Source organism: Phoenix dactylifera, chromosome 3 (genome assembly GCF_051530095.1).
Source record: "Phoenix dactylifera cultivar Ajwa chromosome 3, Ajwa_hap1_PhDact_Kaust_v1.1, whole genome shotgun sequence".
Classification (NCBI taxonomy): Eukaryota; Viridiplantae; Streptophyta; class Magnoliopsida; order Arecales; family Arecaceae; genus Phoenix; species Phoenix dactylifera.
This window is the reverse complement of record NC_143192.1, coordinates 33,470,046-33,539,948: the sequence shown is the minus strand read 5'-3', so window position 1 is coordinate 33,539,948 and position 69,903 is coordinate 33,470,046. Positions and strand designations below refer to the sequence as shown.

Genomic DNA, 69,903 nt, shown 5'->3' with positions numbered 1-69,903 from the left:
TCAGACCAATTTCAAACTGTTTGGGTGGTTCGGGTATTCTCAGACCAATTCCAACCGGTCTCATGGGGTTGTCTGTCCTTATCATGCAACTGGTTTTCGTCTTTAATTCATGTTCTTTCCGGTTGTTGATGACGTGCCGTTCACAGTAGACCTTTACTATGTTTAGCCTAGTCCCTTGTTGCCTTCAGGCCAAGCAGTCGAACCGATCTCCTTTACTATTCTTGTTGAGCAATCCTATTGTTCCACCGTAAGGTACTATGTCTATTTTTCTCATACCGAATTGATTCAAGGATTAATTGATAGTGGACCTATGGACCTTGACTTTGAGTATCACAAAATGCGAGTATATCAAACTTCTCTTTTTCCATCCCGAAAAAATGTCAAATAAAATCTGAGTGTATTAAACTTCACCCCCACCTTGCCACCAACATTGGCACCAAGTAATCAGCGGCTCCATCCATGAATCTCACTGTCGATTCCCAATTTATGCAACTCTTCTTAAGTTTTTTCCCATGTCTGCCCACTACCTCTACCCTTATTCCTTCAATGGTGGTGTCGCCACCTACTCCACGCAGTCAAAAGCCCTTGCCTTTTCACCACTGGTCTTGACAGCCCCACTCTTATAGCCTCCAATTTCTAGCTTCATCTTGTTGCCGGTGATTGTGAAGATTTCATCATCATTGATGAAAGAAATATTGGACATGCCAACTTCGGGCCTGACAACTTAAAATCTGGCAACTGAGGTCGCTATAGCGTACAGGTTGGGTGACCTCAATAACATTCTGATCTCGTGGGCTTAGAACTACGTTGTGTTTATTTTCTAGATCGGACGACTGTGCCAATTATACTCGATTTGGAAAACCCCGGGGACGCCCGGGCCCTAATAAAAGAGACACCTCGGGGACGCCCAGGCCCCAATAAAGGAGATACCTTGGGGATGCTTGGGGCTTCCTAAACCAAGCTCTCTCAGGATCCCTTCGAGACCCCAATCCGGAGAGGAAAGGAGGCGTCGACCTTCTGAAGACCGAGTCTACTTGGATTTCCCCTAGTAGCCCACCCCAAAGATGCTTCAGGGAGCATACTATCCAGATGAGAAGACTGATTCCAATCGAATTTTCTCTAGTAGCCAATCCCAAAGATGTTTCAGAGAGCATATTCTCCAGATGAGAAGACCGATCCCCCTTAAATTTTCTCTAGTAGCCAACCCCAAAGATATTTCAAGGAGCATATCTTCAGATGAGAAGACCGATTGCACTCAGATTTTTTCTGGTAGCTAACTCTAGAGATGCCTCGATGAGCATACTCTCAAGATGAGAAGATCGAGCCCACTCGAATTTCTTCTGGTAGCCAACCCCAGAGATGCCTCGGAGAACATATTCCAAAGATGAACGGAGGTATCAACCTTTCAAAGATCGAACTCACTTGAATTTTCTTTAGTAGCTAAGATCATAGATGCCTCTGGGAGCATACTCCGAAAATGAATGGAGGCGCCGACCTTCCGAAGACTAAGCCCACTCGAATTTTCTCTAATAGCCAATCCTAGAGATGCCTCGAGAAGCATATTCCCAAGATAGGAAGACCGGCTGCTGCGTCGAAGGCTCGGCAAGTTAAGCGACCTCTTCAGGTTCATAATGACTCGAGCAAGAGAATCGGCTGCCACACCGAATGCTCGGCGAGTCAAGTAACCTCTTAAGGTCCATAATGATCCGAGTAGGAGAACCGGCCATATCGCCAAAGGCATGGCGAGTCAAACTATCTCTTCATGTCCATAATGATTCAAGCAGGAGAACCGATCGCCGCGTGAAGGCTCGACGAGTCGTGACCTCTTTAGGTCCATAATAACCCAAGTAGGAGAATCAGCTGCCGCGCGAAGGCTCGACGAGTCAAGCGACCTCTTTAGGTCCATAATAACCCGAGTAGGAGAAGGCTCGGTGAGTCTACCGGCCTCTTCAGATCGGCAATGGCCCGAGCAAAGGAACCAACTGCTGTGTCGAAGGCTCGACAATAAGCAAAAACTGAAGCCAGGTACTTCAAAAGATTTCTCTGCTTTTATTATCTTCTGGTATGTACAGTAACCTCAGCAGAAACCAAGCAAAAAGAGTTACAATAAAAGGTCAAAGCTTGGGACAACGACTCTGACTCAAATAGAGAGCAAATAATAATATGATGCGAATCAGGACCAAACCTTGGTACTTGGGAAACTCCTCACTTTCATTAAAGTTGTATCCATATACAGTGACCCAGCAGAGGCCAAACAAAAAGAAGGCACATTAAGCTCAACACACTCGAGCAAAAAGAAAAGCAAGCAAAAATAATGAGGCCGACATCCCATTGGCACCCATTGGCACTATTGTGGTTGAAATTCGGCCTGAGGGCGACCACGGCGGAGGGAGTAAAGGAGCTGCCGGCCGGGACGGAGAAGAGAGCCGCCTCCGGTGCTTTGGAGTGCCTCCGGGAAGACGTCGGCCGGGGCGGAGAAAGGGTGCCACCTCCTGCAGTTCGGGGTACCTACACAAAGCTTTTGCTGGGGGTTCCGATGAATGCCCTCCGATGCCTAAGTTAGCAGAGTATTGGAGGGTCCTATTTTGGGAGCGTGAGTCCCTTGTTTTCCCTGGGGGGAGGAGGAGTGTCGAGCATCCCCGGAGTACCTGTTCATGGCTTCTTTTATATTTATTACTAGGGTGCCCTGGTAGGTAGGTTATGGCTCGTGGCAGGTATAGTAGGGTATGGCCTCTGGCAGGTGTAGCAGGATATGGCCCCTAGCAGACACGTCATAGCATGGCCAACAAGCAAAGTATGGCGTGGTGAGGTTGCGGCAGGCTATGGCTGCAGCATATATTTGGCGAGATCGGCTCGATCTTTGGCGGGACCGAAGGTCGGCTCTGGCCTCTGGCTGAGATCGGCTCGGCCTTCGGGGGGTCCGAGGTCAGCTTGGCTCTTCACGGGGCCGAGGTCAGCCTGGCTCTTGGTGGGGCCGAGGTCTGCCTGTGGTCGAGGGAGTTTTTTCGGCCTGTTCGGCTATGAGGTCACCTTGGTCTCTGGCCGAGGTTGAGGTCAGTCTTCGGCAGAGGTCGCCTTGGTCTTTGGCCAAGGTCGGCTCATTTGGCGGGGTTTGGGTGGTCCTATACTGGAGCAAGACGATCCATTTTACCTCCCATTAGGCACCTTCATTATGGCTGACATCCTTGCCTTCATCGCCATCAAGGTCGCCATCTTCACTAGTGTCGCCATCATCGACATCGAGGATGGAGAAGTCCATCCCAGGGAAAAATTGTTGAGCTTGAGCTTGGTATATTTCGAAGCCCTTCCCAAAGGCATCAGCCGCAGTCTCCATAACTTCCTCTCGAAACTCCTCCGAGGTGCGGTACTCTTTGACCACTCCCACAACCTTTGCCTCGGCTCGAAGGGCATGCTCCTTGGCCTCGACAACCCATCATTCAGCCTCATTGGCCCGCCGCTCAGCCTCCTCAGCTTGCCACCCGGCCTCGTCAACTCGTTGCTTGGCTTCAGCGGACCGCTATTCAGCCTCTTGGGCCCTCCATTCGGAATGGGCTAGCTCCGTAGAAAGGTCTGCCACTCTCTGATCAGCAGCATTGAGGGCCTTTCTGGTTGAGGTTCCCTTCCTGGGTTCGCGTGGTCGATGCGCGGGCTTCTGCCGACCTAGACTCATCCTTGGCCGACTTGGCCTTCGTCTCACGCAGCTCGGCTCACTCAAAGACCGCTTTTTATTTTTCTCGAACATCGAAATATGCTCCGTGGACCTCTCGACCAACCGCTCTGTCTCACTGACCACATGGACATGCTGAAAAGGGGAATAAGAGTCAGTAACCAAAGTGAAAACCATACGAAGGTCTCGCCCTCGATCGAGGTAACTACTCAACTTCCATCACCCTAACCAAAGTACTATTTAGCCTCGGAAGTAGGAGGGCAAGTGATGGAGGAAATACTAGACATTTCGACCCTGGGCTTGACCGACCTTCCTATCCTCGGATGTAAATTGAGGCAAATGACTTTGGCTTGGTAACGACTTCAACTCTGATGAGGAGTCACCAGCCACGAAGAACAATCGACACGCATCGATGAGGGCTGATAACCCCAATGACTGACAGCCCTAGCAGTTTGCAGTCGCAGTGGCATTGCATCTTGTGCCCCACTAACGCACTCTACTGCCCACATGGACTGACCCCATGTTGTCGCCGTACCACCGACCACTGCTTGGCCATCATTGCATGCCATGTCGGTCCAAGTAATAACAAACTGGCTTTCCTATATAAAGAGAGTAACTTGAAAAACCTCGGAGAGACAAGATACACACAATATGCTACCCTTCTCACAAAGCCCTCACTCCACTAAAATCTCTTCTTTCCATACTATTGTCTCGTTGTTCTGACTTAGGCATCAGAGGATCCTCGCCGGAAATTTTTTATCAAGTGAACTTCTTGTAGGCCACTCAGTGGAGGAGTCTGGCGCCCAATGCCTTAACCAACCTGCTTAGCCCATCTATGGCCGACCTCAGGGCCGTCTGAGCTGCCCTCTTACCTCGGTCCAGATACGGCGACAACAACCATCAAAGCTTTTGATCCTATCACATTGTCCCTTAGATGACATCGACTCTTTTGTTGAATGATTGGTGCTCAACCTTTGTTGGTATACTCCTACACTTGGTTCCTTGCTTCCCTACTTGACCTCCAGACTACCATCTCCGACCTTTTGCCAGAAGTATGATGCCACCGTAGAGTACCTCTTGCATGTACATCCGAGGGATGGTTTATTCTCACTACAGAGAGGATAGGGATGGAGCACCATCATGTATGGAGATGTCTTTGGATTGGAGTTCAAAAGAAAAGAAACGAGAAAGAAGAGGAACAAATCAGATATAAGAATACAAGGATTTTGTGTGAAGGGGAGGGGCAAGGAGGGGAGAGAGATCGAGCAATATATACACAAAAGGCATTCCAGCCAAAAAAAAGTAAATATTCAAAATTACAAATTACAAATTACAAATATATATATATATATATATATATATATAATGTGAAAGTAAAAGTATATAAACATTTTAGACTTTTTCAATTTGACCGTTTGGTCTCTTCTTAATAATTATTTAATAGAATGGAGAGAAAAACTCTACCCTTTTCAAAATTTAGAAAAAAATCTAAACAAGGAGACACCCCGGGGACCGACTTGGGACCTCCTCAAGACCGAGCCCACTCGAATTTCTCTGGATCCATAGATCAGATATGCCTCCAGGACATAGTCCAGAGATAAAAGGAGACACCCCAGGGGCCGACCTGGGACCTCCTCAAGATCGAGCCCCCTTGGATTTCTCTAAGTCCATAGACTAGAGATGCCTATAGGACTGTAGTCTAGAGATGAAATGAGACACTGCAGGGACCGACCTAGGATCTCCTCAACTCAGGCCCTCTTGGATACCTCCAGGACCATAATCTAGAGATGAATAAAGTCGAGCTCGCTCATAATCCTCCTAACGCAGGACTCCAAAGAAGATCAACAACTAAGGAGATACCTTGGGCTGACTCGGGATCTCCTTCAGCTGAACTCGCTGGAAGTTCCTCAGGAGCCAAACTCCGGAAAGATCAATCGAGGTGCCCAAGACAGGCTGAAGCTCCACAAAAGGAAGAGTTTGGTGCGACAACCCGAACTCAAATCATGAAATAATCAAACACAAGCAAAGGCCGAAGTCAAGTACTTTTAAAAAAAATTTACTTCTCATAATCTTTTAGTATATACATTGAGCTCGCTAGAGCCTGAACGAAAAGAGCTATAGCAAGAGAAGGTCAAAACTTGGGGCGACGATCTGAACTCAAACAGAACAAACAAGGGTAAAAGCCAAAGTCACATACTATGGTAAATTCTTTGCTTTCATTAGTTTTGAATCTTTACACTAATCTCAGTAAAGGCCGAACAAAAAGAAAAGTGCATTAAGCTCAGTTTACTTGAGATAAAAGCAAAAAAGCAAAAATATTGAGGTTAAGGATTTCATTCCTCGCCTTCACCGCCTCTGCCGCCGCCGAGGTACCCAGTTTCCTTTGGCTAAAAAGAGGAGTTCCTAATCCGATTTTGCAAGATCAGATCTTTGCGAAGACCCGCACTGACAGAACCATCACCCCGAGGTTGGGTCCTCGGACGCAATCTACAACATCAAGACCTAGATCTAGGACAAGGAGGGCGTCCCTCTGGAAAGAATCCTTTGCCTCCTTCGGTGCCTTTGCCGTTGCTGCTACCACCAATCTCGCTGCCTTCGCCATCGCCATCGATGTCGCCGCCTTCGCCATCGCCATCGATGTCGCCGCCTTCGCCATCGCCACCGATGCCGCCGCCTTCGCCATCGCCACCGATGTCGCCGCCTTCGCCATCCCCGTCTTTGTTGTTGTCGTCATCGTCGAGGCTGGAGAAATCCTACTCCAAGAAGAGCCATTGGGCTCGAGCTCAGCATTCTTCAAAGTCCTTTCCAAAGGCATCTGTAGCATTCTGCAAGGTCTCCTCTCGAAACTTCTCTGACGTGTGGTATTCCTCGATCATCTTGTACCTTTCTTCTCGGCTTGGGCAACGAGCTTTCAGGCCTCGATGATTTTTTTCTCAACTCAACTAGTGAATTGTTGGGCCTCATTGACCTTCTACTCTGCCCAAACTAGCTTCGTAGAACGTTTCGCGACCTTCTCCTTAACGACTTTCAAGGCCTCCCTGGACGCGGAGAGGTTGCTCTCTTTGATTGTCGCCCAGGCCTGCATGGTCGAGGTGTGGGTTTTCGCCGACTTGACCTTCTCTTCAGCGGTCTTCGCCCTCTCCTCGGCCCGCTCCTTGGCCTGCTCTACCCGCTCCTCGGTCCGCTCGGCCTGCTTCCTTAGTCTCCCTAACCTGCTCCTCGGCACCCTCCACCCTCGACCCTCACCCTGAGCTCCGAGCTGAGCCTCGAATGTATCATGATCCTCCCATGCATGCAGCCGACCTTAAGGGCATGCTGAAAAGAAGGAGGGTTAGTTGTCAAAGTAAACGACTTGATGAAGACTTATGAGTCAGAAGCTTACTCGGAACACTCTGGAAAAAGCCCCACTGAAGAACTAGGCGTAGCTGAGGGAGCACACAACCTCCCTATCAGTCTAAAGCTGTATGACTTGAGCCAACTCTCTCGCAACCTTGGGGCTCTCTAGAGCTGAATCGGACTCTTCGACCGACCACTCTAGGAAGTAGGTCCTGATGGCATGGGCTGGAGCTGAGGGGCCCACCTTGGTCGAGGCAACGAGCTCAAACCTGATCGAGCTAGGGCATGGACCTCAGGGACGATCGATGTGGAGGCATTGCGGCAACAAAGGGTTGGGCAAGGGCAACCCCTTCTGGAGGAGCTGACCTGATCGGCGATATAGCCTTGACCTTGGGGTCAAGGTCCATGGTCTTCCCCCGAGATACGGGCACCTTAGGGGAGACCTTGGGCACCTCGGGGGAGACCTTGGACACCTAAGGGACAGAGGCCTTGATAGCGGCCACGGCGGCAACTTTGGCAACCTCGATATTAGCATCGACAGTAGGGGCCGAGGAGGACTCCTACCTCTACTTCTTCCTCTGGAGGGCCTTGGCCTCAACAGCTACGAACGACTTCTTCAATTTTCTCCTGTGGCGGATTAACGCAAGGTTGGTCTTCATGGTGGAGAGTGCTGCAATACTGAGCACAAGGTCAGAAAGGACGTGACGAAGTCAAAAGATAGGAGAAATTTTGGAAGATGATTACCCCAAGGGTCGGAATGACTCAGACCAGTATTGATTAGAGTCTCATCAGACAACAGCTCCTGCAAGGCAGAAATCTCGGACCGAGATTTCTGAAGCTTGTCCAAGGCCTTTGATCATTCTCGGACAACCTCGGGGCCGATTCAGGTCTCTTCGAGGCACCTTTCACTCGGTCTCAAACCCCCATGGCTTCTCGGAATGAATGAAGAAGAACCTCCCTTTTCCATCCGTGAATAGAAGAGAGAGTACCTTAGAGCAGCTGACGGTCTTTCCGAGGAGAAAAATACCCCCAGCTACTATCCTGAGGGTGCCTTTTCAGGGCGAAGCATCCTCAAAAAAAAGACACCGTGGCTCGAATAATCCAAAGAAAACAAAGAGAAAGGAAACTAACTAAAACCCACCAGGAGTTTGACACCAGCTGGGTCGGAAGTAGGTTGTAAGACTTCATCAATTGCACAAAGAAGGGGTAGAGAGGAAGTCTCAGCCTAGCCCTCAGAGTCTCCTCATACAAGCCAAGCCAAGAAGGACGAGGGTTGGTCACTCGATCACCAAAATCAGCGAGCTCAAAGGTAAACTCGAGCGGCACAAAATGCTGAGCTTGAATGAAGCCCATTTCCTCTTGAGTAAGGACGGACGCCTTATGATCCAGGCCTGACCAAACCTCGGACTCAGTCTCACACAAAGGTGATGACTGCCGAGCTCGAGAGGAGCTATCAGACGACCGACTCCCCTCTGGAGCATTGGCCTCAACGCCGTTCATAGTGGCAAGGAAAAGATGAAGGAAAATACCGACAAAAAATCGAAAAGGGATAGAAGAAGACTGAACTAGAGAAGAAGACGAACAAGAGTGGCTGAGCAGCTAAGGAGCAGAAACCCACCGAAAATCAAAGAATGTGGAAAGCGCTGGAGCCAGAGACAAAGGATGTCATTGGAGCACCACATGGGAGCTTGGACGCTTGGGCACTTGGGCGAAGGAGCAAGTGAAGCAAGAAGTATAAGCTGAAAGAAGGATCCACCTTTATATAGGGGTGCAGACAACCCCGATCAAAGCATCGGTTTGACTACCCGGGCAGATTGAGCGATGTGTCAGCTAGGGGTACGATGCGGGCAATTCGCCAAGATCGCTACAGTAATGACGCCTTGAGATAGCCCTGCATTAATGACATCTTGGAGTCATCCCGCCATGATGACATCTCGGGACACTCCAAATACGGAGATGCTTTGAGATGATTGATTGACACATTTATTGCCTCCTAACAATGGCCTTGTCCTCGGCTAAGGTGACAGCTCGACTTCCATCGCCTGAACTAGAATGTAGTTTGGCCTCGGAAGTAGCGGGCAAGTGATGAAAAAAATATTGGACACATTAATCTCGAACAAGACCAACCTCAACCTCAGACGATTCTGGCCCCGGCCGAGGAGCCAATTGGCCGAGGTGAACGACTTCGGCCCCAACCGAGGATTCGACCACTTGAGGTGAGCGAGTTCGGCCCTGACCGAGGAGCCCATTAGCACGTGTCGAAGGAGACCGATATCCGACGCCATTACCAGCCTGCTCAGCTTGTCTCTAACCGACCTCAAGGTCGTCCGAGCTGAACTCCAACCTCGGTCCAGATTTGATCGCAATAATTTACTTTCATGAACCTAACCTATACCCTCCTCAGTCCAAATAAACCTCCACTCTTGTTGACTCGGGTCTAGCCTAAACTCATAACACCATTTGGCATACATAAAATTTGAATAAAAGAAATTTAATCGATACCTATCCTAAATCCAAAATCTCTATTTAAATTTTAATAAGATGGGGTTGGGTTTGAGTCTCAGATGAGAACTACTGTTGCCACAGCCACTCATATCATCGGAAACAAAACAGCATAAAATTGGCATCAACATGGTATGTACCCACTTAAATAGTGAATCTAATCACGGATTGAAAGTGAATCGGAACTTCTCGGAGACACGTCGCTTGGGCTCGCCTCACGACGACCAAGTCAGCTGCGAATCTTTCACCAATCAATCAATCAATCAATCAATCAATCAATCAATCAATCCTCAGACACACGCCACCTCCTCCCCTCCGCCGTCCACGTTCTTCTGCGGCCAGCCCGATGGATGTTGTGATCTCATCAACTACGTCTCCGACTCTCCTTTCCGTATAAGAAGCAGCCTGTGGTTGTGGATCCGAGACGCCACAACATATCACTAATTAGTAAAATAACGGAATTGAGGAAAAGGAAAAAAAAAATCGCATCGTGGGTGTACCGCGGCTCGCTCTTACTCCTCTCTCTTTCATCTTTTCTCCGGACTCCACCGGAGATTCCTACGGCCATGAACTGCCTTCAGAACCTTCCCAGGTGAATGAAATTCGAATCCCCCACTTTATTCTTCTTTCTATTTCTTTTATTTCTTTTAGTATCTCCTTTATTTCTCTACTTTTTACCGATGTTTGATTCCAGATCCCCTGCAGCCCCTTTACATGCCATGAAAAACAACTCAAGAAGACCTCCAATCTTGAATCTGGTACGGGTTTCCGATTCTTTTCGCCTTCTTGCATGGGTTTGTGGTTTTTGGCAATGGATTTCGGATTCTGTTCTTGCTTTATTTGGGAATCTGCTTTTGGATTCTTGAGCAGGGGATGATTCGGGGCGATCTTGGTGGAAATATCGGCATGAATGTAAGTCGTTCTTTCTCTCTTTAATCCTTTCAATCTACTGTTGTTCCTTTTTGATATGTTTGATTCTTGAATTATAAAACTTTAACTGGTTTTAGTCCCTTTAAGCCCAAGTGTTTTCTGATCTAGATTCTATATTTGGCCCTCAGTTATTGGGGAATAATTAGAATGGCTCACCGATGGAGCTTTAATTTGGCGGAATTTATGATATAGTGATACTAGGTCTGTAAGACTTGGATGGGTTTGAGATGAATTCAAGTTGTGAAATTGTGTCGCAGAAGGATATTGTTGTGGTTCAAATTTAGCCCGAGGGTGACCACGCCGGAGGAGTCGGGGGAGCTACCGGTCGAGACGGAAAAATGACGCCACCTCCCGTGCGCCGGCGTACCAGCACAAAACCTCACCGGTGGTTCTGGTGAGGGCCCTCCGATGCTCAAGTTAGATTGAATCTTAGTTGGTCCAAAAGTTTCTTAAGCATTATCTGATGGGGCTATTTATAGTCTCCGTAGAAGTGCCCAGGTGGCGGAGGTATGACCCGTCATTATCATGGGAGGAGATGGCGTTGGGCAGATGGCATGCAGTCAGGGCTTGCTTGAGGCACACGGTGTAGGCTGTTCTTATGAACGGCATGGCGTTGGCAAATGTGGCAGGGTATGGCCCTTAGCAGCAGGGCATGGTCCTTGATTGATATGTCGTGGCGTAGCCAGCAAGCAAAGCATGGTGCGGTGAGGTTGCTGCAGGGCATGGCCGTAGCATGTGGACGACGAGATCGACCTTCTGAGGTCGGCTCGGCCTTCTGAGGTTGGCTCAGCCTTCTGAGGTCGGCTTGGCCAGAATTGGGTGACTTCATGCCGAAAACAGGATGATCCATTTTGCCTCCCATCATTTTCCCCCGACTTCTGAGTTCGAGTCGTTTGTTGGCTCGAGCAAAGGAAGTAGCCGAGCCATTGATCATCCTGTAATTCAGTCAAGTATTAGTGAAGATATATATGCTGAGTAGGGTGTACCTCTCGTGTCGTTGAAGCTAACGGCTTTAGGTCGAGCTTTCCGAGCTGAGCTAAGCGATTCTGCTTTGAGGTTGACTTCAGCAGCCTTCTTTGGCTCGTGGTCGACTCTGCAGGGCGCCTCCACTCAGATTGGGGCGCATCGTCGTAGAAGGCATCGAATTGGCGTTGAATGTCTCGAAATGGCATCGAATTGGTGTTGAAATGGCGTCGAATGTTGTCGAATTGGGGTCGAATTGGTGTCGAATGTCGTCGAAATGACATTGAATGGCGTCGGAATGTCGTCGAAATGGCATCGAATATCGTCGAATTGGCGTCAAAATGGCGTCAAATGGTCCTACGATCGAGGGAGCCCCTTCAGCTCACGGTCGGCAACGCTCCGAGCTCGGGTTGGGGCGCGTCGTCGTTTGTACAGCAAGTCTGCTCTGCTGCTATTCCATGCGGGCTGATGAGTATAAGGCCCGTGCCCCTGCCCCTTCGAGGTCGAGGAGCCATCATCATGCAGGATCCATGGCTATCCAAGAGCATTTTTTTGGCCAGGCCAGACCTAATCTGCATAGTCTGCTCGGGTCGGTCATCCCTCAAGGGGGTGCAGAGAGGTCACTCACCAGGCTCACTTCGTTGTTGCCTTGGTTTGTCCTGTACATCCAGCCCTTTAATGAACATTGCTTGAGTCGGGACCTCGGCTAGATGCTTGCTTGATCTCCTTGGAGTTCGCCGACCTCTCGACTTGTGGGGGACTGCATGAGCAAGTGGTAGGTAGAGGCTACAGCTCGGAGGGCATTCAGCCCTGGTTGGCCAAGAATGACGTAGGCCGAGCCGACCTGGGCCATGAGAAGGTTTAACTTCATAGTACTTTCTTGGGGCGGAATCTTCTGTGAATCTGACCAGAGGAGCGCTCATCCTTTGGAAGGTTTTACAAAATAGGGCGTCAGCTAAGCTTCCATTATGTACTAAGACTCTTTTTACATCAAACCTTGCAATGATAAGGAAAATAGCTACAACGTCATCATAAGGAGGCTCAACACCATTATGGTCTTCATCGGAAAAGGAGATGACTTCCGCAGTACACAGATGTTTTGAGGAAGCTCCTTCTCCCGAGCTCGATGCTTCAGGTGCCTCTGCTCGCCCGCCCTCTGATGGTGTTGATGATGCCCGCGAGAGGTCGGTTGTCTTTCCGCTCCTCACGCGGCACTGGATTTTGTTCCTCGGACTCTCTCCTGTAAGCTTGATCATAGATAAAATAACTCAACCGACCTCGGCGGATAAGTGCATCGATCTCATCACAGAGCTCGTAGCAATCCTCCGTATCATGGCCGTGATCTCGGTGGAAGCGGCAGTGCTTCTTCGAGCGCTTCCGTGACTCCGTCGGTCGCATCCTCGGTGGGGGTCGAAGGTAGCCCTGACCCTCAATCTCCATGAGGATCTCCGCTCGGGTGGATATGAGGGGAGTGTATGTCCGAAACTTCTGGAAGGGAGACCTCGAGCGAGCCTGGCTCTTGGGCCAAGGAGGATCTTTCTCGCATCGGAGGGAACTGTTCCTTGGTTGGGAGCGCTCCTTCTGCATCTTGGAAGGTTGCTCGGCCGCCTCCCACCGGAAGGCCATGGCTTCTTCAGCCTTGGCATACTTTCGAATCCGGGCCAGCATCTCTGCAAAGTAGGCAGAAAAGTTTTTTTCGATGGAGAAGAGGAACTTGTAGGACCGAGCTATAGTCTTCAACGTCGACATGGCGATGGACTGGTCAAGATCGCGAACCTCCCATGTGGCCAAGGTGAAGCGATCGATGTAGTCTTTTAGATACTCTCCTTCCTCCTACTTGATGTCAAGGAGGGAGTCTGAGGTCCGATGCTGACGTTGGCTGGCAGTGAAGTAGGTTGCAAGCTGTCTACCCAGCTGCTCAAAGGACAGAACTGAGTTGGGTCTCAGCTCGGAGAACCAAAGACGAGCTGCCTTATGGAGAGTCGTCGGAAAGGCCCTGCAGAGCAGGGCATCCGTAGCCTCTTGGAGTGTCATAAGGGTTTTGTAGCTCTCCAAATAATCTAGGGGGTCGGATGAGCCATCATACAGCTCGATTTGTGGCATCTTAAACCTCATGGGGATCGGCTCATCTACGATCCGCCGAGAAAATGAAGACTCGGTTGTGAAATCGAGATTGGCGTCGCGCTTTGAAGCTTGGTCTCGGAGCGTCTGGATCTATCGCTCCAACTCTTCGACTTTTCTACCGAGCTCGGGTGGGGGTGTCATCGTTTGTGTTCGACAGAGCCTTTTCGGCTCTTAGTCGATACTGCAGGGCACCCGGCTTGGGGTAGACCCTGCCTCTGAGGGTTGTTCCCGTGCTCGGGGCATCAAACTTCGGCACAAGCTCTTAGGATAGTGGCTGTGCGACGGGCCCTCCTGGCTTGGGGACCGAGCTCGATGGGAGCTTCGGTGGTGGCGACGCTCTACAGGAGAATGACGTCGCCAGCGGCGTCTTGAGGACTCATGCTTGTGAGGAGGGAGTACAGGCTGGTCTCTTGCTTGCTGCAGGCCTTGAATGGCCACAGTGAGCGTTTGGACTTGTTGGACAAGCAGGTTGAACTGCTCCGGCTGGACCTGAGAAATTCGGTCTGCTGGTTCTGCAGGGGGTGGACTTTGGAGCGAGTTGGCAGGAGCTGGTGCCCGACTCTTCGATGCATTTGAAGCTCCGTGACTTCTTAACCTCATGATCACGACTCAGGCCCTCCTTCTAGCGCCAGATGTTGTGGTTCAAATTTGGCCCGAGGGTGACCACGCCGGAGGAGTCGAGGGAGCTGCCGATCGAGACAGAGAAAGGACGTCACCTTCCGTGCGCCGGCGTACCTGCACAAACCCTCATCGGTGGTTCCGGTGAGGGCCCTCCGACGCTCAAGTTAGAGTGGATCTTAATTGGTCCAAAAGTTTCTTAGGTGTTTTCTAATGGGGCTATTTATAGTCCCCGTAAAGATACCCAGGTGGCGGAGGTATGGCTCGTCCTCATCATGGAAGGAGATGGCGTTAGGCAGATGGCGTGCATCCAGGGCTTGCTTGAGGCACACGGTGTAGGCCGTTCTTATGAACGGCATGGCGTTGGCAGATGTGATAGGGTATGACCCTTAGCAGCAGGGCATGGTCCCTGATTGATATGTCATGGCGTGGACAGTAAGCAAAACATGGTGTGGTGAGGCTGCTGCAGGGCATGGCCGTAGCATGTGGACGACGAGATCGGCCTTCTGGGGTCGGCCTTCTGAGGTTGGCTCGGCCTTCTGAGGTCGGCCTTCTGAGCTCGACCTTCTGAGGTCGGCCTTCTAAGCTCGACCTTCTGAGGTCGGCTCGGCCAGAATTGGATGACTTCATTTCGAAAACAGGACGATCCATTCTGCATCCCATCAGATATCTTTCTGGTTGAAACGTATTTGTTCCCTTAAGACTAGTAATAAAGGAAGGTAGTATTTTTTTCACATTATAGCCTTGTTTTCTTCTTTGTTGGTCAGAGTTTTCCGGTTCTGGTCTTGTTTGAAAATGTTGGCATGATACATTTGATTTGATCCGAGGAATATAAACCTGAGCAATGGGCAGTAATATCAAATCACCAAATTGATACAATGTTAGCTATTTTTTGAAAAAAGAAATTTCGAAACACGTGCATTATATACTTGCATTTGAACATGCCAATTTTTGTTACTTAAGAAAACATTAATTAGCCAATCATGGCATGTGAAATAGTCATAAAAACATGTTAAATTAAAAATTGAAAAGTATTGCTTTCATTTCTTTTTATGCATTTACTTTTTTTTTCTTAATTTCATGTATGCCATCTCATAAGGATAAAATTTACAATATTCTCTATTTTTGCTCTTCATGACTACTATTTTGACTTTGGCCCTAGTTAGACAAAAACTAGGAAAAATTTTTTTGCCCTCATGTTTTTCTTCTGTTAATCTAAAACTTATCATTGCATATTGCATTTTCTTTTAAATGAGTTTAGAACCCACACAAAAGAGTATGCTTTTAGAATTTAAAGTTTTGCCAGCCTAAGGTTACTGTTGGTGAGGTGCTGAGATGGCATGGTGCCTGCTAACCTTTGAGTATCTGTGAATTTTTTTTTGGGGTGTCTTTATAGGAGTGCATAGGGAGCTGACCTTTTCAATGGAGTGTAATAGCAACAAATATGAAAAAGGTGGTATTAATTGAATGATGCTTGAAAATGAAAGATTTCTTATTTTGGATTTGCCAAGTGTACTACAAGGTGGAAAATTGATTACCATGATATTTGTAGTTGAGAGAGTGTCAAACTGAAGATGATTTGAAGAGTAGTATAGCTTAGAGTGTTTGATTGTGGTAGTAGCCTCCTCTGGCTTTTGGGCATGCTAAGTATGCTTTTAGGTTAAACAAATTTGATTTGCTCAGGCTATTTTAAATTAATTTTGTTTGAACCTGACCCCAAAGTTACCCTAAATTTGGTGCCTTGGCTGCTTCAGCATAGTTTATTAAATTTGGTGCCTTGGCTGCTTCAGCTTGGTATATGGGTTTCCAACTAAAGTCAGTTTATCTCGCTCTCAATTTGTCTATCATGCCCATAACCTTATACAAACCCCCAAACCCGTACACCCCCAACTCGCACTCAAAAAAAGAAAAGAAAAAAAAAAAGAAAGATAAAGCGAAACCTAGATAACTTTTTTTTAATAAAAAAATTAATTTTTAATTGTTTGATGTCAAGATACGGCAAACCACTCAGCTCCTGCCTGATTTGACTTACCGTTCCAAAAGGCCAACTTTTGGCAAGTTTTTCAAAACAGTGACTAGTCAAATTCTATTACATTGAAATTCTCCCCCAAATATAGCTCTCTTTTTTTTTGTTGAATCGGCTGCTCACACTACCCTGGCATGAGCACAGCCAGCTACATCAGCATCAAGCAAACAACACAAAGCAAAAAGAACGAAAGACTGCTGAGTCCAAAAAAAGACTCCGGAGTGGTGTGCAATGAAGGAGGCGACCCAGTCGGCAGCCTAGTTCGCCTCCCGCAAGACATGCTTCTGAAGAACCCGGCACTTCCGTAGCATCCGACGAATGTCGTCTAGAAGCGGGTGCTCCACCTCCTCTCGCCCCTCCTCCCTCAAGCGCGCCATCAGGAAAGCTGAGTCTCCCTCCAAAATGATGCAACCGGCCTGCAGAACATATCTCGCATAAGCAAGCCCCTCCCAGGCTGCCCTAAACTCCGCTCCAAAAGCCGAGGCCTCGAAAGAATGGCGCCCACCTGCTGCAATCAGCCTAGCGCCATGATCTCTGATGACAAAAGCCACTCCCGCCCGATCGGCACCGCCGGGCAGACTTCCATCGAAGTTCACCTTTAGATAGCTAGGGGGTAGGAGCTCTCAAGAGACAAAGACAAATCCAGGTGTTGTGGTAGCGAAGAGGGGGCCCTAGATGTCCCTGGCCATCGCAGATGAATCCAACTCAGCGGTCTTCATGATCTCCACTGCCTGACAGAGGGCCCGTTTTATAACAAATCTCAAGGGAGCCCTCCTCCCTCCAATCATCCTGGCATTCCTATCCAGCTAAATGTGATACGCCAGGTAGACGGCAGCAGTACCCCACCCTGCAGTGCTCGACGATCGTAGAGCAATTCTCACCTGCCGTAGAACGTCCTCCACATCAAAAGTACGACCCAATAAGGAAAAAGATGCCCTCCTCTAAATCTGAGCTGCCTGCGGGCACTCAAATAGCACACTCCATCGACTCTGGATAGTCCACACACATCGGAGAGACCCTTATCCCCCTGGTTGGCAGGCAGTCCCAGACCACCTTCCAAATGAACAATGCCATCCGAGGGTGAGCCCGCATCCTCCAAATCCACTTGCCCTCACAACGCCTGGCCGGCTCACCCCCCACCAATGCCTGAATATTCGCTGCCCTCACCTTAGCTGACCCAGTCGCCGCCCACCCCTACCTATCCATCCCAACCTGAGGAATCGGAGTGGCAAGTATCCGCTCCGCTAGCTGTGTCCCAAAAGCCTCTTTGATCTCGGCTTCATCCCTCCGACACTCGCCATGGATCATCAGATCACTGACTCTGCGACCGACCAGTCTCGCAGAGTCAACCGACGTCGGCATCCTACAAAGTGGTAGCTCTGCCAACCATCGGTCCTCCAAAATGTCAATGGATCGCCTATCCCCAACTATCCACCTGATCGTCGGAAGCACTGAGGGCATGGAAGAGCAAATCTCCCGCCAAATGAAGGAACAATGGAGCCCACCCGGAGATCCTCCTACGTCGAGTGGCCACCATACTTCACCCTCAACAAGGCGCACCATAGACTGTCCGGCTCTAGAAAAAATCTGGCTGCATGCCGTGCTGCTAGAATTTTCTGCCGCGCCAACAGTGACTGAACCCCCAAGCCCCCATGCCTGAGAGGATGGCAGACCACCTCCCATGCCACTAGATGGATGCCTCTCCTGCCCTCTCGCTTGCCCCACAAGAAGTCCCTGAACAGCTGCTCCAGAGTCCTCAACAAAAAGATCGGCACCCGAGTATGCGCCAGCAGGTACACCGAAATTGAACTCAGAACCGACCGCACCAGGATGATCCGACCCATCATGGAGAGAACATCCACCTGCCATCCCTCTAGCCTCCGTCTGATGCTCATCTCAACCTCGGAACAGCCACTACGCCGAAGACGTCGGCCCGTGATGGGAACCCTAAGATATCTCATCATACCCTCCTGCTCACCCACACCCAGGATGTCTCTAATGGAAGCCTTGGTCCATGGCTGGACCCTAGGGCTGAAACTAATAGCAAACTTGGCTCTATTCACCACCTGACCAGAAGCAGTACAGTAATCATCCATGATGTTCCGAATCACCCTCCCGCCCGCTGAGTGGCCCGAGCCAAAAGTAGACAGTCATCAGCGAACAAAAGATGCGAGATCTGACACGACCCAGTCGCTGGATTGTACACCTCTAGGACCTGCCGCTCCGCCGCCTGCCTAAGAGCCCTGGATAAAGTATCAGTACACAGAATAAAAAGTAACAGGGACAAGAGGCAGCCCTGCCGGAGACCCATCGTCAACTCAAAAAACTGCAAGGGTGAACCATTCACCAAAATGGCAAAGGAGGGAGAACAGACACACCCCATGATCCAATCAATCCACTGCCTGTGGAACCCAAAGCTGACCAGAGAGCTGCGCAAGAAGTCCCACCTCATCCTATCATAGGCCCTCTCCATATCTAGCTTGATGCCCATTAAGATCCTCCGGCACGGGGCTCACTGAAGATCGAACATAAACTCCTAGATAATGAGAATGTTATCCGTGATACTGCACCCCCCCATGAAAGCACCCTACTCCAGACTAATAAGTCTGGGTAAGACAACCCGCAACCTGGCGACCAGAACCTTCGCCATGGCTTTGTACAGGGTGGTGCACAAACTGATAGGCCAGTAGTGGGCCGGCTTCGAAGCGTCTGACCCCTTCGGAATCAATGTGACAAATGCCCTCTTCGAATCTGCCTGTAGGACTGTCGAGCTGAAGAACTGCTGTATTGCCTCAACTACATCATGCCCGATGATTGACCAGTACTCTTAAAAAAAATCGGAGGAAAACCATCCAGACCTGGGGCTCTATCCTCCCCCAATGACCACAAAGCCTCCTTAATCTCCTCCACCAATACGGTCCTGATCAAAGCAGCATTCTCCTCCTCTGTGACTCTGGCTGGCGGCGGTGGTGGCATAGAAGAACCCATCCGGTTTGACCGGTCCGTCCACCTGGACCTGAAGAACAGCTCCAACACCCTCCCAAGGCTACCGGGTTCTCTGTCGTCCGGCCATCTGAATCTCTCATGGACCCCATATCGGCAATATTATGATAATCATTGGTAATTATGTTTCTAGTAAAAGCTACTTGTAATAATGACTTCATTAGCTTGAAAGAAGTTTCAATAAATCTCTCGAGGTAACCTTCTCTTGCAGGGTACTTGTTGTCAAGAGTAAAAGTAAGCTGCTTCCACATTAACTAACCTTGCTTGCCTGGCTGATTCCCACATGCTGATGCATCAATGGGGCTTTAATTGAAACTTCATCTTACTTCTAAATATCTAACAAGTCTTTTCCTGATCTTCCCAATCTTACTTTGCATATCCATTAGCACTAACTGAAACTTCAATCATCTTGGTTCATAAAGATGACAAATGTGTATAGTCAACTTCTGTGTATCAACATGGAACTTAAATGCTTTTGGCTGTTGAAATTTCATACAGTTTCCCACTTTCTTCCAGCTCTATCCTTCATTTATTTTGAAAGATGATTCAATAAAAAAAGCACCACCATCAACTATAAGGCTAGTAAAATAATCTGAAGTGAAAAATAATATCTCTAGTCAAGTTCTTTTATCTTTTGTTTTGTTTAAAAGAGACACATATTTTGTATGCAAAGTCTAACCTGCTTGTTACCCCGCTTCATTAGAATGATATGCATGTGCAAGAATTGTTGCTGTAGCCAGCTATTTCTGTACATATGGTGTGTTGCAAGTCATAGTTCAGAACCCTTATGTCTAGTTAGAAAAGGCATTGGTGCAATCTGGAGAACATTGACATTTGTTCAGGAGAAAGGCTTCACCAGGGTTCAACTTGTGATAGAAAATTCGTGTAAGTGGAATATGAAAGAGCTTCCGGTAGATGGATCCTAAAATATCTTTGCAAACTCTACCACCTCTTGAATATTTCAAGTTGGAATTTTACATTTTTGACTGCCAAAGAGGGCTTTTTTAGTTTCCATGAATGTTGTTCTTGTTATGATGGCTGTTGATGGATTTTTTTCAGGCATTTTCTGTTTCTGCTTCCAGTACTGAGAAGAGTGATGCTGAAGTGCAGGATGAGAAATCTGACATATATAGCAATAATATGACACAGGCAATGGGTGCAGGTAAAGCTGCAACATTTTATACTCATACAGCATCATTGTGTTCTAAAGAAATTTCCAAGATTTTCCTAGTTGGGACTTGGGACTATGTTTATCATAAATGGAATTTTCTAATTTTTATGTTTTGATAAATGTGATCCAGTGCTAACATATAGGCATGAACTTGGAATGAACTATAATTTTATTCGTCCAGACTTGATTGTTGGCTCCTGCTTACAGGTGCTCTTGTCATCTGCTATTTAATCACTGTAAGGTTTATCTATTGTGCTTCCTTTTTTCTTCCAATCTTAGTTTGATATATCCTATTACAGATCCCATCAGACGTTGACAAGCTTCGCAAGATAGGAGTGAAAACCATTTTCTGCTTGCAACAAGACTCAGACCTTGAGTATCCTGACTGTTTCTTCATCAGTAGTCTTTCTTGATTTTTTTGTAACCTGTTCTTTTGATTTATGTAATCTGAAATTTAGTAACATGTCTTTTAAAAGGAATTGGTTTAAGCTTTGGATTGTCATAGATTTAACAAAATATATGGTCGACACCAAGAAGAAATTGTTCCACCAAACCAAAATTTAATTAATGCCAGAAGATAAAGGATGGAAAAAGGAACTGAATTTCCACATAAAAGAAGTGGGAACAAACTTAACTGAAAATTTTCGTTAACGTTCTTCTTATTGTTCTTTCTATACCTCCCACTATTTGGTATTAAGAAATGTAGTACGGGGCACCATCGAGCCTGTATCAACCCGAACATGAATTTCATACTGGTTCCAGCCTTGTACGGCATGTCTTGTACTAGGTGGTTTAGGATGGTATGGCAGTCCATGGTTGTAACTTGTAAGTAATCTTTCAGAACTTATGTCCTCTTAAGCTTTTTTACACGTCCTTGCCTTTTTTGTGACGTTGTCATACTTAAGCATTTCTTCTAGGTTCACTATTAGCAAATCTTGAATCTTCAAGGGACTAAAAAATTCTTAATCATCTGTGAGAATAATATGGAGACTTCCTAGAGCCATCAACCCTATAGCACCTACCTCAAAAATGTTGTGGAATAGTCCTCAAGAATCTGGCTACTAATGAGGGGCTCCAAACTCCAACAAGGAGTTACACTTCTACAATTTCTCATTCATATGTTCTTCTCGAGATGGCTATTAGGCCCCCACTTATGATATGAAAATTCCTAAAAGCAATACCAAAAGGTTTCAGGTACACAGTACCTAGCTAAGATACCAGTCCAAGAAACCTCATCTTAGAAGGATGATCCTCCAACTTAATTGGATCAGCTGCTATTTATTTTAATTTTTTTTTATTGTTATGGCTTTCAAGTTGTTATCACATTATACCATACTTCTCTCCTTTATCTGCGCTTTGTTATTTTTTGACTTATTTCTTCCCATGATCTATTTGTTGTAAATATATTGACCTAAGTGTAATTCCTGGTTCTTTGGTTTGTTTTGCTGGATATTGACCAGTCTCTGCATGCATAGTTCTGAGTCTACTCTTTGCTCTCTCATAAGTTCCTTCAAAGGTATCAATATGTATATTAAGAGCTCCAGTTTCCTTCACTAATATCTTTAGATATTTTGGGGTTGACATTGGTGCCATTCAAGAATATGCCATGAAATTCGATGATATTGAGCACTGTCGTGCTGAAATCAGGTCAGTTGATGAAGATATAGTATAATATGATATCACCATGTCATTAACAAGCTGATGCCATCTGTTTCTTGTTTCAGTAAGCCATTATAAACTGTTTCAATGCTTTGCTAACCTAGCAGTTATTGCTTTTTCAATACTCATTACACCTTATCCTTATAAGTGTCTCATGGCTTAATCTTATACTGTATTTTTCACTGGTTATTTGTTTTGTAGTTTGGATAGTTTTGAACAAATGTTGGTCAGATTTTAAAAATTGCAATTCTCTGGGAATGGATATTCTTGCTACTAAAAACACAATACCTTTTAATCTTATCCATATTCCATCAATATTTAATGAAAAGTTAGTCTGTAATTAGTGATGGTGAAGTTTATTGTATTCATCTTGCTGTATCCATATACACCATGCAAATTACTCTTGACATGTTAGTGTAGTTCGTTTATTATTTTTTCATCAGCATTATTATCCTCATATAATACTTTGACATTTTTCATTGCTCATATAATTACTGTTTGAATGCGAGTATTTTAAACTGTTTCTCAGAGTCTTTTTTTTGATGAAAACTGTTTCTCACAGTCACCAACTAGCTGTTCTATATTGTTCACCTCTCTTTTCTTGATTATAGAAAAACTGAGTCCCTCTAGTTATTGGAATATTATGTGTTCCATTGCACATGCCCATGTGATAATTGGGAAAGAGGATCCTAATGAGGTCTTAAATACCTGTACCGAACCCCACATTATTTTCTCATCGGATCTATGCAGCATCAATACAGTAGCGATACTGAAACTGACAGCATCAAAAAGAATGCAAACCATCAATACCGATCGGTATGGTTGGTAGGATACCATCGGTCTGCACCAATATGGTCTGCACCAATATGGACCGGTATGTATTGAAATGAATGCTGGCACTCGTACTGGAACTGGTTTTGTGTTGGAATGGTATGGTACTGGCAGTACGAATCATAAGCCAGTTTTTAAATTCTTATTCGTTGAGCATTTTTCTTCAACAAGTGGCTATTTCAGTCCACATTTTAAGCGATGGAGGACTCAAGGAGTGGTTGGTATTTGGTAGATTTGATTAAAAGGATTCTTAGGGGTTGCAGGACATATAGGAATACATCAATAGGTATTTTCTTTGGAAAAGTTAGCCACGTCATGATGTATTTGAGTTCCATGCACTCTTTAGTTCCTGGACAATAGGTATGTATATTTTTTTTCTTTTTTCTTGGAGAGAGATCTCTAGGAGAAGTTAGGTTGTTTATGTTGCTCTGTTGTCCAGAAAAGAATGAAGATAAAGATATTCCCTTTCGTGTTCAACTCTTTCTAATTTTACAGGCCAAAGAGCTGCCTATGCATACATACATACATACATACATAGATACAGTACATATGTATATATATCAAGGAACTGATTGTATTTAGAAATTGCCTCATGTGATCCAATATAAAAGGAAACAGATCATGATTTGTTTAGAGCTGCAAGATGCCATTATCAGTCATAAGACTCATAACATCATTCTTTCAATAGCATACTTCATCGTAATGACAAATGCCAATTTCAATGAGAAGCTGCAGCTAGAAGATGAAAGGTTGGGCCAATTCAATGTTACCATCATCGAGATGCAAGTATATCTTCAATCTATCAGAGAAAGAATTGTTTATAATTTTCATGAAGGGGAGGAAATCTGTATTAACTGTTCAATATGACAAAGCTAAGTCAGAAATATCCATCTTTTTCTTCAGCTAAGAAGATCAAAGAACATATAAGTTGTTTGATAAGTTAAATAACTTAATTGATCTACAGAAGGCCTGGAATGATAACATAATGAAATTTGGACCATGGAAAATAATCTCTATTTTATTCAGAATTTCAGATTATGGAAAGTCATTTCATGCTTGTCATATTGCAGAGCAGTGTATGGGTGACTTGAATGTGGGCACAGCAAAGAAGAGATTTCAATGCCAATGGACTGGAAGTTATATGCTTTCACAGCATATTACATATTTCAGTGATTTGTTAAGAAAGTTCCATTTTCTTTTTTAATTCTTTTTAGCTTGTAATTTTAAATTTATGATCCAAGAGACCTTCCTTTGGGTTCCTGTGGTCCTCAGAATTCACATGATTCTTCTCAAATTGAAACTAGTGAAGATTGAGTTTCCCAAAATATTTATGAATCGGCCCATTTGTTCTTGACAATTTCTTTTTTCAATGATAGGTGAGTTTTATGTTGATAGAGCTAAAGGAGCTTGTGCATGTGGTGAAGTTGCATCCACAAAGAAAACCAACTTGTAGACTCAATATGATGAGCATATGGGATGCAGCAAAGTCTCCGAAAGAAAGATTTCTTCCCATAGATTTAAAACATTTCTATCATGTTCCTTGCCTTCATCAACGAGAGGGAATGATGTTTGAGTAGTCAATGAAGATTTTTAAGCTATTGGCATGAACATTTGTATATCAGGCAGAAGATGTTTTCATGGTGAAAGATAGAGCAGGTGTAGTGACTTCCATTGGAGACATCATAACTGGTTTCTTGACAACAATAGTAGAAGTCGAAGATATGATCTACCATGTCTACATATGTTCCATAATCTTTGTTTTGTTTATTAGATCAGATATGCAATGTTCCTAGGCTTCAAAGGATGAACTCAAGACAATAGACCTGTTTACTATCATTTTAGAAAGTAAGGCTTGGTCAATACTCATGCCGTTACATTGCTTAGTGACAATCATAGGCATTAAAGAAAAATAAATTGGAGTTAGCAAATAGAAGCAAAAAGAGATGAAACTTGCCATCTTGGGTGGAGAAGCAGTTGAGCTGATGTCTAGGTTGAGCTCAAGTTGAGCTAGAGAATAACCAGCTTATGCTTAGCTCATTACTGAACCTGCTTGATCTTGGCTCACTTAGGCTTGTAACACTAAGACAATTGGGGTGGATCCTGACTCAAAGCTCATGTTCCCACTGTTACAGAGTAAAAGACTCAAATCCTCCATGTTCTGCCTACATTCTTAGTGATCCTGAACTGGATTTTCCCTTTATAACTTGTCTGGGCAGAGGATCACTTGAAGCAACCAACTATTGGAGTAAATACTGATTTAACAGTGGAAGTAGGTCTTTAGTTGATGTGCTTTAAGTTTCTTATTTCTTGTCTGTGCATGCACTAAAATACTGATATTCCAAGAGTTTGATATGATAATTGCATACAACGTCAATATATAATGTTCTTGGGTGATAGTAGGGAAAATGTGGTCCTGATAGCAAAGTTGTAAGTGGAAGCTCTTTTTTTTTTGGTACCTAAGTGGAAGCTCTTTGAGGATAAAGTTTTTCAGATCGAGATGGAGAACATGACGTGCAAGTGCAAATTCCAATGTGCTTGTGGGAGGAGTTAAGGGACAAGCGATTCCCAAAATGAACCATTTTCACTATCGTAATACTATTCTATGGAAGACTGAAGTGCTTGTCAAGGTGTCTGCAATAGAACTAAAGCAAAGTATATGATGTAGAGATGCTTATTTCATGTCGTGCTCTATAAATACCATGGAGACATGCAAGACCAGGTTCCTTTAGCTGATTTTTTGGTGGTAGTTTGATTGGAGTCTGTCAACAATGGATATGCTGAAAATAGAAGAGAGAGAATTCAATGACATCAGGTATGTTATGAGTGGGATCATTAGAGGACAAGTAAAACCATTTAAAGTGGTTCTGACATGTGGATAATAGGCCACACAACATGACAAGTAGATGTTGTTAGAGGTTGCATAAATGGGAACTAGAGAAAGCTGGGATGAAGACATTGTATTCTGAAGGATTCTTTGGTAGGAATGAGTAGCAAAGTAGAATACACAACCCAACCCATGATGATCTGACAGGATCTGCCATTTATGAAGTTTTGTTTTATCTGTGGATATTAGTCATTGTTCAGTAATTTCTGTAGGACTCATTGGTAGAGGCCATCTTGATTCTTATTGATGTTATCCCAAAAGCATGTGACTAAACATTATCTATGCTTAAACATGAGAAGGTTTCACATCTTATGAAATGCTACAAATGTGAGAAGCAATATATTTCAGTAAGATATAGGTATTCCATTGAATATGTGGAGATAATACTATGATTTTGGTGGTAATACATGTAAGATGTAACTATCTTCTCCCAGATTGGAGAGGAGTATAAGTGAGCTGGGTGCTCATCTTTTCCATTATCAGTCAGATTGCTCTCTCTGCCCCCCTCCCCTGTCTCTTTCTCTTCCTAAGGACTGTTGCATGTGTGTCCGTGTCTTTACATGCTTGGGTTCATAAGCATGCACCTTTATTTGCATAGTCATTCTTCATGCCCAACAGCATGCAGGTTAGTGAACATTCTAAAAATTATTGAGAGGACTCTTTCTTGGGAGAGCTTGATCTACTGATTCATTGATACATATATTGCATAGACTTTTTGCATGTAAACCTCTTATCTTCTGTTCTTAGTATTATATGTGGCCTCTGATGGACTAAAAGCAACGTTTGGAGGTAAGAACTTTTCCAGCATGTCATTTTAATCAGTGGCTTCTTTTTAAGGTTCTGTTTTCAAAGTTCCATATACTAACTTATACCTGATTATAGTACTCTTAATTACTCCAAATCTATCAGATCTGTTAATATTTTGCTTGCAACAGGACTACTTTGAAAATTCAATATACATGGCAAATTTACTGCATTATATAGTGCCTTCTATATGCCCTGATGTGAAATGCTGCAGGGATTTTGATGCATTTGATTTGAGGATGAGGCTTCCAGCTGTGGTTAGCAAATTACACAAGACCATAAACCGTAATGGTGGTGTGACTTATGTACATTGCACTGCTGGTCTTGGAAGAGCTCCTGCCATTGCGGTACACACTGGTTTATCAACAGCATAATAATCTGTATTTGCTCTTATTATATTTTCTTAGACTTATTTTACATTTATCTAAGATTATTTACAGGATCTTTTAAACATTTCTATTGCTTCTTTGACATTTTTCATGTAGCACTGCTCGATCAGTTTGTTGTCCATTGAAATTGATTAATCATTGTTTATATTCTTATTTTATCTTATATATTCTGTCTAAGGCAGATAGTTATAATGATCTAATGGAGAGATTTTTCTGCTCTTCCAACTTTTACATGATATGCTGAACCGGCACCTTGTGGGGATCAAACCTATATTTGACTGGTTTGACAATTGCATCCCAGGTTTAAACCCCCCCCCCCCCTCCCCCAAACAAAAAAAAAGAAAAAAAGAAAAAAGAAAAGACAATTGAAGCCCAGTTCTACTCATGGTAGTTTAGAAAATTGGCATAGAAGAAAGAGAGACTTTATCCGGGAGGGACAAGAAAAAAAAGAAAACAAAATGGACTCATTGCTTGGATTATTTTATAGGTTTGCCACGCCTTATGGAGTCATGCAGACAATTTGATTTCTAATAACATATAGATTCTCAATAATCAAGTTTAAGATTCACCATCTCAGTATCGGACCACATACCGGTACGATACTGGCACTATGTTGATACGATACGGCATGAAGTCATTCCGCATACCGAGTGTCGGTATGCCACCCATACTGGATACCAGTACCAAATTAATTTTCTTTGCTTTGGTTGGCATATTGAGCTACGGCAATTTGTATCGATTGCTCTCATGTTATTGCTTGCAAAGAGCATAGATGTACATATATAAATTCATGGCTTGCATGCATTTTCTAAGGTCAAAAGATCTGAAGCGCCATTATCAGTTTCTAAAAGTTACTTCCTACCAATAGTCATATAATGCAGTATTGAATTATTGTTGCACTCAGTGATTAAAGAGTGTCAGATTTCCTGACCATAACAAACTTATTTGATCTGTCTTAATTGAAGCTTGTATTTTGTTACATTGATCAATCTTTATTAACAAATCATGACTGCTTAGTTTTAGTGGATGTCTAGTTGCTATCAGTTTTGGTTTGACAGATAAACATTAAGCATGATTGTATAAAACAGGTTTTAGGAAACTAAAGGGACTTATCTTTCATAAAATTCATTTTTTTAGGACTTATGACCTGTCAATTTTTCTAAAATATTTTGATGGGGAGGCAAAATGGATCGTCCTTATCAGGGCAAGGGATCGTCCCACCCCGGTTGGGCAGGCCGCAACACCAAACAGGCAGGACCTTAGTCTTGCCCAGAACCAGCCCAATCTCGGACTCCGCCGAAGGCTCAGTTAACCTCGGCCGGATCTCTCGGCTACTACGACTTGCAGTGACCTCCTCTGATGTTTATAATGGCATCCCGGGCCCGAGCTCGGAATGCCCTGCTGTGTCAGCTGCAAGCCAAAGAGCTCCTTCGACCGCAGGACTATTCGCCGACGCGGCCCGACCGAGCTCGGGGCGCCTCTTTATCTATTCGACGACGCGCCCCGACCAAGCTCGGGGCGCCCCTATCTATTCGACGACGCGCCCTGGCCGAACTCGGGGCGCCCTACCGAGCAAACCTCGGAATTGAAAAAGCTAGGCCGACTTCAGTACGCGCCAAGCCGACCTTGCCAAATACATGATGCGACCTCTCATCGAGCTCAACCTCGCCCATGACCGCATCCACGTGCGTGCCCACACCCACCTGCGTGGCCGTACGTAGGGGTGGCAATCGGGTCGGGTCAGGCATAAACAGGTCGGGTCAAATACAGGTCGGGTCAGAAAACTATAAATCTGAATCCGACCTGTTTATTAAACGGGTCAGGAATTACAAACCTGAACCTGACCTGTTTATTAAACAGGTAACCCGACCCGACCCGTTTAACCTGTTTAATAAATAGGTAATCTGTTTACCCAACCCGACCCGAACCTGTTTAACCTGTTTGTCCAACCTGACCCGTTTAACCTGTTTAGACCTGTTTAATCTGTCCAACCCGACCTGTTTAACCTGCCCAACCCGACCTGTTTAGACATGTTTAGACCCGTTTAACCTGTTTAGACCTGTCTAACCTGTTTAACCCGTTTAACCTGTTTAACCCATTTAACCTGTTTAGACCTGTTTAATCTGCCCAACAGTTAAACGGGTTAAACGGTTTAAACGGTTCAGACATCTAAAACCCGTATCCGACCCAATTAATAAACAGGTTAAACGGGTCGACCTGTTTACGACCCGAACCTGTTTAGGCCAAACCCAAACCTGTTTATGGCGGGTCGAACACGGGTCGGGTTGGCGGGTCGGGTCATATTTTGCCACCCCTAGCCGTACGTTACAACGTCACCGAACCATGCTTTGCTTGCTGCCGACGATAGCCAAGGAAAACGCCATGCTGCTCCAGCCATACCCCGTCACACCTATCAATGTCTTATCGTTCGCAGGAACGGCCTGCACCGTGCGCTTCAAGCAAGCATTAGCTACGCGCCACCTGTCTAAAATCCATCTCCTCCCATAATGAGGACGGGCCATACCTCCGCCACCTGGACACCCCTACCGGAACTAAAAATAGCCCCATCAGGTAACATAAAGGGGGACTCTTGGACCAATTAAGATCCACTCTAACTTGAACGTCGGAGGGCCCTCACCGGAACCACCGGTGAGGCTTCGTGCAGGTACGCCGTCGTGTGGTTTCTCCGCTCCAGCTAACAGCTCCCTCGACTCCCCCGGCGTGGTCACCCTCGGGCCAAATTTGAACCACAACATTTGGCTCTAGATTAAGGGCCTGAGTCATGATCATGAGATCAAGGAGTCACGAAACTCCAAATGCATTGAGTAGCCGGATACCAACACCCGACAACTCGCTTCAAAGTCCACCTCCTGCATCACCTACGCCGGCGGACCAAGCTCTTCAGGTCCAGCCAGAGCAGTTTTACCGGCTCGCCCAGCAAGTCCAAACACTTACCGCGGCTGTTCAAGGCCTCCAGCAGATGGGAGCTTCGTCCGTCGCCGAACTCGGCAAGAATGTTGAGAAATTGGAGCAACAAATCCAGACGCTCCGGGACTAAGTTGCGAAGCGCCATAAGGAGCGTAGTCGGTCAAGGAGCAAATCCCTCCGGCGCAAGAGAGATCTTTCCCAGCCTAGAAGCACGGTTCGTCCGATGTCTCCCCTCCAGAAGCCCGAAAAATATGCTCCCCTCCAAAGGTTTAGAAAGTACACTCCTCTCACATCCACCCAGGCAGGGATTCTCATGGAGATCGAGGGTCATGGCTATCTCCAACCTCCATCAAAGATGCGACCATCAGGGTCGTGGAAGCGCTCAGACAAGTACTGCCGCTTCCATAGGGATTACGGTCATGACACGGAGGACTGCTACCAGCTCCGCGATAAGATCAAGGCACTTATCCGCCAAGGCCTGCTGGGTCGGTTTGTTCATGGTCAAGCTGACAGAAGGGAGCCCGAGGGACAGAGCCCAGAGCCATGCGACGGGCAGAACGACAACTGTCCCATCGCGGGCACCATCAACGCTGTAGCCGTGTATCCCACATGCTAGCGGCTCCTTGACCTCGAGGGCAGTGAAGAGGCCTCATCCCCATCAGCCCGGGTCTAACGACCCGAGACTCAAGCTACAACCTCCGGACGGAACTTTAGCCCCTCCAGATTAGGATTTTAAATCCCAAAATGTGTTATCAATAAAATTATCCTATAGGACTTCTTTGAAGCGTCTTTGAAATGTCTTAATGGACTCGACATGCCTCGATTGTCCCCACGACATGAGTTATATATATAGCGATAAATCTATAAAGTCGCCCCTCGAGCTCGGCTTGGGACTCCCTGCAGTGTCGACTGCGAGCCAAAATGCTCCGCAACTGCAGGATCCAAATCAACAAAGTCGTCCCTCGAGCTCGGGTCGGAATGCCCTGCAGCGTCGACTGCGAGCCAAAGTGCTCCGCGACTGCAGGATCCAAATCATCAAAGTCGTCCCTCGAAATCGGCTCGGGACGCCTTGCAATGTCGACTGCGAGCCAAAGCGCTCTGCGACTGCAGGATCCAAATTAACAAAGTCGTCCCTCGAGCTCGGCTCGGGACGCCCTGCAGTGATGATTGCGAGCCAAAGTGCTCCGCGACTGCAGGAGACCGCAGGCGCCCTGATCTGAGTGAGGGCGTCCTGTAGAGTCAGGAAGAGACGAAGATGCCCATCGAATGTTGGCGCCCTGATCTGAGTGGGGGTGTCCTGCAGAGTCAGGAAGAGCCGAAGAGGCCCATCGACCGCAAGCGCCCTGATCTGAGCGGGGCATCCTGTAGAATCAGGAAGAGAAGAAGAGGCACCCTGATCTGAGTGGGGGCGTGTCTATTCTCGAGCTGGTGCTTACCCTCGAGCTGGTTTCTATCCTCGAGCTGGTGCCTACCCTCGAATTCGCTTTTATACTCGAGCTGGTGCTTACCTTCGAGCTGGTTTCTACCCTTGAACCAGTGCTTACCCTCGAGCTGGTTTCTACCCTCGAGCCGGTGCCTACCCTCGAGTCTGTTTCTATCCTCGAGCTGGTGCTTACTCTCGAGCTGGTTTTTGCTCTCGAACTGGTCCCTACCCTCGAGCTCGCTTCTATCCTCGAGCCGGTGCCTACCCTCGAGTCCGTTTCTACCCTCGAGCCGGTCTTTACCCTCGAGCTGGTTTCTATCCTCGAGCCGGTGCTTACCCTCGAGTCCGTTTCTATCCTCAAGCCGGTGCCTACCCTCGAGTCCGTTTCTATCCTCAAGCTGGTGCCTACCCTCGAGTCCATTTCTATCCTCAAGCTGGTGCTTACCCTCGAGCTGGTTTCTACTCTCGAGCTAGTCCCTACCCTCGGGCTCGTTTCTACACTCGAGCTGGTGCCTACCCTCGAGTCCGTTTCTACCCTCGCGCTGGTCCTCGAGCTCGCTTCTATCGGGCTGGTGCCTACCCTCGAGCTGGTTTCTACCCTCGAGCTAGTTTTTCTTACTCTCCAATGTCACCTCTTGAGCCGACCTCGAAGTGCCCTGCAGTACCGAATGAAGAGCTGCGAGCTCTCGTTCGACTGCAGGTACTTTTATCCTCCAAGATCGTCTTGCAAAATCGACCACAAGCCAAAAGAGCTCTCCCAACCTGGGTCTTGGGAAAAACTCGAGGGCGACCCGAGCCTGAACCAAGCACCCCAGCTGAGGTCCACAGAGATCTACGAGGCAGAAGGGTGCTAAAGCTTGCGACAATCTCCTATCTAAAAAGCCCCCTGGCACACTATAGTGCAAAAAGAAGACCTCGGGCTCAGTCTCCGCAAAAGGTCCGAAGCAAACCTGATGTTCGACCTAGACACCTAAAGCACACCAGTGGACGGGCTCCGGAATAAATAAACTCTTCACCGGCTTTGCAAGGTTATCTCCGAGTTGGAAGTAAATGCCGAGTGCAGAGACTTGGCAAAAACTTCACACGAAGGTCCTACTATGTGAAGGTTAAGCTAGCACTTAAGCTATATAGCTTGGACCCTATTTAGCCGAACACAAAAGCCCAACGCCAAGTACCAAGTGAGACGAGTTCAAATACTTCGTCGGACTTCAAAATGCAAAGCATTGGAAAAAAAATGTACTTCATTGATATTAAAAGGGCCAAGGGCTGAGTACAAGAGAAACCGACCTTAAGGTCGGGTTGAATACAAAAGGCCCGAGTGGCCGACTTTACAAAAAGAAAAACAAAAGCTAGCTCAGTCGACTTGGACGACCTTGGCACCGACCTCAGGAGCAGCTTCAGTTTCGACGCCAGCCTCGGAAACGGCTTCTAATTCCATCCCAGTGGCGACTTCGGGGATAATCTCTGGCCCAACTTCAGTAATGGCCTCTGCAGCACCTCCGTCCTTCACCTCGGCAGCGTCGCCCAGGTTCGGTTCAAGGCCGCTGAGGTCGACTCCAGGGCAGAACTGTTGGGCTTGATCATGACAGTTCTCAAAGCCCTGGATCATAGCGCTGGTAGCCCCCTCCGCCAGCTCGTCGAGGTATTCCTTGGATTGACGAAAATTCTCGACGGCTTCCCGAGCAGACTCCCCCACGAGCCTTTCAAGTCGGTCGGCCTTCAGCCTCATGGCCTTGGCTTCGTCCCGCTGGCTGTTTAGTGCAGCTTCGAGCTCAAAGATACGACCTTCAGCGGATGAACAAGCCCGGGCGTGCTCGACCTCCATATTCTGGATCCGGGCGAGTCCGTCTTTAATCAGAGCTTCGGCCGCCCGTGCTTTCTTCCTGGCCCTTTGATGTTGCTGCTCGGCGGCCGCCGCCCTCTCCTCAACCTCGTGCTGCCGCTGCTCGGCGGCCGCAGCCCTTTGCTCGGCCTCACGCCGTTGTTGCTCGGCAGCCGTCGCTCGTTCTTCGGCCTCTTGCTGCTGCTGAGTGGCAGTCAGTGCTCGAGTCTCGGCCTCCTGTCTCAGAAGCTCGGCGTGCTCCATCCTTGGCCGAAGCGCCCTCAACTCCCCCTGGTAGCTAGACACGCCGGACACAAGCATGTCGATCATATGGAGAACATGGTGCAAGAAACGAAATGTTAAACGAAATTGAACACTCAAATGTGTGAAAAGAAAAAGAGTGATATCACTTACCAAGATGCTGACGGTATAGGCCTCGTCGGCAAACACATCGAACCCCAGCTGGTCCAAAAAAGCCCAGTCGCCCGAAAGCGTGGCGCAACGAACAAGCTCGTGGGCGACGTTGCCGGACTCAAGAGCCATGTCGTCTTCGAACAAACGACACTCCGTCCGGAATCGCCTCCTTCCGAGCTCGGAGGGAGTAGACTCGACCCCAGCTGAGGTCAGGACCCTGGCTGCGGTCGCAGCCTCGACTGGAGTCGGGACACCGGCTGAGCTCAAGACCTCGGGAGGAGTCCTAGCCCCAACAGGAGTCGGGACCTTGGAAGAAGTTGGGACCTCAAGCCCGCTCCTCGGCTCGAGACCCGATTCGCGCGGTTGGGTGGCCTCGTGAACCTCCTGAGTTTGGCCGACAGACACGGCGGCCACTTGTTCACTGGTGCCCCCTATCGTTGATGGGGGCACCTCGACCTCCACCGAGGGGACCTGCTCGGACCCAGCCCGAGCAGGGTCGGCAGCCTCAATCTGAGCGAGCTCACCCCGCTCAATCCTAGAGCTAGAGGCAGCTCTGGCCTTCTTCGGCTTTCTCTCGGACTGAGCTCCATCCGAGGCGACCACCCTCTTCCTATACCTGGCCATCAATATCTCGACACTGAAGATCATCTTTGCGATTTCTGGCAAAAAGACTTTGTTAGAATCCAGCATGGGAAAAAGAAAAGAGAAGTAGCTGCGCTGCCCTTACCATCGGGACGAGCCGAGCTCGGGGCGACATTCAACAAGGCCTCCTCGCTGAGCAGGTCGGAAAGCCATGGAATCCCTTCCAGCCTGAGCAGCCTGTCTAGAACGCCCTGCTTGAACTGTGACAACTGGGGGAGCTTGTTATTCACCGTGGCCCACGAAAAGCTTCAGGTCGGGTTAAACCCCCACGATCACTCGGAGGAAACAAAGAAGAATTTATCCTTCCACCTATGAATGGAGGAAGGAACGCCCTGGAAGAGCTTGCGGCCTCCCCGAAAGGAGAAGTACCACCATCCTTTGTATGCGGGGTTGCCTTTTAATATAAAGCAACTCCGAAAGACGCTCATCAAGGAGGGTAGACCATGTGCAAGGCAAAGAGCGAGGAAGCCGATTATCATTCTCCACGAGTTCGGAGCGAGCTGCGCAGGGACGAGACGGTAAGTCGTCAAGAGCTCGTTCACAAATCCGTGCAGAGGAAACCTCAACCCTGCTTGGAGTGTTTCTATATACACCCCGATCCGACCTCTAGGGGGGTCAGCGGCTCGAGCCCCGAGCTCCGGAAGCTCGAGGATGAACTCAAGAGAAAAAAAAAACCGAGCCTGAATCAAGCCCAGCTCCTCTACACTGATGCTTGAGCTAGTCCCATACGGACCTTGATTCACCTCGATTTCAGCCTCCACATCTGAAGAAGCCTGGGCTCGGGATGAACCTGCGTCGAGCATCAGGGCCCTTGTAGGCGACCTCATTGCTTTGGTCACAAAATCAAAAAAAAAAAAAGACAAGAAGTATTCCGAGCGATCGAAAAGGGATAAAACAGCTACCTAAGAGTTCACCGAAGAAGATGATCGGGAGAAGAAGGATGATCGCCGGAAATCGAGAGCAAGGCTCGTCGCAAAGGTCGCCGGGAGCTCCAAAAACACCCAATGAGAAGCTCGAACACCACAGCAACGGCAGTCAGAGAGAAAAGAAGTAGGGACAAGAGGGATCAAATAAGGACCCTAGGGTCCCTTCCAGGCCTTATATAGCCCACTACAATGGCTCTAATCGGCTAACCTAAGCGATGAAGCGAGCCAAATCCCACCGAGTGGCAGGCCCAGAAGCGACCTCAACAAATCTTCCTGGATCGTGGCACTAAAAGCTGATTATTATGGGGGGCGTTTCGGAGAACGAGATATTAATAACCGGCCCCTCGTGTTCCATCAGGCGAGGCATTTCGAGGGACGAGGCATTAATGATTGGCCCCCTTGCGTTCCATCCAGCAATGCCTTGAAAAAAAGTGTGCACGTGGCACATTAAAGAGCTCCCACGGCCGTTTCTGCTTAGAGTAACGTAGCAACCTAAGCCACACAAATCCCGCTCAGGAAGCCTGGCTCGAAGCCATCAGCCCTGACAACACACCAAGTGTTCCCTGCTCGGTGCGTACATCTTCATAGGCACTTAATCACAACGCAGAACGACCAACAATCCAGCTACTTTCTTAGCCCGAGCCAAAGAGCGACTCGACCTCGGAAGTCAGAGGGCAAATAATGGGGGGCAAAATGGATCGTCCTGCTTAGGGCAAGGGATCGTCCCACCCCGGCTGGGCAGGCCGCAACACCAAACAGGCAGGATCTTGGCCTTGCCCAGAACCAGCCCAATCTCGGACTCCGCCGAAGGCTCAGTTAACCTCGGCCGGATCTCTCGGCCACTACGACTTGCAGTGACCTCCTCTGATGTTTATAATGGCGTCCCAGGCCCGAGCTCGGAATGCCCTGCTGTGTCAGCTGCAAGCCAAAGAGCTCCTTCGACCGCGAGACTATTCGCCGACGCGGCCCGACCGAGTTCGGGGCACCCTTATATTCGCCGACGCGTCCCGACCGAGCTCGGGGCGCCCTTATATTCGCCGACGCACCCCGACCGAGTTCGGGGCGCTCCTTATCTATTCGCCGACGCGCTCCGACTAAGCTCGGGGTGCCCCTTTATCTATTCGCCGATACGCCCCGACTGAGCTCGAGGCGCGCCTATCTATTCGTCGACGCGCCCCGACCGAGCTCGGGGTGCCCCTTATCTATTCGACGACGCGCCCTGGCCGAACTCGGGGCGCCCTACCGAGCAAACTTCAAAATCGGAAAAGCTAGGCCGACCTCAATACCCGCCAAGCCGACCTTGTCAAATACATGATGCGACCTCTCATCGAGCTCGGCCTCGCTCACGACCGCATCCACGTGCGTGCCCATGCCCACCTGCGTGGTTGTACGTTACAATATCACCGCGCCATGCTTTGCTTGCTGGCCGACGATAGCCATGGACAACGCCATGCTACTCCAGCCATACTCCGTTAAGCCTATCAACGCCTTACCGTTCACAAGAACGGCCTACGCCGTGCGCTTCAAGCAAGCATTAGCTGCGCGCCACCTGTCTAAAACCCATCTCCTCCCATAATGAGGACGGGCCATACCTCCGTCACCTGGACACCCCTACCGGAACTATAAATAGCCCCATCAGGTAATATAAAGGGGGACCCTTGGACCAATTAAGATCCACTCTAACTTGAGCGTCGGAGGGTCCTCACCGGAACCACCGGTGAGGCTTTGTACAGGTACGCCGTCGCGCGGGTGGTGGCTCTTCTTTTTCCGCTCCAGCCGGCAGCTCCCTTGACTCACCCGGCGTGGTCACCCTCGGGCCATATTTGAACCACAATATATGTTTTATCAAAAGAAATCTTTTTTTTTTTTTTGTAAAGCTCATGTTTTGTATAAAGACATTACTAAAAAACGTAATAGCCAAGAAGCCTCTTAGTCTGGTATGACAATTGAATAATTTCTAGTAACTTGAGATTAATTCTAACTTTAAAGTATGTAATTTGCTAGTATAACATGATGTTTTCTCTCGGGCTGGTAAATGTTTCGACCTCGTTGGTTGAAAAGGAAATATTGTCCTCATTTTGCTAAGCATATCTTTTACAAGCTGGATTATGATTACATTTTTATGTTTTTTCCCTTCTCTTTTGGTGTTTTTTTTTGCCTCACGTTTCTGATGTGGTAGTGATGGTTGCTTTGATTTGTGTATCTTGCTCAGATTATTGACATGCTTTTGCTAACTATATGTTTTGTGAGCTAGATTAGAATCTTGTTTATGTTTATGTTATTTTCTTGGCATAGTTCTGGCTCATGATTCTGAAGGAATAGTTCTTGTGGTTGTAGTTATGATGATTTCATCATGTATCATTCCCAGGGAATTTTCAGATAGTAGCTTACTAATGCTTCTGTAAACGCAGCTGGCTTATATGTATTGGATCCAAGGCTATAAACTTAGTGAAGCACATCAACTACTGCTGGTAATCCTCAAAATCTTCAGTCAAGATGATGTATTGGGATCTTTTTTGGATCATTTCTAATACAAATGTTGGGGACATGGTGAAATATTACGCCCCCCCCCCCACAACACACACACACTTTGGTTAAAAGATTTTGTGTACATTGCTGAATTAGTGAAAACATTCCATACCTATATCATAAACATGATTTTGTTGTTTTCCTTCTCTGATCATGTCAAAATATATGTGACCTTGAGATGCTTGTGTTAAAAAATCTTGAGCGCTGCAAAATATAATAAGAAATTATGAGCACTCCGAACCAAGGTTCGCCGTACCGGTACCAAACCCCGTACCGGTGCCGCACTAGCATAAGCGTACCGAATGTCGGTACGGTACGGTACGCGGTACGTCAGGCGTACCGACACTGGCGTACCGGTACCGGTATCCATCGGTACGGGTACGGTACGCCCGGTACCGACCTGTACCGATCGGTACAGCATACCATGCTCCGAACATTATATTGGTTTATAATCACCATAGTCTACATTGGTGATTCTCATAAGTCATAACTAAATATTAAGATCTGACATAAAATGAGAGTGATTGAATGTTTTAGAAAATGAGTGTGGTTGTCAGGTTATATTCTGAGGTTTCTTTTTTTTTTTGGTGCAAATATTCTGAGGTTTCTAACAAGGAGTTCTTATTCCAAATGGGAAATAATCAAATCTTAGACTGTTTCCCATCTGAAAACTTAGAGACTTAGGGTTGTATTTGTGCTTTAGTCTATACAGATATATACAACCTGCGTATGGCCTGCGACAGATGAGAATGTTACACAAACACATAAATGAGAAATAGTTTATGTAAAACATGTATGCACAGCCACATCAACAAGCTACAGCATATCTTGTAACATCATTAAAATTTCAGTGGCTCAACAATAGTGTCTAAGATATTAGAAACAAGAGTCATATGCCTTCACGATGAGATTTACTTTTTTCCTTGGTAGATGGTATGCAGGAAAAGGTGAAATAATATAACGGAACGAACAGATGAAGCAACCTTAATCACTATATGTCTTGTCCACTTACAAGAAGCCTTATTGTCAGTGATCTGGATTGCACTCTGATTATCACAATATAGTGGAGTAGGGGAAGAAAAGCTGGCTGACACACATCAGAGAGGAGCTAACAAAAGCTGAACTTTATTCTACATCAAAAGCAGAGCAAGGCATGTCATCTTGCTTATAGCTTTTTCGAGAGATGAATTATCCTTAATGGAGATACAGAAACCAGAATGAGTTAATCATTATCGGTATATCATAAGCTTATTCAATGTAAATATAAGCTTCAGGCTCTAGAACTAGGAGCCGTGGTGGAGGTGAAGAGTAGCATGCTAGGGTTTTCATGAAGGTATCAAAATTGCACGAGACAAATGCAAGAAACAAAATGAGTGGTATTGGTGAACCAGTTGTTATGTGGACACCTTGTGCAAGTTATACTGAGAAATTACTAGGCAAACTAGTTATCACCAAGCTGTCAATAACAAGTGGGATGATCAAACACCTTACCATTTTTAAAGGAAAGCTTCTGATGAATCTTTGTCATGGTATTAATTGTGTCAGAACCATAGAGGTGGGAATGACTGCGTATATCAAAAATATACTGCCACAACTGGTTCGCAAGATAAGATAACTCAAGATCGAAGAAGTAGAGAAAAGGTTAAGTTTCTTTATATCAAATTAACCTTGCAATGCTGCTTCTTTTCAGAAATGTGGCAGTATCATCTCCAGTACGTGTCCTTGGCTTCGAGGAAAAGAATATGTATGCTACATCAGGATTGTCTCACAAAGAGCATGCATACTAGGTCTAAGTGAGTCTTTTCTAAAGAACAATGGATGAAAGGTGTTCGAACCAAGCATAAGAAGCCTGTTTGAGCTCATAGAGTGCAGTGGGAATGACAAACAATGGCAATACAGATCTGATGTCATTCATGCGAGAATCTGGACTGATTATTATCACACTTGTTAAGCCTTGAAGATCTTTTTGTGATCTCTCTAGTTCAACTGATTCCACTTATCAGAAATGCAAGTCTTGATATAGAATTGGATCAGACGGTGGTTTCTCTATTATCGTACTTCATGAATTCTAAGCAAGTAGTGATTTATGTAGAGTTGTGGACATAAAACTTATATAGCTGAAGGATATCTAGTCCAAAATTATGAGCCTCCTTTTAGTAGATGTCGTGGAGAATGACCTCACTTTTGATGCCATGGTTAAAAGGAAATATTAAGTAGTAGATTCAACGTTGCTCGGAACCGGTACCGGGCACTGTACTGGTTGTCCGGCAGGACGAGTCGGTACGGGCCCATACCATGCTGTGCTGGGCCCGTACCGACACAATAGAAGAGATGGGGGAGAGAAAGAACAAGAGAGGAAAAGAGAGAGAGAGAGCGGGGGAGGGAGGGAGAGAGAAAGAGAGAGGTTGGCCAGCAGAAGCCGGAGAGCCTCCGCACAGAGGAGGCGGAGGCCGGGGAGACACAAAAAATGCAAAAATAAAAAGGGCCCCCTCTGGGCCCCTGTTTCGAAAGAAACAGGGGACCGGAGGTGGAGTCCCGCCTCACGTCTCTCCAAGCCTCCACCTCCGCGTGGAGTTTCCCCGACTTGCCGGCCTCTCTTCCTTCCTCTACCTCTCGCTCTCTCTCTCTTCTTTTTTCTTCTCCTTCGCCCCCTTTGGCAACAGCGTCTCGGTTTCAATGCTAGAACCGTTTCGGTCCGCTGCCGATACGGCCCGGGATGCCCCGAAACGGGCAGTTCATGATGGTTTTGCAGACCTTGAGTAGATTGGTTGTGGGCTTTATGTTGAAACATAAAAGCATGTGACATGCTTGAATGGAGCCATGAGGTGCAAATTTTTTGGAACAATTTAAGATTGGGACGTGTGAAAAGAGGACCATTGTATCTTTTTTGAGACCACAAACGAGAAGCAATGCTTTCATAATCAAGGTTTTCAATATCGACTTGTACTGCCTGGTATAGTCTTACCATACCAACCTAGTAACGTATTAGGAGTGTATAGAGGTTCAATATATTGCTATACTGACACATGGTATAGTTGTTGTACCAACTCTAGCAACATAACATGTGTTAATGTAGAGGCATAACATACCAAGCATACTTGTTTGGTACTGAGACTGTAATCCTTATGAATAATATTATATTTCAACTTTCAGGACATTCACAAATCAGAAAATCATCAAAAAGCTATTTTTATTTTTAAGGCATTCTTTTTCAACCTCTAGATTGAAAGAAATCATGGTACCTCACAATGATTTTAGAATGAAAGAGGACTTAGACAAGATTTTGATTATCGATGAATAAGGTTCACCGTACCAGTGTCAGAGGGGGTATTGGCTGGCAATTGACCCGGTAGGGTATAGGTCCATGTTGTGGTGTTTTGAGGCGTACCGACACAGGACAAGCCAGACTTGGAGGGGGAGAGGGAGGAGAGAGAGGAAAAGAGAGAGGGAGAGGGATGAAGGGAGGGAGAGAGAGGGGGCTGCCCCTGTCTTGTTTCGAAACAGGGGATGCCCTTTTTTTTGTAAAGTTTGAATTGAAATTGGCAAATGCTTTGCCAACTTTCTTTTGAGTGAGGTTGGCAAACCATTTGTTAATTTCAATTCGAGATTTACGGAGAAAAATCTAGGCATCCCATTTCAAAACAAGGGCAACCCCCTATTTCAGCAAGGGGAGAGAGAGGAGGGAGAGGGTGGAGGGAGAGATGGAGAAGGAGAGGGAGAGCGAGACTCAACTTGAGAGTTGAATGAAGCTTCGAAGAGATGAAGGAGGTGATGAGAGAGGGAGAGAGGGATTCGAGGTTGGAACTGGTAGAGAGGGAGAGAGGAGCATTGAACAAGCATTGAAATCATCGGGAGGGGAGAGATGAGTCCATAGTAGCTCGAATTCCATGCTAGGATTTATGTCTCGAACCGATGGGATGAATCGTGCTGGTAAACGGCCGGTCCAGTTCAGTATGCTTCAAATCGGCCCGTTCGACATGGTTCTTCAGATTTTGTTGCTGAATTTTATGTTTGCTCCTCTTCATCTCAGTTCCCCTAACTTCTATCACCCTCCATGTTAAGCTAGGCCTAGGTTTTGAATTTGAGCAATGACTTACTGGAAATACTGGAGCAAATATCATTACTCGACACCTTAGAGTGACTGATTGTGACTAGAAACCCAAATGATATAAATTTATGTGTTTAGGTACGTAGCACACTGAACTTTGGAGGCATGTTCAATTGAGAAAACTTTTGCATGAACATCGCGATCTCCGGGTGTGTGATTTTATTTTTTTTGTTGCTTACTCTCCTTATGCAGTGCCTTTATTTTGCATCCTGTAATGGTTTTGATTTGTGTTTACATGGTAAGACTGATTTAAATTTGCATGATACTAGGCTCGACATATATATCATGAGATCTTGATTAGAGAATTAATACTAGATAATTATATTAAACTGTTTCATATGATTAATTCACATGGAACTGTACATGGTTTTTCAATTAGATATGCCTTTTAACATGAATAATTGAATCAAACTGTATCGAGCTGTAAATTTTTTGTTCATTTTGACTTGTTCTTCTATGATCCTTAATTTGATTGTAGAGTAAGCGACCTTGCTTCCCGAAACTGGATGCCATTAAGAATGCAACTATTGATATTGTAAGTCAAATAATCTGTATCTCAAGATATTACAAGTTCTATATGTTATTGTCTATCGATCTACAACCTGTAATGTATTGTATATTTTTTCAAATATTAGTATTTAATAGGCAATATATCTACATTTATTCTTACCCTATATTATGTTAATTTTGTGTTTATAGTGTTCTTGCTCTCGGTTACAGTATTGATTGCTGGAGCTCAGCATCATTTATGACACATTTGGTGTAATGATATCTAACTTTTCCTCTTAACCTGAGACTTGCTCTTTTGTTTCAATTGAGCATTGACCAATAAATCTTCTAGTAACTGTAATACAATAATGAATGCTGCTAAACCAAACAAGTAGCTCAACATAGATAACTCTTATCAAAAACCAAAACTCTAGAGATTTGGGAATATCTTTCTTTGAGGAGCTTAACATAAAACCTCATAAGTTATGTTTCGTGAATTCTTCATTTTGCCATCATTTTGTCAGGCATGTACCATCATTTTGACAAGGATTCTCCATGAGTTGAAAGTAATAAGAAAACTAATATGCAAAGTTTTTTTTTTAATAAAATTTGAGTTTTAAAATTTGCATTCTTTGACCAAAACTTAAATGATGAGGTTGACATTGCTTTCTTTTTCTTTTGTATCTCCATAAAACATTGAAGACACACCCAATATTATTAGGATGAGGGATTGAGTCTGAAGTTATGTAGGTGGTTAGATTGGATTGCGTCGCTGACCATAGTTTTTTATTTTGATCTTCAAAATTTAGAAATATAAAAAAACTGTGAAAATTGAAAATGTGTCAATTATAAAGTAGATGAACAAAGAGTCAAATGCCATAATATAAGATATCTTGTTTCAACAATCATGCATCCACATATAACATGTCTAATGAGACAAGCATCATATTTAATTATTCTGGATATTTATATGCAATCTAATAATAAATGAAACTTTTATGTAGAATGTTTTTACGAAAATAATCAGATTTTAACAAATGGTTGTAGAAATATGAAAAATTCTGCCTCTTGATCTTAATTCCTTGAACTCCAAATCTTTTTCACTAATTTTACGTCTCTGGGTTCGAGATACATAAGTAATTCTAAAATCCATACAATGGACTTCCACATGATTTAATATCTAAATAACATGATCCATTGGATCTTATGATCAAAAGGGACTATATAATGCATAATATAGATTTAGATATCATGGTTTTAACGAATCCTGATCCAAGAATGAGATTAGGATCATAAGATCCAGATCCTGGATCATGAGATTTTAACAACAGTGTTCAGAGTTCAGACTTCAGACAAATGCATGTATGTATATGTATGTGTATTATAATTATAGAGACCATAGTTATTTGGAGAACAGGAGTTTAGGAAAGCTTCAAAGCAAGGTCTGCCGTACCGGTACCGGTCGGCATACCGGTAGCCGGCCGGACCGGTATGGTACCGGTGGCCGGTACGCGGTGGTTTCAAAAAAATTATACCGGTGCGAACCGGCCGGTTCGCACCGGTACGAGGCCGGTATCAAGCGGTATCGGCCGGTACCGACCGGTACGGGCTCCGTACCGGCCGGTTCGGCTAAAAAACCGGAAAATACCGGCTTTCTTGTGGTTCCGGTACCGGTCTAGGACTGGACCGGTACGGGCCGGTACGGCATTCCATGCTTCAAAGTCATCCATCCACTTATACATGGATAATCCAATTATATGGTGATGCAGTCGCCATAGTGGCAAATAATAATACAAGAATACAAAAGATTATTGTCTATGTCAGATGTAAAGTACAACATGTATCTAGAGTTAACACTAACAACTGTCAACCTAGAGGTCTTGATAATGTATAGTTATATTCTGGACAAAGAAACATAGTTTTTGGCTACTATGTGGAATTCTAGCATGTAAGATCACCTTAGATAATCAGGTTTGCTTCCAGTTAATCACGCGTATTGCAGAGCAGTAATTTAATAAACGATCTAAAGTAACTCTTTGGATGCAGAATCTTTAGCAAATAGTGATTTACTATTAATAGTGCATTTACTTGGCTTTTTTACTTCAGCGCTGGATACGAAAATGCAATTTCTTTTCTTAAAAGTTGCCATCCTCTCTCTTTGTCCAGTATCTTTCTAAGCTTATGTTAATTTCGGAGGTCTGCTTATTGGTTAGAGTTTAAGGTGCAGTACCTGCCACTAGCCTTATATGTTTCATGGTAAAGTTTCTCTCTCGCCTAAATTTGCCTAAATCTGAAATGCACAATTTATATTTAAACCTTAACAGCAGAAAGAAGATCAAAGTTCCCCATAAAATTTATAATGGGGCATGTAAATATATTTGCACTGAATGGAATATTATAAGTGCTACATACATAATGTTGTTATTATGAGAAGCTCATTTACTTTGTTACCATTATAGGAATTATTTAAAATACTCCATGTACTTTACAATATTTTGCACTCATAAAACAGCACCAAGGGCCCATCTATAACAAGAATGTACTTTATGTGGCTGGTACGGAGGAGAGTAGACAACAGCATGGATTTATGCTTATATGCTCTCGCCATTTTGATGATCTTGATGTTATATGGGATGAACAACCTCTGGGGTAATGGTTAATCTGTTGAAGAAATTATGTTTTCATGATCTGAGACAATGGTGTGCAAGGTTCGCAGGACCGATTGTACCGGCGTACCGGTGAGCACCGGCACCGGTACGGTTCCGGTTCGGTACCGGCTTGGAACCGGTACCGAACCGGAGCCACGCGCGCGCGGAAATTAAAAAAAAAAAAACAAAACGCGTCCGCACGCGTCTGGGACGCGCGCGGACACTTCAAATGCCACAGAGTGGCATTTAATGCCACTCTGTGGCATTTAATGCCCCCACGCGGGCTGCCAGCCCGCGTGGGCACGGTGCCCCGCGTGGGGAACCGCGCTCGGGCGCGTTTCCCTACGGGGAATCGCACGCAGGCGCGCGTTCTCCGCTCGCGCGTCCGCGCGCGTTTCCCAATTAAAAAAAAAAAACAAATGCCACAGAGTGGCTTTAAATGCCACTCTGTGGCATTAAGAGGCCCACGCGGGCTCCAGCCGTGTGGGCGCTCTTCCCCGCGCGTGGGGCGCGCTGCCCCGCGCACCCCCGCGCGGGGAAAGTGTGGCTTGGAACCGGGCCGGTTCGCACCGGTACCGGCTTGTACCGGGCCGGTTCACACCGGTACCGGCTTGTACCGGAGCGAACCGGACCGGTTCGCACCGGTCCAGGTACAGAACCAATCGATTCCGACCCAGTTTGGGTCGGAACCATTTTATACCCCTGTACCGGACCGGTGCCAGTCGGCACCGGTCCGGTACGGGCTGAACCGACCGGTACCGGTCGGTTCAGCAGACCATAATGGTGTGAAGTTATTGGAATTAATCATGTATGTTTTTGTTTGTTCTTTGAAACCTTAATATGCTCAACCTTCCATTCAAATGATTTGGTCTTCATGTTGCTGGTATGACTCCTAGTAATTTTGTTGTAAACCATGTCCATGGTTGCCCTGGGATGCATTCATGATCTGATAAAATGGCATATTTGTCAATTAATGAAGATGGTAGACAATAAGAAGGATGGTGATGAGACTGTTTCTCTTGTACCAATTGATCTTAGTCAGACGAGCTCAATCTCCTCGGCGTAGAAGGGAGAAGACTAAAGTGGTGGAAGAAGAAGAAGGGTGACTGGTGACTATAATCTACCACTACAGCCAAATGGACTTCAATGAAAAGTCTAATACATCATACCATCAACCTTGGCCATAAATTCTAATCGTCCTAACCAAGGCTTCATATCTTGACCGCACCATACAATAAAGACCTGTGTCGCATGTTGTATTGATTTGTAAGAGATCGGGGTATCATCCGGTTCGGTGAACCATGAGAAGACACAAGGAGCATACTGTAACAGTACATGAACTACGGGGTCATACCACAAGATCTGAAACCTTGTTCATAAATCTGGTATACTCTTCATATTTCCTTGTTGTTTTTATTCTTGTTACCTCGCTATGGCTAATCTTTTAATTCATATTTTGGTTTTTGATTTCTTCACAACATAGCCTGATTTCTCCATCATTGAATCCCTTGTGCTTCAATCGTCATTTTGATTATACCTCATAATTCATGTGCCTGCTTCTTTGCCCACTAATGTTCTGACTATCAGAATATTTACCCTGACAGCCCTTGTGTCAGCATCCTGACATTGTCATATCTTCGAGACTAGTTACTTTCCCAACTTGCAAGTAGTTTCTTTCATCATGGCCTTATTCCAGCTTGTCTTTTTGTTGCAAGATAGCAGTCATGGGATCCACTTGTTTCCATTGTCATGTTCGACAATTGTTAGAAGTGAAAAATCATACTTCTATGCCACTTTACCACTACTTGAATTTACTAGCAATCTAGCATAATCTATTGCAGAATGGCTCTATCTATGTCAATCATAAAACTGAACCCAGAATAGTTTTGGTAAATGATGTTGAATATTATGCTGATTATTTGGCTGATGGTTTTATAAAGATAGGTCTTTCTTTGATAGTGCTTCCGCCTTTAGGTCAGCTCTTTGGCTCCTTGCTATAAAGAGTGAAGTTACCTTTGGGCGAGGGGAAGGAGAAAGTCAGTAAGAATAGGACCGGAAACTGGGAATTTCCTAGATATTAAGTGCCAACAAAGAACCTTGGCCCTCTCGCTTAAGGGTTTGGTACTTCAGTAGGGCTTGCCCGTCCAGCAACATTTTTGACAATTGCATAGTTGGCACTGTTAACAAAGAGTTAGTGGATTTTGAATTGATTTGCAACTTCAAGCTTAACGTGTTATGACATCCAGGTGATCTCTTTTACTTCCACAATGCATTTAGAGTTGTTAGTCTTTTTTCCCAATAAAGGCTGACCATGTGCAATATTTTAGTTTAACTCCTTTTTTTTTCCTTAACTTCATACACTTGTTGTCTGAGGAAAAGAAATTATCTTGTTTGCATATCCAACAGGTGCTCTCTTATCCCTTGATGCTGAAAACAGAGAACAGGCCAGGTTCTGGTTCAGCATGAGGAGATAAGGATAGAAGTTATGAAATTGTTATCACACTTATCCATCTTATCGAGCCAACAGCATATAGCAGCAGTCCATCAAATATTTGAGGCCTCTTCTCTTCTTATAGGCTCTGTATGGCCTGGTGCGTTAGGGAGTGGAGAGAGGTCGCAATATTCCGATTCTCCATGTTGCCGAACATATCAAACTTATAGAATGAAGCTATGCCCCTTCTACGAATGAATGGTACGGAAATGGGCTTTTCCGTCATCGTCCTCTTTAGAGTTGCGTGCAACTACTGATGCCGATTGGGCCGGAGATCCTTCAGATAGGTGATGTTGTAGTTGTTAAATTTCTTACTTCAATCATATCACTACTTCCATGAAAAGCACATATTTTGAAGGGCCAAGTTGACAGAATGTAATCTACCTTTTGAGTGCGTAGCTGCAGCTGGAAACTTCCATTTTGGGAGGCACACCTGCAATATATTTTCTTTTGAAACTCATCCCAATGCCCCCTTCCTGAGCATTTCCTTATTCTTATCATTATTTTATCAGATTTGCGTCCTGTATCCGCACCCAAATCTGCTTTGGCACTTGTACCTGCTTCTGGTAACTGAGTCCAACTGAGTGCATGAAAGTGTGCCTGCTTCAAGGATCCCATTTAATTTTCAGTTGTATCTCGTCTCTCGTGTGAAGGTTACACCTGATTCCCTATGAGAGCCAACCCAATATATTGGACATTAAAATCATGTAGAGCAGAATCTTCTTAGCGATTTGTAGGTACTGTTGATCAACTTCTACATGGAAATTACTGTGTGTTTGAGAATAAAGTTGTATTTGTTTTAGAGTTGATTTATTTCTTCTAGACTATTGATTATTCCAGATTGTAGCTGATTAGTACCTCAACTATTCATTATCCTGTTGGACCTCTGTTTAGATAATTTACCTTGACTTTTGCTAAGTTGTTATCCTTTGCTATATATCTGAACGATGTAAAATCATGTATGATTCTCTTTATATGTATCTAGCTTAAATCTTTTAATGTTCGTACTGTTGATCTAACAAAGAACTAATCCTTACATTAGCATCCATCGTATCAAATGTACCAGTAATTCTTGTTTAGTTTATGAGTTTTTATTTAACAAGCTATTATGCTGTTGTTTATTTGCCCTAGTTGAACTGGGTTAGTATGCTGAACTGTAAGGGAATATATGCTCAACTATAGTATCATTCTCTGTGGCATACTGAGAAACTACATATCAAACTCGCCTTATCCTTGGTTATACCTACATGCTCTGAGTTATGCTTGATGAATCTTTTTTTTAACAAGTAATCACATAAGACCATCTTATGAATTTAAGCAATATTACTCATTTCTATTAACCTATATTTGTTTACAGCTCACAGGTCTATCCAAGCACCGTGTCACTCTAATGTGGGAAGGTGATAACTGCTCCTCGGTAGAAATATCTGGACTTGATATCGGATGGGGGCAGGTATCTTTGAAAATATAGAAATTAATTACAATAAGTTTTCCAATTAAAAAATGGATTATGTTGATGGTAAGCACCTTTTTTTCATTATAGGACGTTAGTTATCTGACATATGACAGTTTAAAGCCACTAGCAGTGAATATGTCCTTCTATATGGTCAATGACAAATTGTGCAAGGATAAGTAGATATGACATATAGAAACTTCAGAACTACAACAGAGATTAGCTAGAAATCTTTTGACTACAGTTAGAGACATGGAGCAGGAAGGGAACATGAATCCTCAGATGGAATCATAAATTAAATGTTACCCATAATTCACGGTGAAACAAGAAATGGAGGGTGACCGAGTGACAAAAGGAACAAATGTGCTTTAAGAACAAGTTCAGCATCATAATTAGTGATTGCTGTTTCTAAAATTTTTATGTTTCTCATGGCTCACCATTGAATGGTAGTTACATAATTAAGTGCATTACTATATTCAGTGGTTCCTTAATCTTGCTGCAAATCTCTCATACAATATAAGGGTTGATTACAGAGTCCATTATGTATAGTACTGTCATCCTGGTCCCATAGCATATAGATAATAGACTTTGATCTGTGCCATCGCAATTCAGCAAAGACTGTGACAGCTTTGCAGTTGAACAAATCCCAAATCTGTGTTTCTTAGTCAAGATTGTTGGGTTTCAAGTACTTTATCCCATAGAATTCTATTTACATAGGTTTGACTTTGAATCTGGCTCTAGATTCTCCATCTCGTGGTATAAATGTGCTCAACGTGATTAGGGGAATTTTGATACTTCCTTTTCAATCACATATGATGGCCTATGCAACAGTGAATGAATCTTTTCAGGAAGGCATTTACATATGTTCTTCCCAGATTTCATATCTTTTCTTCTGGAATGAAGCCAAATCTAAGGTACTTTCTGAGAAAAATGGTTTTCCTACAAATTTTCCTAGAAAAATTAATCAATGAATTGTACAAAGGAAAATTCGTCCATTTTGTTTGTTGTCCAGCTCCGTACTCGTACCCTCATCTGAATTTATCTAGAGGGATACAAATTTTAGCATAGTAATATGAACAAATATGGATGTGGCCAATGCAAGGTATGGTAAACCGGCCGGAACCGGTCGGTTCCGCCTGTACCGAACCGGTGCCGACATGCACCAGTACGGTACAGCATATAAAAACGGTTCCGACCCAGCATATAAAAATGGTTCCGACCTAACCGGTTGGTTCCGTACTTGTACCTGTGCGAACTGGGCCGGTTCGCACTGGCCCAAACGCTTTTTTCCCATGCGCCCATGCGTGGGGAAGAGTGCCCACGCTGGAGCCCGCGTGGGCCACTTAATGCCACTGGCATTTAGCACGTCCGCGGCGTAGATTTTTTTTTTTGGGAATCGCGCGCGACGCGCGAGCGGAGAATCTCGCGTGCGATTTTCTGCGCCGGAACCGCGCCTGCGGCCGCTTCCCTTGCAGGAAATCGTGCCCGCGCTGGAACCGCACATGCAACCGATTTTCTAGCAGGCGGCACGCCTGCGCGGACTGCCAGCCTGTGTGGGCCATTTAATGCCACAATGTGGCATTAAATGCCACTCTATGGCACTTAACGCGTCCACGTGCGTCCGTGGACGCGTTGTTTTTTTGTTTTTTTTTTGACGTTCGCGTGTGCCGCGGACGCCCGCGTCTCCGGTTCGGTGGAATCGGTACCGGTGCTCACCGGTGCGTCGGTACGGTCGGTCCGGCGAACGTTGGGCCAATGTCCAATATATGCATATTCCTATCCACCAAATAAATACAGATAAAGATTTGGATATACTAGTATTTGATCCATGTCTGATCATTTAGAAAATCCGAAACTATTGCAAACATAATATTGAAATTGTTTTAAATTTTAATCTTATGTCATATTTGGTAACTTAATAAATATATTTACATTTTTGCTAGTTAATCTTTAATTATAGTTTGCCAGGTTTTTTTCACTAGATATTGTATGTGCGGCTGTATGTGCTATTGTCCTATGGACCAAAAGTGTTGGGTTAGAAAAATTTGAAATCAATGTATTGCATATATGTAGAATTTGGCGGAGATGCTATGCAACTTAGGCATACCTAAGATGAGTTTGAAGGAGACAATAAGTGGTATTTGCATGTCCCTTGTTAGTTGTCATAATTGTCAGATGTTTGTTCTGACTTCTAACTGTACTACTTAGTGTCCTAGGATAATTTGTTTAGTTATCTTGCGAAGCTTAGGGATAGGGAGTTTTAGGAAAGCAAGCATGACTTGTCATCCTGAGCGTATTTCTTCAACATGCTGATCAGCAAGATTCACTGATAGAGGGACCTATTATCCATGCTTCAGTTCTTTAGAACCTGTGGCATTTAAATGGAGGCTGTAGATGATCCAAAATTTTTGGATATATTCAACACAATTACAGACAGCATCTATTGATGACCTGTCATTATATGATTTTAGTAAGATTAAGGATTATATAGATGGCTATGATGAGATTAAGGGTTTTACTAAAAATCATGAGATTGAGGGAATGTTATGTATTCTTTTTTAGCGTTCTCACGACTCTGGTGTTATCCTTTCTTTGAGAAGGCATAAAAGATCCGGGGGACTTAAATGATCAGATATTGGAACAAAGTCTATCTGCATGAACAAAAGTACTTATCTTCTAGGAAGAGGTTCTAACTAATTCTCTCCTACTTCGTTACGCTCCACAATCCACATCACATGCCTTACTGAAAGAGTGCGATAGGATGATGGATTACATGGAGAGGCTTATGAGGGATGCTTGTGTTAAGGACAAGTCCTTACCATCTTAAGTTTTACGAATTTCCACAAAGCATGATACTAGCAACCATGGATTATGGTATCAGCAGGTCTAGTCAATACCACTGGGTTTGTATCTTTTCGACCAAAAACCAACACTCTAGCAGATGCAGGACATTGATCCCTTTATGGGCCAAGATTGAAACCGGTTGGGACCGTCCGATACCAAGGCATGACCTGACAGAGTCGCTTGATTTTCAATGAAAAAAAAGAGAGCAATCGAGGAGGGAGTGTTAAACCTCACATATATTGTTGACGCCTTCTCTATCGACTTAAGTTTACTCAACATGATACAAAAGCTCAGTTTTGCTAGAGAACTTGAGTTTGATTTCCTCCAATTTGGTTATTATTTAATTATCTCCAGTTATCTGTTATCCTAATTCCAGTCTGTCATAACTTGATTATCCCTTTACCGGTATAGTCTAGGGCGCATATATGTTGTTGACCCTTCCTCTATAGCATCTAGTATTTCACCACTTCCCTTTTTTCCACCACTAATTTAGCAAAAAATAAATAATATATATAGATAGGGAAAATCTTGCCAAAATATATCAATATTCGCCGAACGTTTATTTAAGATAAAAAGTTGAGTTGAAAACAATAAAAAAAATGCCCCAATATAGTACCTAGAAGCAAGACTATCCCTAAAGTCGAGACAGTATCGTACGATACTGCTCTTGTTAAATGCCAGGACAAGGCTCACTACCATTATTTTAAGCCTTGCTAGCAACTATTCTACATGAAGAGGCTCCGAGGGTGTTGATCTATGCAGGCACCAAGCTTCTGTTTGGTCCTCATTTCTTCTGTTTCTTTTTGCAATCTGTTGCTTTTGTTCGAGTATCAAATACACAAAGTTTTCAACTTCAAAGTGGTGATGGACATGAAAACTCATCTGAGTTCCAAACTTGGGACATTCCAGTGGGTGTGTTTGTCTCCATTTAAGTGTAAAAAGTGAGTGAAACCATGTAAGGAGGAAGCCAATACATGCGAAGAACAATTTTTAGGTATTAATTTGTCAAGTTATTATTCATGATAATTATCACCTAATACTATATAAATGGCGCATTTATAAGAGGGGATGAATGGGAGGGCACTAAAGTAGTACCCACATGGAACTTGACTTCATAGGCCCAGGCCGAAGTCAAGTTTGCTTTTCTGCTGAAGCTGGAATTCAAGTTCTCCACGTTGGGCTGCATTCGTGGAAACACGCATCTAAAAACGAACCAATAACAATAGAAATGCAACTTGGGCTGTTCACTTACATGGAAATAAACATGCCCAATCGGGTGAGTATGACTACTTGGATGATTCTCAGTTCACAAAAAAAGTCATTTTTTTTCTATGATCAACATATTTGTTTGTCACATAGAACTGTTATCAGCAGTGCCTGAAAGTTATGTGCATCGGACATGGAAATTTCTATATTCACCTTGGATTAGAGAAAACCTTGAAAATATACATCGAACTATCTAAGCGACATGATGATGGAGGAAACAACATTTAAAAGTGTTTCAAAGTGATGGAATGCCCTGACAGGTGCTATCATTATTTAAAATTTCGTCAGGATGTCCTGCGCTCATAGTTTTCTTTTTCCCATCTAATTTAATTGATGTTGACCTTGTCATTACCATGATTTTTAATAATAAATGCTTAGATTCTTTTTTCAGCTTGTTATTCAAAAGTTCAACTCTTTGCTTAAGGTGTTTATGTTGAACTTTTAATATTTTTGCAGAGACTCCCTCTGAAATTTGATGAAGACCAAAGATTATGGATTGTTGAGAGAGACTTACCTGTGAGTATAGTGATCTGTTACTTACATTTAAGAAGATGCCATTATGTTCAATTTAACTTTTCCATGTCCATGAAATTTCCTACTTTCATAAACGTTTAGTGAAATGTTATTAAAGTACATTTGGAAAGATATGCTCGCACTATTTGACCCGTGACCCATGTTGTGTGTGTACATATAGAGAGATTGAGAGATTGTGTGTGTGTGTGTGTGTGTGTGAGAGAGAGAGAGAGAGAGTTGAGCTAGAAGCATACATTAAAATTTGATCCCAAATCATAGCAGTGGAAATTGAGAATCCACATCGTCAATCATGATCTACAATGTTTAAAATGCCTAAAAACTAAAAATGAAAACTGGCAGTTTCTTAATGCAATAAGTGGACCCAAATGGACCGTGACGATAAACATGTGTTATTGTATGGTGTAGCACACCAATGGAACTGAGGATCGCTCTATCCAAAATTGATTTACCACTTAAAATTCATAGGCACCAAAATTTAACAAGTTATAATAAAATGAAGTTGTCCTTTTAACATATGAAAAGTAAGAAACATATGCGACCTTTTTTCATTTTGATATTAGCCAATTTAGGTGTGGCTATGGATGCAAAAACTGCTGGAATGGGATTTCACCATCAGTACCGTACCATTCTGATGCCCAACCGGCATCGGCACATGAATAGTTGTCTGATGCCAAAACCATCTGTGCTGGCATGTACTGGCCATAGTAGTGTGTACCAACGACATCGTACTAGTTGGTACCAATAATTTTTCATTGGTATGTACCAGCCATATTAGTGTGTACCAACGATATCATATTGGTTGGTACCAACAAATTTTCATTCTTTTTGATGTTTTCAGTTTCAGTATGTACTTGTCCATATAGGTACCGTACCAATACTTTACTGTTCTGATATGTATGAGGTTTGGTACAGTATTTAAAACCTTGTATATAGCTAATCATGGTGTAAAGATTCACTTATGTGTTTTTTTTACAATTGAGCTAGGTTAAAGAAAAAAATACATGGTGGGTCATATAAATAGAGATATTTCTAAGTTCAAACTCCTTATCATGATTTATACACCTTGAAATGCATATGGACCAAAATTCAGGTTGGAAAAGTAGAACCATTATGCGGTTGTATAGAAGCACACCACAGACTAGAGAGGGAACAATCATTATCAATGGCAATAAGCTATCTAGAAATGATGACGTATGAACTTTGGATTAGTACAAGGGTAATGGTTTCATTATGCAACATCTATGGGGAAGTTAGAGCATCATAAGTCTCGCCAAAAAAGGGTCAAGCATCAAATTGAGGGATAATTTGATTAATTTACAGGGCTACTAAAGGCCACTATAGGTTAATGATGATTCTGCTTAGGATTGATGATATTATGAGATTCACATCTATTCTTGTTGTGAAAATTGAGGTGTAGTTCAATAGAAATGAAGAAAGGACGTAATTAAGGTCGCTATTAGCTAATCTGGGAGCATAAGGTGGGAAGTGTGGATCGTGTTTTGTGTTGGTTGTGGCCCTTCTTGAAGCTCCCAAAATCAAGAAAAGAGACCATAAGCCTAAAAACAATTGAAAAATAAATAAGCATGAAAAATTAGAATATTGAAAGGTCTGATTAAGTCAATCAATAGGAAAAATTAGTGGCATTCAATTGCGAATTATTCAAGTTTATAATAGGAAACATTGTGCATCAGCTTTGGATACTATCCATTAATAGTAAATTAAGCCCAAAGAAGAAAGGAAATGGAACCAAGGGTGTAAAACCAATATAAAGATGGAAATGGCAAGGAAATGACTTGGAGGATCTAAAAGCAACAGATGGAGAGTTTGAAGGCCAAAAGAGGTCATTGGTGAAGATCAATTGGGATCAGGTAAGGCTCAAGCTGAAAATTTGGTAAGCAACTTTTGGAGTGTGTCAGGCATGAGTCCAAGATCTAACATGACATTGAGGAGGTAGTGTATTGATCAGTCTTTCATGTTATGAGGGATCGCCTATGAAGAGTATGCTCTTATGAGACCCAGACCTAATGCCGATAGAAAGAAGAATTGTTAGAAGGTGTTTAAAAAAGATGTAATAACTTAGTCAACCCAAAATGTGCTATCACCGTCTGAATTCTTGTTACCATATAATGCAGTATTCTGTACTTGCTGCTTATAAAAATGAGCCATAAGAGTAATAGTATGGTCTTTGTCTAGAAGGTGTGGGAATTCTTTTGTTGTATAAAATTAATCCACATGTTGCTTATGCGACACAAGTTGCTTGCTAGAACATATTATCCTTGTGTACTTTAAACTGCAAGATATGACCGTATTCGTAGATATGTAACTTTGTAATTGTACCTTAACCAACATTCTGTTGTTAAGTTGCTTCCATAAAGCAAAATTTTGTGTGTGTTAGTTTAATATCTAGTTTATCTCCATATTTTATATATATGTGCACTGAAATGTACTCTATATATAAAAGGATAGTCTTATGTAATTTCAGTTAAACCTTTGATTTGGTAACTATGAAATGTTACATTTATTTGCATTCTTAATTGTAGGAAGGACGCTATGAATACAAGTACATAATAGATGGTGATTGGACATGCAATAAGTATGAGTTGGTAACCAGACCAAATGATGATGGCCATGTGAACAATTATGTCCAGGTAAGATTCCACCATGAAGCATTTATAATAAACTCTAAAGCATTTATAATAAACTCTAAAGCATTTATAATAAACTCTAACTCTTTGAATAGTGTAATACAAGTGTTTCTTTTGGCTTGTAGGTCTTGAGAAATGACTCTAGTGTGGAAACTAGAGAGCTACGAAAGCGTTTAACTGGTGAAGATGCAGATCTCACAATGGAGGAACGGCAAATGATCAGAGATTATTTAGAGTCCATATAGCGAGTAGCAAGGGTTAGTTCTCTATGCTTTTGTAGTATAACTCGCAACCATATCTTGTTGGATCAATAATGAATCTTCCATTACCTCAACTATGTAATGTTACAGATCTCAGACATGGATGGGCACGTTTGGTTGGTGATGGAAGTAATCATGCAAGAGAGGAACAGTAAATCACCATGCAACTTTAAGTACACAACCTATATAGAGTGCTAAAGATGAATGCCATGTCAGATATGTGATTATTCAATATCGCAATATAAGTTCATCCTAGTCTTGCCCATTTGCTTCCCTCTTGGGGATTCCTGAATGCTCAAGGGCACATGATCCAAATAATTGGAACAGAATAATCAGCGAGCAACTCACTTTTGCCTCAAATTTGCATTATTATGGACAAACCCTTGCCCAGTTGAGAGCATTGCGCTTTGTCCTTAAAACATGTTGGTGAGACTGCTATCAATCTTTGTACAGAAACTGCTATAATTCTGACATTGAACTGGGCTTTTTGCTGTAATCACTGTTCTTCTAAACTCCCTATGTCTTAAAATTTCAAATCTGAGCATTCGCCAGAACCTGAGGCCAGGATCATCCTTTCATTGGTGTTACAATGCATCAAGCCCCCAAATTATTGCTTGGTGGTTACACGGAGTAATAAACACAAAAGTAATAGAGAATTATTTTGTCCAAGTTTAGAAAATGATTGTTTGAAGAATCTTGGTAGGTGGATTGTTGACAGTTAGGCTTCTATTTTTATGCTTAAATCCATAATCGGGCAGCTTTGATTGCCAACATAAACAAAAAAGCTTTTCCTGCAAAATCCAAAATTATGGAGTGTTTCAAAGAAACCGCTAATGATTGGTTTCTTTCCCAATGATCACTTTTCTGAAAAAAATGTGCACAAAACAAAATATAACCTTTGATTTTCATTAATAATCACTCCAATTCTGTGTTGCTTGTTAATGAAATGTAATTCATATGTTTTAGGGAAAAATCACTTATTCTCTGTCATACTTCATCAGAAATTTATCTATATTGTTGAACGATATCAATCATGGTAAATCAGTATATCATGCCATATTTACACTGGAGAGTTACTTCTTGCTGTGATATCCATGTGGATACTTGGTAGGCTTGTATATTTCTTTTGCACGATTGGATCAAGTTATAACCTTTAGATTGCATTTTGTTTAGATTTTCCCCTGGCATGACTAATGCAGCTCGCCATCTAATAAGTCTAGGGTTTATATTTCACTAATGTAATTATTTGTGCTGCACTTTCATCAAACTTTGATCCATACAATATAATTAATTGAATCGAATCAAGAAGTTTTGACTCATATCTAGTTAGCAATAGAAGTATCCTAGTGTGAGGTGGTAATTAGTTGTCATTTTCATTTTATGGCCTTAGAAATTGTTCCGCGAAATATAAGAAGTTTTGACAGATCGCTGGGTATTGCCAATTTCTCCCATCCTAAAAATTCAATTACTAGATCCCAAGAGAAGTATGATCCTTTTTATCCCTAAAATTATGAAATAATGGAACTATAACTGTTGCTGGAAATTAGACTCGAGGGTGGTCGCGAACCGAGGAAGCAGGGGCTCCGGCGAGAAGAGGCTGGCTCTGGCGGCGGCGGTCCGTCGGCGGGCGGCGTCCTCCGGAAAGAACCTGCAAAAAGGCCGGTGGCCGGGTTTTCCGGCGCCGGCCCTCCAATGGCTAAGTCAGAGGGTGGCAGAAGTAGCAGGTGGAATCTTTTTTTTCCGGAGAGAGAGAGAGCCCCCCGCTAAGGTAGCGGGGTATCCCTTTTATAGGAGGATACAGGGTTACCTGTGATGTGATGTGGTGAGTCATCGTACGATCAGGTACACCGCCTGAATTGATGCATGGCTGCGGGAGCTAATGCTGTGTTGAGGTCGGAACCAGAAATCGCCTTGCAGCCGAGCTGGCTCGATGTGACGATTTGGAGATTTGCATTTATTGTTGAGCAGGCCGGAGATTTGCAAGAGCGATCTGGAGATTCACAGTCAGTCGGGAACCATGCATTTATTGTAGAGCAGGCAGGAGATTTGCGAGAGCGATATGCATTAATGGTGGTGTAAGCCGCCTGGGATGTCCTGGGGCCAGGCGCATTAATTGTTGAGTGAGCCGCCTAAGGCATGCTCCTGCGTCGGACCGTAATGGGAAGTATTCAAAGTGGTTAATCGGTAAAGTCCGACTCCCGGGGTCGGGCGCCCTTTAGGTCGGGCGTTCTGAAGTCGGGCGCCAAGCTCGGCCGCCCGAGGTCGGCCGTCATCCGGTCCCGTACCGGCAAGGCTCTTATGTACTCGGGGGAACCTGCACTCCCCCAACATTACCCCCCGACTTCCGAGTTCGAGCTGCCCATAAACTCGGACGTGGGAAGTAGTAGCCTTTATTATGGTGGCAGGAATCGAGGAGAATTGAACTACGTTGGCACCCCCACTCATCTCGAAGCGTTTATAACGGAAGGGAGGCGGGGGGTGACGCCTCTTTCCCTTTCGATGCAGTTTCGCATAGCGAGTTCATGATGGGGTCCCAAGACCCGATGGGGCGGTGCCTCGATTCCATACTCGAGGCGCCCTTCCTGAATAAATGCACTGTCATGATCCTTGAGGCGGACACGCGGTGCAATCTGGATGGGAGATATTTTGGGTTGAACGCTTTGAGGTCGGATGCCAGATCGGCCATTTAGGGCTTAGAGCCAGGTCGGCCATTCGAGGTCGGACGTGCTTAGCCTCGTATCAGCCGAACGGGGATTTGGGAGACTTAAGTTGTGTCGGCGCTCTGCGCCCCGGGGCTCCTTTAATGAGGGGAGCGAGGACGACACTTGCTCGCCTTTTGAGGCGATCCGGCACTGCAGGCCCATGATGAGGCTGTGAGATCCGATAAGACGGCGCCTTGATTCCGTACTCGGGGCGCACGTCCTGAGTGAATGTGCTACTTCGGCTTCCGAGGTAGACACGTGGCGCGATCCAGGCGAAAGGCAGGTTTAGGGGTCGACAATCTGGGCCGAGGAGTCTACCGAGGCCGAGGCGGACGCGGTCGAGCAGGTGGCGACGGAGGCTCCTCCTGGGGAAGTCATCGAAGACGCTCCCGAGGCGCCCGCCGAGATCCCGGTGGCAGATCCCGAGCCCACGCCCGCTGGAGGCTCCCAGGTCATCACCATAGATGACCCCGAGAGTGACGCTGGTGCAACTGCCGCCCCTTAGGACTTGGATTTTTCTCTTTTTCCTTTGTTCATTTACTTCTCTTTAGTTGTAACCGAGGTCGGCGCTTCAACTTACTATTCCTCCGATCTCCAATTTTGTATCTTAGTCTTCGGGTTACTTATTAATGAAAGCATACTTTTCAGTCGTGTGTTTCGCTTTCCTTTTCTTTTTTTCTCGTTGTAAGCGAGGTCGGCATTTGAAGTTGCCATTCTGCCGACCTTTGACTTTGTACTTTGCCCCTCGGGCTCTTTGCTAACGAGGAAACGTTCTTTAGTAATTTATTCTATCCTTCTTTTACAGAGATAACGTTTCTGTTACCGATCCACACTTTTTAGGCTTGGACGGATTCGCAAGTCTTAACCCCGCAGGGTTAGGTTTCGGCCAAACTAGTCAGAAAAGATCTCGAACCCAAATGCCTTAGAAAAATTTGCTAAGTCCTTGGGCTCGGATAGGAGTCTCACTAAGTCCTGCGAGTTGGCCTTCCGAGAGAACCTAGTCGAGTTCTCGAATTCGGAACGGAATTACTGTCAAATCAGTGCCCTAACCGAAGCACTGACGAATGGGATAAAGCTTTCAAGGAGAGTTTTTTGGTGCTTACGAGCTCGACTGCAGGGCGAGAAGTCGAGGCCGTCACTGAGGGCCGGGTTCTCCGGAGCTAATTACTCAGTGTTTGGGTTTAACGGGGTCTCCGCTCGGGACAGACCCGCGTAATCACTACGGAGATCGATTTAAAAAGGAGTGCGCTTGGGGTCGGTGAGACCTCAGCTCTAAATTCTCCTGGAAATGAGGTCCCGAACTCGGTCGGGCAAAATCCTGATTATATTTGGGCTCTCATCAATGGTACATAAATGAACGAACACAATGGAGTAAGGGCGAGATGGAGTGTACCTCTTGCGCCCCTGGGAGCAAACGTCCCGTAGTGGAGCGAGTTGCGTTGTTCGCCGATTAGCTCTTGGAGACGCCCTTTGGCTCAAGATCCGTTTTGAAATCGTTGGCGAGCCACGAGATATCCCATTTGTCGGGAACTTCAGTAGGTGTTATCTCGCCATTGCTATCAAGTATTTCGGAGAGCCGCCACGGCATTGTCTCCGATCGCCCGAGACTGAAGAAGCTTGGGCTTTCAACTACGGCGCGGACCTTCTCGAGGTCGGAGGAGCTTGAAATTCATTGGTCGGCGCACGGGGTGTCTCGACCTTAGTCGAGAAGGCGCTCACGAGGGGCCGCGAAGGTACTACCCCATTTTTTCGGGGCCGAGGGAGTTTGAGACTCTACGGTCGGCGCGCGGGGCATCCCGATCTTGGTCGAGAAGGTGCTCACGGGGGGCCGCGAAGGTACTACCCCATCTTTCCGGGGCCGAAGAAGTTTGAGACTCTACGGTCGGCGCGCGAGGCATCCCGATCTTGGTCGAGGAGGTGCTCACGGGGGGCCGCGAGGTACTACCCCGTCTTTCCGGGGTCGAGGGAGTTTGAGACTCTACGATCGGCGCGCGGGGCATCCCGATCTTGGTCGAGGAGGTGCTCACGGTGGGCCGCGAAGGTACTACCCCGTCTTTCCGGGGCCGAGGGAGTTTGAGGCTCTACGGTTGGCGCGCGGGGCATCCCGACCTTGGTCGAGAAGGTACTCACGGGGGGCCGCGAAGGTACTACCCCGTCTTCCCGGGGCCGAGGGAGTTTGAGGCTCTACGGTTGGCGCGCGGGGCATCCCGATCTTGGTTGAGGAGGTGCTCACGGGGGGCCGCGAAGGTACTACCCCGTCTTTCCGGGGCCGAGGGAGTTTGAGACTCTACGGTCGGCGCGCGGGGCATCCCGACTTTGGTGGAGGAGGTGCTCATGGGGGCCGCGAAGGTACTACCCCGTCTTTCCGGGGCCGAGGGAGTTTGAGACTCTACGGTCGGCGCGCGGGGCATCCCGATCTTGGTCGAGGAGGTGCTCACGGGGGGCCGCGAAGGTACTACCCCGTCTTTCCGGGGCCGAGGGAGTTTGAGACTCTACGGTCGGCGCGCGGGGCATCCCGATCTTGGTCGAGGAGGTGCTCACGGGGGGCCGCGAAGGTACTACCCCATCTTTCCGGGGCCGAGGGAATTTGAGACTCTACGGTCGGCGCGCGGGGCATCCCGATCTTGGTCGAGGAGGTGCTCACGGGGGGCCGCGAAGGTACTACCCCGTCTTCCCGGGGCCGAGGGAGTTTGAGACTCTACGGTCGGCGCGCGGGGCATCCCGACCTTGGTCGAGAAGGTGCTCACGGGGGGCCGCGAAGGTACTACCCCGTCTTCCCGGGGCCGAGGGAGTTTGAGGCTCTACGGTCGGCGCGCGGGGCATCCCGATCTTGGTCGAGGAGGTGCTCACGGGGGCCGCGAAGGTACTACCCCGTCTTTCCGGGGCCGAGGGAGTTTGAGACTCTACGGTCGGCGCGCGGGGCATCCCGATCTGAGTCGAGGTCTTTGAAGGAGATCGAGATCGAGCTCGGCGGTACTGTGGCGAGGGCATCCGAACTTGGTCTGCAACTCGATCTCAGCCGAGCTCTCCCGAACTCTACAAATATTCTGTCGTTAGAGAAATCATGGGGTCATAAAAAGGGAAATTATAAATAAATTAGTTCGGAGAAGAGGAGGGTGAAAGTCGTATTTCCAGATGTTGAGGACCCTTTAGGGTTTTATTGATAATACATTCGAAGGTTGTCGGAGTTCCAGCTCCGGGGGATGAGGGTTCTGGCCCTGGGGGACCGGCCCGTTTGGGGGAAGGACCGGTTGAACTTGTGGGAGCGGCATGGGCGGAGCTCCTCCACGTTGCAGGCTTTGGACGGCAGCAGTTAGGGCCTGGACCTGCTGCACCAGGGCGGTGAACTGTTCTGGCTGAACTTAAGGAGCCGGATTGATCGCGGGCGGTGAATCCTGGACAGAATGTCCAGGACTTGGGGGGAGACGCCGGGAAGCGTTGGAGGTTCCCTTACTTCTCAGCTTCATGGCCCGAGGCCCTTCCTCTAGCGCCAACTGTTGCTGGAAATTAGACCCGAGGGTGGTCGCGAACCGAGGAGGCAGGGGCTCCGGCGAGAAGAGGCTGGCTCTGGCGGCGGCGGTCCGTCGGCGGGCAGCGTCCTCCGGGAAGAACCTGCAAAAAGGCCGGTGGCCGGGTTTTTCGGCGCCGGCCCTCCGATGGCTAAGTGAGAGGGTGGCAGAAGTAGCAGGTGGAATCTTTTTTTTCCGAAGAGAGAGAGAGAGCCCCCCGCTAAGGTAGCGGGGTATCCCTTTTATAGGAGGATACAGGGTTACCTGTGATGTGATGTGGTGAGTCATCGTACGATCAGGTACACCGTCTGAATTGATGCATGACTGCGGGAGTTAATGCTATGTTGAGGTCGGAACCAGAAATCGCCTTGCAGCCGAGCTGGCTCGATGTGACGATTTGGAGATTTGCATTTATTGTTGAGCAGGCCGGAGATTTGCAAGAGGGATCTGGAGATTCACAGTCAGTCGGGAACCATGCATTTATTGTAAAGCAGGCCGGAGATTTGCCAGAGCGATACGCATTAATGGTGGTGTAAGCCGCCTGGGATGTCCTGGGGCCAGGCGCATTAATTGTTGAGTGAGCCGCCTAAGGCATGCTCCTGCGTTGGACCGTAATGGGAAGTATTCAAGGTGGTTAATCGGTAAAGTCCGACTCCTGGGGTCGGGCGCCCTTTAGGTCGGGTGTTCTGAAGTCGGGCGCCAAGCTCGGCCGCCCGAGGTCGGCCGTCATCCGGTTCCGTACCGGCAAGGCTCTTATGTACTCGGGGGAACCTGCCCAATAGATTTTCAATATTCAGCCCTTCCTGGCCAAAGAAAAAAAAGTATATCTGGATTCATCCCTTTGTTGGTAAATGAAGTGGACTGCACGTCCGTAGGACGTGTCAGTTGGTGTCACGTCGTGTCACAGTATCTGTAAGCATAAAAAGATACCTATATATTTATCCATCAACGTAAAGGAGGGGGGAACTCGTCACCTCAGAGCGAAGGGGAGAGAGAGATGGGAAGTGGTTGGACCTTGGCATTGATTGGTGTTGCAGCTGCGCTCGGGACGATGTTCCATGGCGTGGAAGGATGGAAGGACTATGATGGGAGTAAGGTGATACATGTAGGAGGCAAAGTGATGTGCCAGGATTGTACAAAGGGCTGGAATCAATGGGTCCACGGTGCCAACCCAATCAAAGGTAACCAAACCTTCTCTTCCCTCTCAAGCCTTGCTCCTGTAGATTCCTGTAATTCTCATGCAACTGCGAAAACCTTTATTATAAAATTCTGAATATTCCCAAAATTTTCAGCTTGAACTCTCCCTTCTTCCGGTCATTCCCATGATTCATAGATAGTGATCCCTCTGATCCTATCACCTACTTCCTCTTGTTGTTTTTTAACATGAAATGCTGCTAAAAAATATTGCTAGAAATTTACTTATTTTGTTATCGTATTTCCAACTTTTCTTTTTTTTTTTTGAATCCATAGGACCCCAAAATTAATTCTTAAGCTACCAATGTATCTAAAGAGCAGCTTAACTAATGAATAAGCAAGCCTCCGCGCAAATAGACATGGCAGAGTCTGCTTGAGCTCGAGCTAAACTTGAACACCCTCGAATTAGTTTCGCAAGAAAACTTCATTGATTTTTTTTTTTAGCAAAGAAAAATGGTGTAGCTAAAGATAATTCTTATTCTCACCACTTTCCCAGTCTCTTTCACCGAAGTGTGTCGATCTTATTTAGGTTCCAGGGTGGCCGTGACGTGCATGGATGCCCGCCGGCGGGTGGTTTACTATGCAAGCGACGACACCGACGAGCACGGTGAGTTCGACCTGCTGGTGACCAAATACATCTACGGTAAGGAGCTCCCGCCGGAGGGCTGCACCGTGAGGCTCGTCTCCTCGCCTGACCACACCTGCAATATAATGACCAACTTCGGCGGTGGCCAGACCGGCGTGAAGCTCCGCCGCCCCTCCCACGTCTATCCCAACCTGGTCAAGTACACGGTGGGGCCCTTCTACTTCACGTCGTCCATCTGCAACGAACCTCGCCAGGGACGTGGCTACTGATGCTCCAATGTCTTGGTTTTGCCTAATATATTTGTTGTCTTAATAAGGATTAAGAGGTCTTTGTGTTGCTCTTTTCTTTTTTTTCGTTTATTTTTAACTATGGGTGTTACAAAAAAGATTCCTGAGATTCCAACAAAAAAGAGGAACGATTAGATTTGTTAGCAAGAGAATAATGATGGTGAAGATGAGTCTTATTTTTACCTTCAAGATAATGATAAGTTCTGGATTGAAAAAAAGAAATCCTTCAAGATTATTTTATTTATTGGATGGATCAAAATTTTGTGTGACTGCAGTAAGTGCTACTCCCCGGGCAGCAGTCGAAAATATTAGCTGTAATAAGAGCTGAAAAAAGGAAGCTAAAGTTCCCATTTAAAAAGATGGATAAGACTAGCCTTATCCGTTTTTTTGATTTTGGCGAAGTATGAAACGATGGTTTAGCAAAAAAAAAAAAGTATGAAACGATAAGGTGTTCCATTTCCACCTTGTATTGGCAGCTGAACCAGAGCAAGACTAAGGTATGGAAATGGCCGATCCATTTAGGTAGATACAGTTTGCTCATCCTCACAGGACAAGCCATGCCCTCCTTGCTTAGCTTCTTGATGAACACTATATAGTACTCGATCTATTTGCAGGATCCGACATAGCTATGAATATATTGTTTGTAATCGTGTCTCATTTTACCTACCTAGACTTCTCACTTCTTGACTCGATTGGGACCATTAGGCCGTGCCCAATACATCCCTTTCATTCTTCATGCTATCATTATTTCATTTTTTTTTAATTTTTAGTTCATATGTATCTACCTGCATCGAAATTAGCCTCTCTTTTTTTTTAATCTTCCTTCTCCAAACACTTCGAAATTATCAAAATTGGCATATCCTTGTCTTAGAGAGGTTGACCTGTGTTGAAAACCCCTAATGAAAGTGGTTAGGTGTCTAAGCAACCTTGGAAGTATTGGGTGATAATCACAAAAAGTTCATTCGTGGCTGTAAGATCCAGAGAACATATCGAGCAATTATGACCCTTCATCAAAGAGTGAAAACGGGCAATTGGGTCCTACATTGGAGTTCCATCCGAGCTCTTCACCAAGTACTCTCGTGACATCTAATCCAAATGGAGAGTCGACATCATTGAGGCATGTCCTCCAATCAAGCCAAGACGGAATAGATGAAGGGGCAAAAAGGAATAAAAAAGAAGGGCCCGTGTATGTCGAAGGGTTCGCCAATGACCTGCAAGGAGAAGCATTTGATAAGGTGATGATGGTCCATTGAAAGAGCCGCAAATTGTACCAAAAAAAAAAAAAAAGCCGCGGGAGGAGAGGGAGACTCAAGTGCCGTGGGTGGCAAAGGTGACGAGCTGCTGCTTTACATCGGCGCCTCACACACATCAAATATAATGCAGTTCATAAAATTAGAAAAAAGCCGTATTATTAACCTCTCGAAAAGCATGAGTAGCCCGATGAGAAGTAAACTTCCTCAAAAATACTGCAGATATCGTGTATCAGCCACAACCCGTCTACTGCATGGCTCAGCTCTTAGACCCATTCGATCACTGTGGCTAAGACTTCTCCAGGTTAAGACGATGCGCGCCCAGTACTCTCCTCGCATAGAAAATTTTCTTCCACGTGGTCCTAACCTTAGCGTCGAGCATAAACTGATTGAAAATTCGCCGGCTCCTAACCATCATAAATTTGGTCTCGTAGTTCTTGATAACAAATCCGGCATCATACCGGTTATTTTTTCTAATACTACCGTCAAAGTACATCGTGAAAAAAATAGGGGCGGCAAACGCCGTCGCTTTTCAATTAGAAAATTCGAGGGCAAGAGTCGGTGGAGATGAAGTTGGAGGAGATGAAAGAGACGGCGGCCAACGGCGTCGTAGATGTGATAAGGGAAGATATTAGTGGAGATATTGCTGGAGTCGGGTGGGTGCCACCCTGCTCACGAAGAGAAGGCTTATGGCGGCGGGGTCGCAACAAATAAAAGAGACGGTCATGGCAATAAAAGCACCGTGAGCATGTGGGGACAAACTTGCGGAGTACAGGACTCTTAAGAATCTAACGCATGACATGAGATGCCAACTATTCGCAATTCAAAATTAGGCCAGTCTCGTACTTTGTCTTCTTTTTTTTTTTTCCATTAGAAAAGGCACGGTGGATATCAGGTCCAACTCGAGATCATGAGTCGGAAATCACGGCAACTGCCGTACATTTATAACTTTTTTTATAAATATGTAAACCATTTCATCAAAATCTGACAGCATAAATAATTTAATTAATAATATATAATTTTTATTTCATTAACTAACACGACTTACAATATTTCACATATCTAATATTAGTCTAAGATAATAAATAATTTTAAATAAACTCTAATCTAAGATAATTTATGTCAGAGTTTTTCTAATCGCTCTTCCATATTAAAAACTCTGATAGGTTAATTTTTTGAATCTATAAAAAAAATAAAATAAGAAATCGTATAATGAGCTAAACAACCTAGTAAGTGATGAACACTTAAGCTAAATAAATCGAGCAATAATAATATGCTGAAATTAAGTATGCAAAATACATAGATTCAAAAGACAAATCAATATGCTATCCAATCACTTCAAAATTTCAAATCTTGTTTCATAAATTAATTATTTTTCAAACCATCAAGTTCATCTCGACAGCGCAAAACTATGATCACATCAAAGTGCCACTGCATAATCCCCAATGGTAGGATATTGATATGCCAATGTATAATCTCCACTGACAGAATGTCGATATGCCAACATATAACCCCTACTGGCAGGGTGACAATATATCAAAGTATAACCCCTATTGGCAGGGTATGGATACATAGTCTGGCTCCGAGTCTAAATCCATTTCAATTCAAAACTCTTTTTCTAAAAAAATATTCAGTATGCTAAATCGAAATCAATCAAACATAATCCAAATCGAATTCAATATGCTCAATTAAGAAACATACAATATTTTGGAAAGAGACATATATATATAACAATAAAACATTATGCTTGAAATTTCTAAATCAAGAATAATTCAATTCGAAAAATAGTTATAAACTGCTAACAAATCTAGAAAAAGAATTATATTACTTACCTCGAACTCAATCCATCTAGCAAATCCAATAAATCTCAAAAATCCATCTCAAATCTTGTTATTTAAAAATTATATTTTCAATCATAATTTATCATAATTGATGACCCAAAGATTGATTTAAAGATTGATTTTGATGATCACAAAACCTTGAAGTATAAATACTAATGTTTGTGTTGCAAGAAGAAAGATAATTTGTTTTGCAAGGAACATAGCAAGTTGGAAAAATACAAGAAGGCCTCAAAAGCTCTCAAGAAAAGTTAGAAGAAAACTACAATTTATTGGCCCAAGTTTTAAGTTCAAAGGATTTAAGTTGGAGGAGCAAATTCAAAGAAAGATTCAAAAGAATAGTCCTCGAGTCGACTCCTGGAAGTTCAGAGTTGACTCTGGCACTCTGGAGTTTCAAGGAACAGTGCTCGAGTCGACTCCGGAACTTTACGAGTCGACTCCGACTGAAAACAGACAAAAAATAGAGAGTTGATTTTCAGTGCTACAGTGCTCGAGTCGACTCCGAGATCGACTCCTGCTCGAGTCGACTCCGAGGTCGACTCCGAGACTGCAGGTCGACTCCAGGACTGCAAACAGCCAAAAACAGAGAGTTGATTTTCAGCCGAGTCGACTCCTACTTCAGCCGAGTCGACTCCAGCACGCTGGGAGGCATAACGGCTAGTTTTTTCTTGATTCCAACGGCTCTATTTTTGTCTCTAACGGCTAGATTTTTGTTCTCACTCCCTCTAAAGCTATAAAATCAAGGGGAGAGCAAGGGGAGAGGGTATGGAAGTGGGAGAGAACATTTAGAGAAGAGATTTCAAAGAGATTACAAGAAAAATCTCCCATAAGCACAAAAGGGCCATTCAAAGCGAAATAGAGAGAAGAAGAGCATCTAAGTGAATCCCAAAGCTTCCTCTCCATTTGTGTGCTGCCTCAATGATCCTCTACCTCGTGCCAAATCAGAAGAGGGTCAAGTAAAGAAGAAGCCGAGTTCCTTCATCTTCAAAATTCGTTTGAGAGCTTCTCTTTACTCCATTTGTTTATATTTGCTATATTTGCTTAGTTAAGAAGCTTGTATTTGCTTTAAATTCTTTGTCTAATATCTTGTAACTTGATTCAATCAAGGGATTGAATCAAAGGGTTAAGGTTTGTTGGTGAGCCAAAGGAAAAACCAACGGTGTTAAGGTTTGTTGGTGAGCCAAAAGGAAAACCAACGTTGTAAGGTTGTGGTTGGTGAGCCTTTAGGGGAAAACCAACTGGGTTGATTGTGAACCCGAAAAACAATCGTTGTAAGGTTGTGGTTGGTGAGCCTTTGGGAAAACCAACTGGGTTGGATTGTGAGCCCGTGAAAACAATCGATAGATTCTAGTCGGTGAGCTTGTGAAAACCGATCGAGTTCATTGTGATCTCGCAAAACAACAAGTTGGGTTGTGAGCTTGTAAAACAACCGGCTGTAATCTGAGGGATTATAGTGAAATTTCCAAGAGGTCTTGGGGAGTGGATGTAGGTGCTGGGATGCACCGAACCACTATACTTTTGTTGTGTTTGTGATGCTCTTTGTTGTCTGACTTCCTCACTCACTTACTTACTTAGATACTATGCTTGCTTAACTCTTCTCCGTGCATCCTTTAGTTGCAAGCATATTCAATTTACTTAATCAAGTCTCATTCAATTGAATTGCATACTTGGGCAAACATAGACTAATCTTTTATTGAGTCCGCTGCTTAATAGTTGATTAGATTAGAATCATACTCTTGCTAAGTTTAAATTCCACTAAGCATCCATACAACTTAGCTTAATTAACTCTACAAGATTAGAAGTAGTTGAAAAGTTTTTAAAAGACCCAATTCATCCCCCCCCCTCTCGGGTTGTCACCTTGGGCAGCAATAATTATTCCAAGAATAGAACCCTAATTTTAATATCCTCACAGGGATGACCAGACGGGAGTGCTCGACACCTCGGTCGGTTCGATCAAAGTGAAATTCATCGAATCATACCCAAACTAGGGCATAGATGGTTCAACAAAGATTGAAGCGATCAAATCTAATAGTGCTTGGTAGAGCTAGGGTGGGGCTAACACGCCGCCCGACGATTCTAGATCAGGATCCTTCACCTAGTCAATTTAAAATTACCGTGAAGAGTCCCTACTCGATCCAACTACCCTAGAGAGAGAGTATAGAGAAAAAGTCAATCCGAGTTCAATCAGGAATCTAGATTTGGTTGTTA

General features: G+C 44.9%; 2 protein-coding genes across 7 annotated transcripts; both read left to right on the top strand.

The window, feature by feature from the left end:
* The first annotated feature begins 9,781 nt into the window (after positions 1-9,781).
* On the top strand, positions 9,782-56,841 carry SEX4 (dual specificity protein phosphatase (DsPTP1) family protein). 6 transcript variants are annotated; one of them, XM_089929568.1, is made up of 15 exons: positions 9,782-10,097; positions 10,200-10,263; positions 10,376-10,417; positions 20,229-20,331; positions 20,471-20,547; positions 20,640-20,716; positions 21,907-21,987; positions 26,733-26,865; positions 37,474-37,533; positions 42,178-42,234; positions 48,685-48,780; positions 53,347-53,406; positions 55,965-56,072; positions 56,195-56,326; positions 56,420-56,841. In XM_089929568.1, exons 1-14 carry the CDS (start codon positions 10,072-10,074, stop codon positions 56,312-56,314), a joined length of 1,104 nt encoding a protein of 367 aa, XP_089785694.1. In that variant the 5' UTR covers positions 9,782-10,071; the 3' UTR covers positions 56,315-56,326; positions 56,420-56,841. The 6 variants fall into 6 exon arrangements, with proteins under 6 accessions (XP_089785694.1, XP_089785696.1, XP_089785697.1 ...); XM_039123664.3 differs by having other exon boundaries at positions 9,929-10,097; positions 10,211-10,263; XM_089929570.1 differs by lacking the exon at positions 42,178-42,234 and having other exon boundaries at positions 9,830-10,097.
* Positions 56,842-63,281: 6,440 nt separating this feature from the next.
* On the top strand, positions 63,282-64,750 carry LOC103716999 (proline-rich protein 1). The gene is made up of 2 exons (XM_008805223.5): positions 63,282-63,721; positions 64,264-64,750. The coding sequence occupies exons 1-2, from the start codon at positions 63,538-63,540 to the stop codon at positions 64,587-64,589; spliced, it is 510 nt and encodes a 169-aa protein (XP_008803445.4). The 5' UTR covers positions 63,282-63,537; the 3' UTR covers positions 64,590-64,750.
* Positions 64,751-69,903: the final 5,153 nt, after the last annotated feature.

Excerpts from the sequence above, each read along its gene's own strand:
- SEX4 (XM_089929568.1), top strand. The coding sequence starts at position 10,072 with ATGAACTGCCTTCAGAACCTTCCCAG. Across the intron at positions 10,264-10,375 it reads GACCTCCAATCTTGAATCTG|GGGATGATTCGGGGCGATCT; the intron begins GTACGGGTTTCC and ends ATTCTTGAGCAG. Across the intron at positions 20,717-21,906 it reads CAACAAGACTCAGACCTTGA|ATATTTTGGGGTTGACATTG; the intron begins GTATCCTGACTG and ends TAATATCTTTAG.
- LOC103716999 (XM_008805223.5), top strand. The coding sequence starts at position 63,538 with ATGGGAAGTGGTTGGACCTTGGCATTGATTGGTGTTGCAGCTGCGCTC. Across the intron at positions 63,722-64,263 it reads CGGTGCCAACCCAATCAAAG|GTTCCAGGGTGGCCGTGACG; the intron begins GTAACCAAACCT and ends GATCTTATTTAG.